The sequence below is a fragment of the Anabrus simplex genome, chromosome 7, assembly GCF_040414725.1.
Source record: "Anabrus simplex isolate iqAnaSimp1 chromosome 7, ASM4041472v1, whole genome shotgun sequence".
Taxonomy (NCBI): domain Eukaryota; kingdom Metazoa; phylum Arthropoda; class Insecta; order Orthoptera; family Tettigoniidae; genus Anabrus; species Anabrus simplex.
Window position 1 is genome coordinate 65,070,631 of NC_090271.1, and position 72,089 is coordinate 65,142,719.

A 72,089-nucleotide genomic window follows, 5' to 3' on the forward strand; every position below is an offset into this window, starting at 1 on the left:
ACGAGAAGATGCTGTTCTCGAGACTACCACCCAAATCAGTTCTATACCGTATGTTAGTATTGGAGAGATTTTTGCACGGAATGGCGTTAAGGCACTTTCTAAAGAAAATCTGGTTATGTTCTTTATAGTGTATAACCCTCTGATAGGAGCTGTGGAGCCGGAGTGAATTACTTGACGTCTGTAGGGTTATGCCAAGATATTTGAATTTACAGTCTCAGATCATGATGATGGCGTTGGTGCCAGTGATGATGATGGTGATCACTCTCTCTCTGCTTAATTAATAGACAAAATAATTTGCCATTTAGAGATATATTAAAAATTCACGATCATCTCTTGGAATAAGGTTGAGAAATTAATTCACATGCTTCAACTTCAGGATGGAATTCAAATTTATATTTTACTTAAGTGTTTAGATGCGCATAATTATCCTTCTTATTAATATTATTCTGGAACTGCGTTCTAGACGGCTGGTTCTTTATAGTACTTAAATCCTTCGACGCTATAAGAGGGTGATCAATTAATCTGCTTATTACAAGGCTCGAGACTGGGTACGGTAGTTACTTTAAATGCGCCAAACTTCCACTTTTCGACATTAATGCAAGCGCCTCCAGTTTAAAGCGATGTACAACGATACTTCTCTCGACGTTCAGGCCTTACAGGAACAACTAAGTTTACTCCCTTCATTATTATTAATACATGTTTGTATAAGCTATATTGAAAGTAACTGGCAGCCAGCTGCCTTTCTCATTTTCATTTAGGACAACTGTGGACCTCCCTTGACAGACTTAACTGAAGTTTCGCCGTATTTTTTAAAAATTCTTTCTCGTACACCTGTTCTTTACCGGCTCCTTCCCTATCTCCTGGAAATCTTTGAACTGGTCGAATCTCTCTCTGTCTGCTGTCTTCGTCTTTCACCCCAATCATGTCCAAGTCAGTTCTCATGCCGCAAAACCATTCTGACCTGGCATTGCGCCGTTGTCTGAAGATTCTACTACTACTGCTACTAAACGTTTTCATTCCTCCCCTGAAGGGGGAGGCGGGCCTCCTAGACGGTGACGCCGTCTCTCAGGCCGGGAGATTTGTTACGGTGAAGGAGATGTGCGGAGAAGGTGAGGGGGTGGGCGGCCGTGGCCTATACTACGAACTGTCCCGGCATTCGCCTTAGTGCAGGAGAATGGAAAACCACGGAAAACCATTCTCAGGACAGCCGACGGATGGGGCCAGGCGTGAAGTCCGGCGCTGTGCCCCAGGCCCGTCTCCCGAATGCAGAGGCGTAGAGCCACGGTAAAGCCGTGGCCAACTTTCCTCTGATTGGTTGCCCGGTCAGAGTACAGACCTGCTGGACCACGGGCAAGCCGTGGCCTCTTAAGGGACGAAACCTAAGGGCAGAAACCCACTCTGCATCCAAAGACCAAAGAATTCAACAGGTATGCTGCTTTTATTTTCTCCAGTGTATTAAATCAGTTAAATATAGTTTTTCCCAAATCAATTCTATACCGTATGTCCCTTCACTATTGTTATTTCGTCTCGGTGTTTTCCAAATTCGTACGTTCCACATCACCAGATGTTTCACTCCAGGCTTGTGTCAATGTCATATGTTTAGTACACATGTTGTGCGACCCTTTCAGACTGATTCTGATGGTTCGGTCAGCTTCCGCTACGAACGCTAGTGCTGTGCCACTTCCGGGGAGCCATCTGGTGACGAATGAACGTACCAGTTCCACTTCTATTATAACGTCTAAATTTCAAAGAGTCATTGTTTAAGAAGCCTTTCTCGTGGACAGTCGAGATTTTCTTCTGATGTCCAGAGCACAGTTCTCTGCGAAACGTAAAGAATTTCACCTTATTTTATTGACACAGCATAAGCCGAAAAGCATATACAGTATCCTTTCCATAAGTACGGGCCGTGAAGACATCAATGGCAACAGTTCAACAGTTCGTTTTGTCAACAGCCCATCCTCACGAAGTGTATATAGAACTGTTTTTCTTCAGCCATGATTTTAAGGCCTGACACCGTGGTTGGCCGGTTTGAGTCCCGTCGGTCGAAGACATTTCACTATCAGAACGTTTGCCGGCAGGGTAGGGGATATACAATTTCTAATCAGTAGATTGCGTATCAAAACCCCGGATTAAATATCTCCACAGTGCTCATATGAAGTGAGGGAATATGACGCTGTTGATGGTAATTCGTCCGTCGGATGGCGACGTAAAGCCTTGAGCAGATTCCTTGGTGCTGTTCGACAGGAGGAGGCTATGTGCCGCTACCGACTTTCACCTTCTCTCTTCCTACTATCATATATGTCACGTAATTAATGTCATGTCATTAACTGCTCTGATGAGGTGGACGTCAGGTAGGGCATTCAGTCATAAAAACTCGTTACGAAGATGCATCTCATTTTATTTCCGACCCCGCAGAGAGATTTAACAAGGGTTGGACATACATACGTTATTATTATTATTATTAGCTGGCCTAGCGGTGTAAAGGGAACATGCTTCTCTCTTATTCTAAGGCCCTGGCTCATATCTTGGCCGTTTTGAGATTTTAATTCTGGACTGAGGAGTAAAATAAGGTTCACTTGATACGAGATTTTTTCAAACTATTAGTTACAGGAAGGAAGCACACGGTGAGAAGATGACGCTGCTGACATAGTATACATAGACAAACACTGGTTGTCATGGTTCCAGTAGCGTTTGGGAATTTATGACGTTAATTCCAGACGGATCCTCCGGCGTAAAATCATAGCCATGTTAAAAGGGAAAAAAAAAATTGCAAATGAGGCTCCGTCGCACTTTGAACCCAAGGCACCCGCGTGGAAGTAAGAAACGCTGAGTACTACGATTAGTCACACCCAGATTCCGTACAGATAACCAGACTGTAAAATATGAATGGCCATTTCCGTGTTAAATGACGACCAATGGCGCAAGCTGTCAGAGTTATCTATATATTTTTGATGTAATTGAACTTTGCAGTTTGACCAGTTTGTGAACAACTTACAGGGCGAGCTGGCCGTGAGATTAGGGGCGCGCGGCTGTGAGCTTGCATGTGGGACGTAGTGGGTTCGAATTCAACTGTCGGCATCTAGCAAAAATGTAAACAACTTAACCCCGTGTAACCAGTAAAACAGTCCTTCAACGTTTACATCGATATTGTTGATTTACTTTTTTTGCAATAAAGTTCAAAATACTTCGCAGCAGTGAGATACAAGTGTCTTGGGGCCGGAGTGTGTGGCTCGGTCTATATAGTTCTCTCTGCTTCCTCGTAATCGACCGCTGACTCAAACGTTAAGCAATACCTCAGCAACCAGATTTATGTCTGGAGTTATGTCTGTATACAATCGCCTCTGTTGTGACAAATAGAAGATGGATCTTGACCAATAGCATGCTTGCTTTGTCAGTGACAGTCAACGTGGAATACTCCCAAAGCGTGCCGGTCCTGAAGCCGGCTCGCTTGTCAGGTCTCCAGTGTTGCACAGCTGCACACAGTTCGGTCCAGTCTCGCTGCTCGCTCTCAGAGGCTAAGTAGTTATAACGGAGAGTTGACAACGCTGTGTCCCGAGTTGGAGAAATCCCCGCGGAAATGGAATGTAAACACACAGCCGGCCAGCTAGGCTTAGAAAGCGTGCCGCTCGTTAACGAGGATATTGAAAGAACTATAACGGCGATCGTCGCCTGAGCCCAAGTTGGCTAGTTCAATATTGGCTTGGTCCAGTAGTTTTTGAAGGTGCTCAAATACGCCCATTACTTGTTGATACGTTTATCGAAACGTAAAGGACAGTATTCCGGCACCTCGCTGTCCACGAAAACTGCAGAAAATAGTGAGATTTAAAACCAGTAACATCATTATTATTTCTAGGTATTCGACCATTGTTTGTACATTCACTCAATAAAAGAAAGAGCACATAGTGTTATGCAAGTTCAACCGAATGAGTTGGCGTGCTGTTACGCTCGCGTAGATGTGAGGTTGCATTCCGGGGATGGTGGGTTCGAATCCCACTGTCGACAGCCCCGAAGATGGTTTTCTGTGATTTCCCATCTCCACACCAGGCCACGGCTACTTTATTCCTATCTTTGCGTCGTTGAACACCTCCAGTGTGTTTGTGCGACGTGAAACCACTAGTAAAACAAATATTTTCCTAACAGGTACACTTTTCTCACAAGCAATTCAAACTATAGATATAATACGTGTTGTAAGTATCCACAGAGAATGTATCTACAAGAGGGATGAATTATATTTTGATAATAATTAAATTTGATAAAAGCTTAAATACAGTCCGCCTCTATGGTGTAGTGGTTAGTGTGATCAGATGCCATCCCCGGAGGCCCGGGTTCCATTCGCGACTTTGTCATGACATTTGAAAAGTGGTGTGAGGACTGGAACGGGGTCCACTCAACCTCGGGTGGTCAACTGAGTAGAGGGGATTCGATTCCCACCTCAGGCATACTCAGAGTGGTTTTCCTGGTTTCCGACTTCTCCTCCAGGCAAATGCCAGAATGGTACTTAAGGTCATGGCTACTTCCTCCCCTCTTCTTTTCCTATCCCTTCCGATATTCCCATCCCCCACAAGGCCCCTGTTCAGTATAGACGGTAGGCCACCTGGGAGAGGAACTCGTCCTCCTGCCCAGTTGTACCCGCGACCCAAAATCTCACCCTCCAGGACACTGCCCTTGAAGCGGTAGAGTTGGGATCCCTGGCTGGGTCCAAGGGAAAACCATCCCTGGACGGTAAAGGAATTCAGAAATAAAATATTAAATTTGAGGAATTTTTTGAGTGACTGTACAGTTTCAGTCAAATGAATTTGGCATTTATTAGCCTGACTCCTTGACTGAATTGCCAGCGTTGAGGCCTCAGCTTCAGAGCACCTCGGGTTCGATTCCCGGGCGTTTCGGCAATTTTTGTCACGGCTGGTGAATTCTTCTGACTCGGGGACTGGGTGCTCGTAATTGTCCCAACATGCTGCACTTCATACTTACAAAACACGCCACTGCACCAACCACCACAGGAACAAAAATAGTGAATACATACCTCGCATCAGGAAGAACATCCGGCCGTGAAACATGGTCAAGTTCACAGATCACACCCGGAACCCCACTTGGGTGTGAAAAAAGCAGCACTGTAATAATAATAATAATAATAATAATAATAATAATAATAATAATTTTTAATGGAACCAAAGTTACTTTCATTATTATAATTTATTTCTTAGTAAACTCAGTTTCAACGCGACTGTTACTGTTTTAATAAATAACTCAGAATTTCTTATTACAGTACATGGTTGTGTATACGGTTCAGAAGTCCACGTTGTCTTTTTTACATATAAGTCTTTTGTTTCCTTGACAGTGAATAATTAAGATGACAGGTAACAGTTTTATTCTAATACAGAATGACGAGGTCATCAAACTAATAATAGACAATGTAAAAAGTATAAAAAAACAAGAGGAATGTAGGATTGACGAGGCGGGACAGAGAAGTAATTACACGGAGTTAAGAATGGAGAGGGAACAATGTCAAACCACCCAACGAGTGCCAGTCCCATGATCTCGATCTGATCCAGCTTGAAAAACTACAAGTAATACAGATAGGTTGCTTTACAGATCTTCTGCCTTAAACAGTCTTATCTTGGTTGTTCTCTTAAGTCTCGAAGGGAACTCTTGTGCATGATATAACCCGGCTTTTGTTGTAATTACTGTATATCTCTACGATTTTTGCTTCTTTTGTCATGATTTCTTGATGTTTATTGTTTCAAACTGCCTAACATCTACGTCATCGGCCCCGTCATGAATTCATGAAAGAGTGTATTCTTTAAAGCCATCCACATGACATAGGCGTAGCGTGCCCACCTCTTGACCGATTTCTGGCTAGCCCAGAGATTTACGGCTAGATTACAATAGGGGTCACATAGCTTCATCAGACCTACTGAAGGCTAAGCGTTACGAGTGGAAACAGAGACGGCAACAAAGCCAAGCAATATGTTGAGAATATAGTTATGTTGACCATGTGCCACTCCAGTACATGCAGGACATTTGATTGGGCAGCAGCCGTCCTGGCAGGTCAAGTCTCTATGAGGCTGTTCTGGAGAGTAGCCCACTGGACATTGGTAGAACAGGGAAAACGGAGTGGGTTGACTACATGGCTTGGGTAACAAAGCAGTCAGCTTGCATTCGGGTTTGGACCCCATTACCTTGAAGATTGTTGCACGTTGCCGGGGCTTTATTTCAATGAAGTCCACGACCGTTTCCTCCCCAGTCCTAGTCCTTTCCTAAACAATCGCCGTTAAGTTACCTTACTGAGTCGATGCCACGGAGAAAAGCTTGCAAAGACAAACAAACAAAGAAACAAACAAAGAAACAAAGAAACAAACAAAGAAAGAAACAAAGAAACAAAGAAACAAACAAACAAAGAAACAAACAAATTGTGACGGTTCAAATCCCGTTACAAGATGATATCTGTATTTTTATTATTCTATGATTTTATCAGTATTTTATTATTATCATTATTATTATTATTATTATTATTATTATTATTATTATTATTATTATGTCAGTATTATTATTATTATGTTATCTGTGATACGGTTACTATTATTGTAATTATCAGTCTTATTTAATTCAATTTTGCAATGCTTGTTGCTTGCAAGATTGTACTTAGATGTATGCATATATACGTATGTGTAGAATAACACTCAATACCTGTACAGTGAGAATTGTTGTATATATCAGAGATTGGATGTGACGTTGGTACATTGTGCAATATTGTTGGCGATTCTGCCAAGTCATCGCCAAGCCATGGCTACGTCATCGTATTTTGTTAGGACTGAGCTCACTGTCTTTGAGAAAGCCAACGAGCCGGCGGCGGTTTCACAACTGTATGTAATATCTGTCGCGTAGGTGGGAGTATGTCATTGTTATTTCTGGAGATTACGTAGCTGTGTCAACCAACGTCTATAAAAGGTGGATGCATATTGTAGCGTCAGTCATTACTTAAACGGAAGCAGTACAGTGAAGAAGTCTACTAGATCAAGAGGCCTTAGTTGGTCAGCCAACGAGTGTGAACGAGAGATGGTGAAGACTCAGTGAGCCATTAATTATTGGTCATTGAGAGAGTGAGACCAAATGGTTGGTCCGTCACTTAGTGGAAGACACGGACGCAAGGGATTACCATGAAGTCAGAGAGGGCAACCCTGGACCTACCAAGAGGTAATACCATATTGATTTACAAAAAAGTCAGATGATATGGAGAAGAAGCAGTCACAAGGATGTATCACTAAGTTAGGCGTGACACATCTACAGTAAACACCAGATCAAAGGAATACGTCGTAATTACACTAAAAGTGTTGAAGGTACAGTCAAGTGAATCAGTGAGGGAAGTATTTCGTATAAATTGTTAAATGTCCGGTCAAGAAGAATTCAAATTCATGCCTAGTTTCTTTCAGTTGCAATGTCATAATTTCATATTCTCATCTGTTTTATCGCAACAAGACTCACTATTTTTTGATATATTATTTAAAGAATATATATTGTTCTACCAAACGAATTCATAGTTTTATTTCATTAACAGTAAAATATCTTAACCTCAAAATTAATGGGGAAACCGAACGCCGATCTCCCTTTCCCAGAACTTATATGGTATGTTGTCAAAAGTAAGCTTATTACCCCACACCTTAGAGAGTCTCATTCTATTATTGCTGCACTGAGTGGCAGCTGGCGCCCTTCAAATAACGTATGTGTAAGTAAGCAGGTAACAAGTGAGTGTGAGTACAAGGTCCGACGAGTGTGTATTTTATTTAATGAATGTTAATTTTCATAATTTCCATTTTAATTGCAGATATTAAGATTTTTAAGTTAAATGCAGATTAATATGCTTGTAAAATTAATAAGTCAGACAGTTAGGAAAGTAACAATGTGGCGCCCAACGTGGGGCACGAATAAATTTAGAATTTGTTCTGAATGACAGCATATCATAGGTTCATTTTGGGAAGAGTGTGCGCATTTAAGCCAACGGAAATTATTAGCGGTAAATGTCAGGAGTGTAACTTTGTGATATATATTTGTATTTTGGGGATATGTCAAGGAATTTGAAGAGGGAAATTAATTTGATATCGCGTACTATCACTAGTGAACCAAAGATGGACAAGGAAGACAATAACAAGTCATGTGACGACGAGATCATTGCTTCTGCGGACATCCAAGGTGAAATTCAGAGTAGGGAACAGGTGAATACGATGGAAGTTTCTGAGTTAATTCAGGAAAGTGCAGAAATTGAGAAGCACACTGAAACTCAAAAGGAAATCGCGGGGGGAATGAACCAAGATATTCTAAATTTGCTGATGGCCAGATTTACCGAGCTCAGTAATGAAAATAAGAAAGAGAAGAAAGAGATGAAAGAATTATTTTGTAATAGTAGTGAAAATAATAAGGAAGAGATGAAAGAGATGAAAGAATTAATTAGTAATAGTAATGAAAATAGTAATAAACGAATGGAAAAGATGAGTGAAAATAATAAGAAAGAGATGAAAGAATTAATTGATAGTAGTAATGAAAATTGTAATAAACAGATTAACTCTCTAAGTAGTAAAATGGAACAAGTAATTAGTAGTAACGAAAATAGTAAGGAAGAGATGAAAGAATTAATTTGTACTAATAATGAAAATTGTAATAAACAGATTGACTCCATAAGTAGTAAAATGGAGGAAATGATTGGTAGTTGTAACGAAAATCTTAATGTGATCAATGATAAAATAGATGGGTTGAGTGAATTACTAAATTGCAAAATAGATACTAAGATAGTAGAGGTAACTGGTCAAATATGCAAGTTAGAAAATAAGTTAAACAAAGAGTGTGTTGACCTTAGAGAAGAAATGGAGTCGAGTCGGAGTGATCTTCATACTCAAATTGAGCATGTCAAGGGAACATGTACAGAGAATATCAAAGAGTTAAGTAATAAGATTTCTAGTAATCGGGAAGAATTTCACGAGATTGTAGACAAAAGAATAGACAAGATCCATAATGCAGTGGGGCAAGATATGAGGGAATGTGTCAGTAAGGTAGAAAAGTTTGAAAAAGAGCTTGGGCAGGTCAGAGAACTAAAGAGCAAACAAGAAACTTTGTCGCAGAAGGTTATAGAGAAAGAGGAAAAATTACAGGAAGAATTGAGAATAATGAAAGAGAATGCGGAGAGAGTGGCGGAAGAAAAAGTTTTGAATTGCCAAAAGGTACTACGGCAAGAAATGAGAGAAGGTCAGATTACCAGAGAAATAATAGTAACGAGTGGTTTATACAATAGGGACCAAGATTTGCCTAAGTTTACTGGAAAACAATTTAATCCTATGGAATTTGTAACATTAGTTGAGAAAAGATTTGCAAATAAGTTGAGGGATAATATTATCGAATGGGAATACGTGTTAGAGATCTTGTCTAATTCCTTCATCGGTGAAAGTAAAACCTGGTTTCAAGTGTACCGTAATAATATGTCTAATTTGGAAGAATTTAAAGAGAAGTTCATTAATAAGTTTTGGGATGAGAATGTCCAGGGTCGTGAGAGAGAACGGATTATGTTTGGTAAATATAGACACCAGGAGGGAGTATCTATGACAGAATACTTTCTGGCACACGTACTCATCTGGAAAAATCTTAATAGTATTGGTTCAGAAGTTGATATCGTAAGGATTATGTTAAAACATTATTCTGATAGGATTATGGAAGCTGCGTGTATGCAGAAAGTCAGTACTATCAAAGAAATGGAGGTATTGCTAGATAGTTTTGAGGCTCTGAATAGTAGCATAGGTGGTAATCGACCACAAAGTAGAACTGTAGAGGGAGCGGGAAACAGGTCAGATAATTGTCAGAGGAGAGGTAACAATTATGATCAGACGAGGGCCAATAGGAATTTCAATAGTGATAGAGGTCAGCAGAGTTACCAGAGGCAATCCGACAATGGGAGGCGTGGGGATTTGAGTCATAGAGATGAAAATAGGCCTAACGCGAATGTTATTCAGGATCCATCATTGAGCCAGCGCACTTTAAACTCTCAGCGGACTGCATAAACAGGTCACGTGAACAGTCCGAAGGTAAAAGTTGTCAAAAACAGGTAGGTAGTGTAGATAATTGTGTAGTAAAAGTAGATTTAAGAGAACGTGATTGTGACCTAAGTAGTGATAAGTCAAATATTTTAAGTGATGACGTAGTCATAGGTAATAAAGTAAGAAATAGTAGTATTAATTTAGATATAAGGAGTGATTTGTTAAGTGATGTAAGTAGTTATAATACTGAGGATATAAGTAGTGAGTTAGTGACTCCGACGATAGAAATTATGATATGGAGAAGAAGAGTGAAGGTATTATTAGACTCTGGTAGTGAAAGGTCATGTATTAGCTCCAAGCTTTATGAGGAAATTCTGAAAGAAAGTCAGAATATAACAGAGATTCCTGTGAGGCAAACCTTCATTATAACAGCGGTGGGTAGCAAGTCACAGAGAGTAAATAAAATGATAGCGGTACCAATTACGATTGAAAATAAATGTAACTTTCAACCATGCCTTGTTGTGCCAAATCTGGTGTATTCAGTTATTTTAGGAGCTGACTGGCTTACAAATCATGGAGCTAGATTAGACTTTGATTCGGGTAGTGTGTGTTTGTCCTGGGGGAAAACTAGCAAACAAGTATGTGTGAATTATGAAGGGTCTGAGGTAAGTGTTGATAACGTGTGTTCTGGTAAAGGTATTAGGGAGGCGAGTGAAGGTGTTCCTAGTGAGAGGAGATGTTTTGACGTGTGTCACTTGTGCATAAGACAGGATCCAAGGGATAGTCTGTATGAGACAGTGGCGAGAAGTAATTTGAGTGAATTACAGGAGGAGCAGTTGTGTTCGATGTTAGGTGAGCATCGAGATGTATTTAGTGATAAGCCAGGAAGAACACATGTATATGAACACAAGTTTGTTGTACATGACCATTCATCATTTGTGGGACCTAAGTACCCCATTCCACTTAAATATGCTAGTGCTGTCGAAGAACAGATAAACGTTATGCTGGATTACGGAATAATTGAACCATCTTGTAGCCATAGTATTAATCCTTTAATTATCGTTGCCAAGAAGGATGGGTCAGTCAGGCTGTGTATTGACGCCAGGCTTATGAACCAGAGGATTGAGGCAGACCAACAGAGGCCTGAAACAGTGGAAGAACTCATTCAGCGTTTTGAAGGGAAAACATGGTTTTCCATCATGGATTTGTCTTCTTCATTTTGGCAAATTCCCCTCAGAAGAGAGGACAGACCTCTCACAGCTTTCGCATATAAGAATTGTTTGTATCAATTTGCTAGAGTCCCTTTTGGTACGAAAACCTCTTCCGCAGCGTTGATTCGTGCTATGTCTAGAGTTTTAGGTCGGGAGACGGGGGGTTTTGTTACAATGTACATTGATGACGTAGTTATAGCATCTCACACTTTTGAAGAACACATAGAACATTTGAACATAGTTTTACAGAAAGTTAGAGAGGGGGGCTTCACATTAACATTGGATAAGTCAACATTTTGCACACAACAGATCACATTCTTGGGGCACACTGTATCTGCACAGGGGGTAAAACCAGAACAAACGAGATTGGAAAAGATTAACAACACGAGCACTCCACGTAATAGTAAACAGTTAAAATCATTTTTAGGGGTTTGTAATTATTTTAGACGTTTTGTCATCCAATATGCAGCGTTGTTAGAGCCATTCAGAGACTTATTGAAAGGTAGAGCTAAATGGAAGTGGACGGCGGAACATGATGAGGCATTTCTTAGGCTGAAGGAAGGTTTTAATGATGCCGTTATGTTAAAATACCCTATGCCTGATCGCGAGTTCGTACTCATGACCGATGCGTCAGAAAAGGGCATTTCCGGATGTTTGTGTCAGAGGGATGACGATGGAAATTTGGGTATTGTTTCTTTGGCGAGTCGGGGACTCAGCTTGACTGAAAAAAGGTATACCATCACGGAAATTAAGTTATTGGCTATTATTTATTCATTAAGCAAATTTAGGATGTATGTATTAGGAAATAAGTTTGAGATATGGACAGACATCAGGCATTAGTATTTATTAAAACATGTAAGTTAACAAGTAATAGAATGACAAGGTGGATTTTAGCTATCAGTGAATATGACTTCACTATTCGACATATTAAAGGTAAAGATAATGTCTTAGCCGATTTCCTCAGTAGGAATTTATCAGGTAATACTGAGTCAAGGTATGTAAATATCAGAGAAGGAATACTGGTATGTGTGGGTAATGTGACGGACAACATGACAGAACGAGATCGGTTACGTCATCTCATGGTGGAACAGGAGAAGGAGGATGAGATGAATGCTATCCTGACCTGGCTAAGAGATAAGGAGGCAGATGTTCTTGTGAAGAAAGGTAAACATGAATACAAACTAAGTAGTGGTTTCCTGTCAAGGAAGTGTCATTCTGGGGAATTTAAAGTTTGTGTACCAAAGGCATTACAGGAAGACATGATTTGGTATTATCACAAAGAACTCGGTCATTTTGGGGCAAACAAGGTTCTTTATGCTATTCAAGGGAATTTTGTGTGGATGAATATGGGAAGGAGTATTAGGAAATTACTTGCGACCTGTGATCTATGTCAACGTAGTAAGCATCCTAACAGGACGTTAGAGGGTCCACGGCAAGCAGTCATTGTAGACAAGCCCGGCCAACTTATATGCGTAGATCTGTTCGGGCAACTAGTAAAATCTCGGTATGGATACCGGTATGTGTTCGTTTTGATTGATGCCTTCAGCAAATATGTCAAAATGTATCCCCTGAGAAAAGCTACGGGAAGGGGTTGCCTAAAGCAGGTTATTGACAGATATATTCCTGAGTTTGGATGTCCACTCAGAATATTATCAGATCACGGCAGTCAGTTCAGTTCAAAGATATGGACTACCAAGTTGAATGAACTGGGTGTTAAGGCCATATATTCGTCTATTCGATACCCACAAGGTAATATAGTCGAGCGGGTCATGAGAGAGATCGGGAGAATATTCAGAGCATACGTACATGATAAGCACAGTTCGTGGTTTTCACGACTGGGTGATGTAGAACTATGGTGTAACACTACGTTACACGACTCTACGGGATGTACGCCGTATGAAATTCATTTTGGTAAGAAACCAACCGATCATATTGCAAGTATGCTAGGCTTAGACTTGGGAGAGGGAAAATCTAAGGATTATTACATCCAGCTGGCCAGGGAAAATTTAATCAAAGCAGGCAATAAACGTATTCGCCAGCAGAAAAGGGCAAAATTGGACGAATTCAATTTGGGTGACAAGGTGCTACTCAGAGTTCCATTCCCATCATCTGCAGAGGCGGGAAATATGTCTAAATTCTTTCTTTTGTATCAGAGGTATTTCACTATTGTGAGACGTGTCGGGAAGTGTGCATATTCCTTAAAAGATCAGGAAGGGAAGATTGTCGGTACTTACAACATTAAGAACCTAAAGAAGTATTTCACGTGAGATTTGTTGAAATAAGAGTAAGATGATTAAATTTTGTGAGAAACTGGCAAAATAAAACTAACATCTGCGATTTGCTTGTGAACCAAGGGTCGTATTGGTATATTGGAAGAATAAGTGCTACATTGTCATGTTCTGTGTGACAAAAGGCGGAGAACAAGACATTGAACAGTTAGCTGCGATAACAATATGCGAGAAAAGTTCTCATATAAGTGAATTTTCACAAATATTTTGATATGTTAAAAAAAGAAGAAGAATGTTGTATATTGATTGAAAATTATTTGTGTGTGTTAAATTAAGGGCCATGCTCTTGTGTATTGTATGAGAATGGGACACTGGACAGTTATCTGCGATGACAATGTGCGAGAAAAATTCTCATACCTTTGATATTTTGATAAAATGTATGGATGTTGAAAAAGAAAATTATTGTTGTATACTCATTTAAAGTGTTTATATGTGTCAGTGTTATATATATATATATAATTTTGTTCATAAATCAATCGATTCTTTGTTCTTCGATTTATTTATGAGGGAGGCGAATTGTAACGGTTCAAATCCCGTTACAAGATGATATCTGTATTTTTATTATTGTATGATTTTCTCTGTATTATTATTATTATTATTATTATTATTATTATTATTATCATCATTATTATTATTATGTCAGTATTATTATTATGTTATCTGTGATATTGTTACTATTATTGTAATTATCAGTCTTATTTAATTCAATTTTGCAATGCTTGTTGCTTGCAAGATTGTACTTAGATGTATGCATATATACGTATGTGTAGAATAACACTCAATACCTGTACAGTGAGAACTGTTGTATATATCAGAGATTGGATGTGACGTTGGTACATTGTGCAATATAGTTGGCGATTCTGCCAAGTCATCGCCAAGCCATGGCTACGTCATCGTATTTTGTTAGGACTGAGCTCACTGTCTTTGAGAAAGCCAACGAGCCGGCGGCGGTTTCACAACTGTATGTAATATCTGTCGCGTAGGTGGGAGTATGTCATTGTTATTTCTGGAGATTACGTAGCTGTGTCAACCAACGTCTATAAAAGGTGGATGCATATTGTAGCGTCAGTCATTACTTAAACGGAAGCAGTACAGTGAAGAAGTCTACTAGATCAAGAGGCCTTAGTTGGTCAGCCAACGAGTGTGAACGAGAGATGGTGAAGACTCAGTGAGCCATTAATTATTGGTCATTGAGAGAGTGAGACCAAACGGTTGGTCCGTCACTTAGTGGAAGACACGGACGCAAGGGATTACCATGAAGTCAGATAGGGCAACCCTGGACCTACCAAGAGGTAATACCATATTGACTTACAAAGAAGTCAGATGATATGGAGAAGAAGCAGTCACAAGGATGTATCACCAAGTTAGGCGTGACACATCTACAGTAAACACCAGATCAAAGGAATACGTCCTAATTACACTAAAAGTGTTGAAGGTACAGTCAAGTGAATCAGTGAGGGAAGTATTTCGTATAAATTGTTAAATGTCCGGTCAAGAAGAATTCAAATTCATGCCCTAGTTTCTTTCAGTTGCAATGTCATAATTTCATATTCTCATCTGTTTTATCGCAACAAGACTCACTATTTTTTGATATATTATTTAAAGAATATATATTGTTCTACCAAACGAATTCATAGTTTTATTTAATTAATAGTAAAATATCTTAACCTCAAAATTAATGGGGAAACCGAACGCCGATCTCCTTTTCCCAGAACTTATATGGTATGTTGTCAAAAGTAAGCTTATTGCCCCACACCTTAGAGATAGTCAAGAGTCTCATTCTATTATTGCTGCGCTGAGTGGCAGCTGGTGCCCTTCAAATAACGTATGTGTAAGTAAGCAGGTAACAAGTAAGTGTGAGTACAAGGTCCGACGAGTGTGTATTTTATTTAATGAATGTTAATTTTCATAATTTCCATTTTAATTGCAGATATTAAGATTTTTAAGTTAAATGCAGATTAATATGCTTGTAAAATTAATAAGTCGGACAGTTAACAAACAAACAAACAAACAAACAAACCTCCTTAATTCTAACAGAAAAGTCCTATGAGTAACATTTTACCTCATGATTTATTATCAGACCTTCATTTAGTATTCACTTGAAAGCGCGAATCCATTAAAAAGGTTCTGTCGGCAATCGATAAAGAATGACGTCTCACGGTGTCGATAATTTCTTTATATACATAAGTTTTTGTCCAGTTTCGTATCAAAGCGGTAGTGTGGTGGTGGTCATAATCTGAGAGGGAAGGGGTCCAAGAACAATAATTTCTAAACGAATAAACGTCCGAAAAACCGCAGAGACAAAGAAAAATGTCCTATACCTTGTGTCCAAAAGATATTTTACAGTTTTAGGAGAGGACGGGGTGCCGGAATTTTGTCCCGCAAGAGTTCTTTTACGTGCCAGTAAATTTACCGACACGAGACTGATGTATACGACCACCTTCAAATACCATCGGACTGAGCCAGGATCGAGCCTGCAACATCGCGGTCAGAAGGCCAGTGCCTCATCGGTCTGAGCCACTCAGCCCTTTTTTGAAATAATGTATCACTCCAGAAGACGGCATGAAGGAAGGTGGATACAATCTGTCATAAGTTCAAGAACTTCAGATCGTGAGCAAATAAAATTATCAACAAATAAATGTGTACTGTTTACATTTTTAGTTTAGAATTATTGGATTATCTGCACCGGTCGTGTAGATTTTTAGACTATTTTACCCTTGAACGTTTTCGTTAATTCGTAACATTTCCTAGGATATTGTGACCTGCACAGGCTGTTTCCAGTAATTCGACCGGGTCAGGAATTGGATGAATGAAGCTCCATCTAGCGGCAAGGACAGGAATTGTGCCGGCTGCCGAAGCCTGTCGCACTCCTCTGGGGCAATGATTAATGAATGACAGGTGAAAGGAAATTAAATTATATTGAGCAGTGTTGCTGGAATGAATTATGCCAGGAAAAACCGGAGTTCTCGGAGAAAAACCTGTTCCACCTCCGCTTTGTTCAGCACAAATCTCACATGGAGTGACCGGGATTTGAACCACGGTATCCAGCGGTGAGAGGCTGGCGCTCTGCCGCCTGAGGTACGGAGGCTCCACGCCTTATGTTAATTTTTTATGATTATTATTATTATTATTATTATTATTAGATATCTTTAATAATCTGGCGAATTTAGGGCTCCTGGCTTTCTCTTATATTTAATACAGTCAAAATAGGTTAACACCTTCTTAATCAGATGTAACAATCAAAAGAAATTAATTAAATATGTGTACTCATCAAATGAACAACATTAAGCACGAGTACTCTCTTGCGCTGCAAGTGGGGCTAAAGATTCCACTAGGGTGTGACAAGTGAGTAATATTTAACTGCTCATTATTGATCAAATTAGTTCACTATATTTTGGTCTTAAAAATAAAAAAATAACAAAATTACTATAAATGACATAATAATGTTATGTGCTTTACGTCCCGCTAGCTACATTTTTAAGGCTTTCGGAGACGCCGAGGTGCCAGAATTTAGTCCCGCAGGAGTTCTCTTACGTGCCAGTATATCTAAGGACACGAGGCTGACGTATTTGAGCACCTTCAAATACCACCGGACTGAGCTAATATCGAACGTGCCTAGTTGGGGGTCAGAAGGCCAACGCCTCAACCGTCTGAGCCATTCGGCCCGGCACATAAATTCAGGGTGTAATTAAAATGTTCCTCGAGGCAATTGTTCTATAGAGTCGAAGGGTTGTACTTGTGGTCTCTTGTCAGAAGTACTCTAGGCGTTAACAACAGTCGCACATACATTCATTACTCCCAGGTTCAATGTAGGTGCATTCCTCGTGCATCCATTGCTTGGACTTAATACACTGGATTCCCTCCTCCATGTCTGCATAGCGTTTGTGGAAATAAAGATCTTTGCCTTCTAGCTAAATAGCTAAGTTAATTGAAAAATCCTATGCGTATGCGATCAAAATGAAATCTTTACAGAAGCGCCTCAAACCTGTCTTTGCCCTCCATACTACTGTATTGAATATTCCTTTCAGTGATTGCGTATGCCAACGTCGTCTACAGGAAGAATGGTGGATACAGGAATATTTAGACTAGTTTTCACGGCAAGGGAGGAGTAGGAGATAAGAAATATTCTGACTTCTTCAGAAAAATCTGTTCTATGGGTTGTCACCTTCTTACATGAGGAGGCTTCAATAACTCCAGATCGAGCGAGTTGGCCTTGCGGCTGTGAGCTTGTATTCGGGAGAAGGTGAATTTAAACCCCACTTTCGGAAGACATGAACATGGTTTCCCGTGGTTTCCAATTATCACACCAGGCAAACGCTGGGGCTGTACCTTAATTAAGGCCACGGCCGCTTCCTTCTCACGCCTAGCCTTTCACTATGCCATCGTCACGATAATATCTGTGTTGGGGCGACTTAAAAGCAAATAGTAAAAAAATAAAAAAAATAAAAAGTCAGATACTTCCTACATTAATTCCGGAAAGTAATGCTGTGTTTAATACGAGCTTTTCTCATGGACAGACTGCCCGCATTTTTATCCTTCATTGCCTTTTGCAGGTTAAGCTATCTCCCCACCATGCCACTCCCCTATCTGTCTTTACTTTTAACGTAATTTCTGAGCATTATTTCACGGAAGATATAGGAAAAGGAGTGATTAACATTGTCCAAGAGTTATATACACTCATGTTCATAAAAAGCAGAACACCTTGAAAGACTAGAGATAGGAACTTCATATTCACAGGACATGTTCTTTAGTATGTTCTACAGAAACGATTAGCATTTCAGTCACCTAGGTTCAGCATGTGTCTTGTTGCCTAATAGAAAGTGGATCCTTCACGGCCACTGATAATTTGTTCCATGCGTGATAGCATCGATGCGTATAAGGCGTGAATGGCGTCATGGGGTATAGCCATCCATGCTGCATTCATCTGGTTTCAAAGTTCATCTTTTGTGGTTGGCATTGGGACACAGCGCCGCACCCTTCGTTTCACCATATTCCACACATTTTCGATTGGCAACAAGTCCGGTGATCGGGCGGGCCAGGACAACGGTCTGACATGCTGTGGCGACAAGAAGGCAGCAACATGTGGTCGCGCATTGTCCTCCTGAAAATGGCGTCTGGGGAGTCGTGCAGAAAGGGTATGGCTACGGGTCGCAGGATGTCATTCACGTAGGTCAAACTGGTCAGAGTGCCCTGGACACGTACCAACTGTGATGTGTGATTGTACCCAATAGCAGTCCACACAATAAGGCCTTGAGTTGGCGCTGTATGCCTTGTGCGAATGCAGTCAGTGTGATGCACCTCCCACTGTCTGCGGCGAACCAAACTTCGGCCATCATTTTCAAACAAACAGAACATGGATTCGTCCGAAAACACTATCTGCTGCCATTACTGTCCCCATTGACGTCGTTCCATGCACCATGGCAGTCTAGCATGTTACCGAGCTCGATAGCTGCAGTCGCTTAAGTGCGGCCAGTATCCAGTATTCGGGATATAGTGGGTTCGAACCCCACTGTCGCCAGCCCTGAAGATGGTTTTCCGTGGTTTCCCATTTTCACACCAGGCAAATGCTGCGGCTGTACATTACTTAAGGCCATGGCCGCTTCCTTCCCACTCCTAGGCCTTTCCTATCCCATCGTCGCCATAAGACCTATCTGTGTTGGTGCGATGTAAAACAAATAGCAAAAAAAAAAAAGTCTAGCATGTTTATGCACATTAGCCAAAGGAAGACGGAGAAGTGGACGACGCGCCGGTTACTCAGACCGTAATAACCGGCGACGGACTGTCACTCTTGATAGTGTATTATGTGTTACACTGTTCCACTGTTGAGCCAGAGCCGAGGAGGACGCAGATCTGTCCTGCAATGCCATTTGGATGAGGTGTCAATCTTCTCGTCGGGTGGTCTGAGTGGTGCGACCAGACCCATCTCGTCGTGTTATACGGCCTTCTGTGAACCATTCTGCACTGCCGACACACTTCGTCCCACACGAGCAACAATTTTCCGGATGGATGCATCTCGTTCTCTCATGACAATAATGCGCCCTCTTTCAAATTCACTAATTTGACGGTACGGTTCTCGCATACGTCTGCTAGGCATCCTCCACGTCTGATCAAGTCACACTGATCCATTACCTTCTGTTTATAGCGACAACGAGAGCCGCAGGAACATTTTACCAGAAGGTGGTGGTGCGCTGAGATCTTGATGTGGACCTTGAACCTGAGGGCCGACATGGTTCAAATGCTAATCATTTCTTCAGAACATACTAGTGCTCATGTCCTGTGAATATGAACCTCCTATCTCTAGTCTTTCAAGGTGGTCTGGTTTTGATGAACATCAGTGTAGTTTTTCACAATTTGCTTCATGTCGCATCAACACAGATGGGCTTTATGGCGACGATGGGGTAGCAAAGGGATAGGGATGGGAGGAAAGTGGCCGTGGCCTTAATTAAGTTACAGCCCCTAGCATTTGCCGAGTGTGAAAATGGGAAACCACGGAACACCATCTTCAGGGCTACCGACAGTGGGGTTCGAGCCCAGTATCTCACGAATGCAAGCTCACAACTACGCGCCCTTAACCGGACGACCAACTCACTCGTTGAGTTATAATTCATGCATGAGTGTATCGTTATTCAAAGTTTTTGTTAGTTTAGATGGCAGTGGAGAAAGTGTGTGCACTTCAAAATTCCTCTCGATTCCCTTGCTCTGCACTAGACTCCTAACGTATAGTCAGTGCACGCTGCTTCCAAGCAACCCTAAGAGACCTGATGTAACATGTTTACAAACTGCCACCTTCAAATTAGCTCAGCATTTGTTTGCCTGCCTGGTAATAAACAAATTGCATTTCTTAGAGAAGAAACGACGGATATAAAGAAACACTGGTAACTTCCAGTTTTTGCAGGCAGAGCATTTCATAACACAACCTGCACATCTCACAGGCCAAGTTCACAACATGTAGCCTACGCAGGGTTCAAATTCCTACAGTTTTGAAATTTAGATGGGGGTGGACTCACATGCTTCTCGCTCCCCTGATCACTAGTAGGGGAGCGGTGTTCTACAGGCTGCGGAAGGCACTTAAAATGTAGTTGTCGGATAGTCGTAAGTGATACACGGGCATTATTGGGCTGTGAAAAATATAATCATCTTGCTGAATCGTCGTTTAAATTTGCCCGTATTACCTTTTACAGGTAAGGGATGAAACCAGTTCATGATGAGGAACATATCAAAACATTAATGATAGGCTGACGGGACCGTATCACACGCCCATTCTCCACTCCACGTCACTGATACTCTGAATGGCAGCTAATCCGTAGCCTATGCTTTCGTGTACAAACTCCTAAACCTGGTCATAACAGTAGAATCTGGCGACCATTCCCTGAGAAGCAGACGTTAACTATCTCAACTGCAGCTTACTGACGATAAAGAACTCGTCACTCGTCAGCAGAAGTGATATTTGGCACGTATACTTTTCTTTTTACAATTGGCATTACGTCCGATACAGACGATCTTAGGGCGACGATGTAAAAGGAAAGGGATAGGAGTGGGAAGGAAGCGGCTGTGGCCGTAATTAAGGAACATTTGCCTGAATGAAAATGGGAAATCTTCACGGCTGTCGACAGTGGGGTTTGAACCCACTTTCTCCCGAAAACAAGCTCGCAGTTACGCGCCTCTAACCGTTCGGCCAACTCTCTCGGTGCGCAAACATTAAACATGACATCGTTTATCTCTTATTCCACCATGACGTCGAGGTAATCGTAATTTAGAAAATTGTACGTCGCTGCTGTGATGACATTCGTTTGATTTTCCCGTCAGGAAATTCAGACATTTGGAAACGAAATTTCATGTTCCACTCAGTCTACATCAGAAGGAGGTTACGATCTCTAGGAAAAGCGGCCTCTCTACAGCCATTAGCTTATTGTTATTCTTGTAGCGTTTTCTAAGTGTTTTTGTTTTGTAAAAAGAAATAACTCTTAAGTGATTCTAGTGGTACTTTCTTTGAATGATGTTAATACACTGTTTTGCCATCCGTGTTTTAAGGAATTTAACTACAGGATTCTAACATTATAGACGAATTTAGATGGACTTAACAAAATTATATATTTTATTATAGTATTTAAAAAGAAACTTGATGCTCCACAAATTTCAGTTAGACGTATATATATGTGACTCTAATAGACAGTCTCTTTTTACGAAAAAGATAATGAATTTGGAGTGAAAACGTAAATTGACATGCCTTTATTTTTAACTTGCACTTTGAGTTTAATAATTTACGAACGTCTGTACAAATAAAGTATTTTATTATTCTGTATAGATTGGATGGATCTTAACTTTCTTTCTGCTCTGTGTTTCAGGACTTGATCGGACCTGAGTCTTCGTGGCATGCTGCTCCGTGACAGATTCTCAGGTAAGTACTTCAAAGCCACGGATATTGAGGTTTAAACAATGCGTCCTGCCACAAAGAAGATGGAAAGTTATAATTAAACTAGACTAGAGTCTATGAATGCCTTTGAAACTGTAATTTCCGTTAAGGCATACTTTGGTGATATAAATCGCTATTTTGAGCTTCATTGAGATACAGCAACGTGTAAACTAAATGAGTGTAAATATAGGATGCTTAGTAAAGAGTGTCTCCCTTTGATTACAGTTCTAACGATAAAAATCCTACAAAATGGAGTGCTATTCTTAACACTTAAAGGCATTCGCAGGAGAACAGTAAAATTAACATTTTGTATGCTCACATATTTGAATAGAGAAGCTTTCCAGAATACAAAAATATATCGATGGCTTTCTTTTAAAACCTCGTATCTCCCAATGCTCTTCAAACCCATTACATTCCTTAAGACTGGTCATGCTTCCTAGTCCAACAGAATAACTTTAGTAGTGTTCATTTTTCTGTGCTCATGTGTGAAGGAAAATGGACCTTACTATACCATATTGTAGGGATGTTATTTGCATGGTGCATTCACGCACTACTACAGTATAATGTATTCAAGTTTCATTTTCCTTTACACGCTAGCAGAGGAAATTTAACACAACGAACGTTGTTCTCATGGACTGAATTTAAATTTGTGGCTGGGAGGCGTGACCAGCTTTAAGGAATATAATGTGTAAGAAGAGTATTGGGACATACGAGTTTTGGAAAGATAACCAACAATATATTACATGTATGTTCTTTCAACAACATACAAACATACATACATACATTATCATTATAGACTGTTATGCCTTTCAGCGTTCAGTCTGCAAGCCTCTGTGAATTTACTAAACGTCGCCACAGTCCTCGATTTGCAACTAGTGTTGTGGCTTCATTTAGTTCTATACCTCTTATCTTTAAATCGTTAGAAACTGAGTCTAACCATCGTCGTCTTGGTCTACCTCTACTTCTCTTATCCTCCATAACAGAGTCCATTACTCTCCTATGTAACCTATTCTCCTCCATTCGCCTCACATGACCCCACTACCGAAGCCGGTTTATGCGTACAGATTCGTCCATAGATTAGCCTATATCTCCTCATTCCGAGTACCCTCCTGCCACTGTTCCCACCTGTTTGTACCAGCAATCATTCTTGCTACTTTGCTACCTTCATGTCTGTCAACTTATGAATAAGGTATCCTGAGTCCACCCAGCTTTCGCTCCAGTAAAGCAAAGTTGATCTGTAAACAGACCGATGTAAAGATAGTTTCGTCTGGTAGATGCCTTCCTTCTTACAGAATACTGATGATTGCAACTGCGAGCTCACTGCATTAGCTTTACGACACCTTGATTCAATCTCACTTACTATATTACCATCCTGGGAGAACACAAATGTAAAATATTACTGATACACACTTCACTGTTGGACGTCAGTTGCAGTTTTACTGATGCTACTTTGCCTCGAATTTGAAGTGAATCAGATTTTCATTTATCTATTTAATGTCGATAATTTCAGCTCCTGAGTTCACCAAAAGGATTTCTCGAATTTAATTAATAATAGTGGCAGAGCAAATGATATACTCCTCCCAGGTCACCTTCATGAACTGAAAAATCTGGTATTTTGTTGGGCCTTACCTAATACCCTCTGGAAAAGAGAGAATTGAGGAATAACTTTCCACGAGGTTTTCCCCACGAAGAATAAACAAAGAAACTTGGAAAAATAAATATATGCAAATACAAATTTCACAACAATACACTACAAAGTACAACCAAGAGAATCCGATCAGAATGGAAACTTCTCCTTTATACTTATTTTTTACTTCTCGTTTCTTCCCACACCCGTGAGGTCACGGGTGCGATCTGCGTAGCATATGTGGATTTGGCCCTGTTTTACGGCCGTATGTACTTCCTGACACCAACCATATATGGAGGGATGTAATCACGATAGCGTGTTTCTGTGGTTGATAGTGTGGTATATTGTCTGATTATGAAGAGGAGAGTGTTGGGACGCACAAAAATACGCAGTACCCGCGCCAGAAGAATGAATCACAATCGATTAAAATCTCCGACCCGGCCGGGAATCGAAACCGGGACCCTCTGAACTGAAAGCCTCAACGCTGACCATTCAGCCAAAGAGTCGACCAACATCGCTCATTCCGGCTGCAATATATAACTTTCTGATTCATCTTTCACCGGGTGAGTTAGCCGCGCGGTTAGGGTCGTGCAGCTGTGAGCTTGCCTCTCGGAGATAGTGGGTTCGAACCCCACTGTCGGCAACCCTGAAGAAGATTTTCCGTGGTTTCTCATTTTCACACTGGCCAAATGATGGGGCTGTACCTTAAATAAGACGACGGCCACTTCCTTCCACTCCTAGGACCTTCCTATCCCTCGCCATAAGACCTATCTGTGTCGGTGCGACGTAAGGCAAATACTAGTAGATTCATCTTTCTTATTTTATAACTGCAGGTTCGGCTACACCTTAGGTTTCCAGAACTAGTTAGTGCAACCCAGGCGTTCAATGAAACTCTCCTTGCAGAAATCAAACTTGCTATCTGAGTCACAGAATAATCCAAGTGCTCATTACTCTCACGTCTAAATGTACAACAACTTGTTCAATTCCTAGCCCCTTACATAGATAAAGCAGATATAATATGGCACCTAACCTCAGTCAACTACATTATTTAAACCTTTCTAACACGTACAATATTTGATCCAAAAATTGTTGCCACTTTATAAAATATACATACGGGAGGCCTCCGTGGCTCAGGCGGTAGCGCGACGGCCTCTCACCGCTGGGTTCCGTGGTTCGAATCCCGGTCACTCCATGTGATATTTGTGCTGGACCAAGCAGAAGCGGGAGAAGATTTTCTCCGGGTAATCCGCTTTTCCCTATCACCTTTCATTCCAGCAACACTCTCCAATATCATTTCATTTCATCTGTCAGTTATTAATCATTTCCCCAGAGGATTCGAAAGGCTTCAGCAGCCGGCAAAATTCCTCTCCTCGTTGCTAGATTGGGTTTCATTCATTCGATTCCTGACCCGGTCATATGACTGGAAACAGGCTGTGGATTCTTCATAAAATATACATAAGCCATTCGTAATTGATAACGGCTAAATTTAATAAATTTAGGGGTTGTAATTTGAACATGTTACATAAAAGTGTACTTTTGTTGGTATTTATGTATGATGGCCCCACGACCACTACCCCACAGCTGTAGGCTCACATTTACATTTCCGAAAGAGACGTTTTAAATCTTGGCTACACTTCACTCAAGAATCTTAACAACTAGAGCAATCTCAGTAAACTACTTTAATTATAAAATGTTACAAGGACAAATTATCGAGGAATATTTTCCATTAAAATTGGGTTAGATACTTTCTGAAAATCCAACCAGATTGAGATACAATGCACAGTATACATAATAAGAATACATACAAATTATTTACAACTAATGAGGCTGGGTTGAGTGGTTCAGACAGTTCAGGCGCTGGTCTTCTGACCCCAACGTGGCAGGTTAGTTCCTGGCTCAGTCTGGTGGTATTTGAAGGTGCTCAAATAGGTCAGCCAAGTGTCGGTAGATTTACTGGCACGTTAAATAATCCCTCCGGGACTGAATTACGTCACCTCGGCATCTCTGAAAACCGTAAAGGTAGTTAGTGGGACGTAAAGCAAATACCATTATTATTAAAACTACTGATGAAATACCAATAAAGATAACAATTATAGTAATGAAGTGATGGACGATAATGCAAGAAAAAGTATAATCATGAAACAGAAAAAAAAAGTAAGAAAATACAAAATTATTAATTATAAAACTGAACCCGTACTACATAGTACCTACAAATAATCAGGTGACTGGTTACAACCACTACTGCCAACAATTTGCTGTTTAAGTAATTCAGTTGTTGTTGCGATATTGCTGGCACTGTTCCCTGAAACTAGCAAGGGTGGCTTCCCTGACAGAGCTGGGTCGCTCATTCCACAGTCGTGCTGTAGAGACGACAAAAGAGTGTGTATGTTGTGTTGTACGGCGGGCTGGTATAGACACGAGCGAGTCTGTTTTTTGAGCACGTTCCAAAATTCTGGTTGGATGACAACCAGTTAAACTGAGAATGAATGTCAGTTGGAGAGGGTGTACAGACAATTCAGTGGTGAAGGCACAGAGCATGAAAGTTACGGCGTACCTTTAGTCTTTTTTACAAGTTGCTTTACGTCGCACCAACACAGATATATCTTATGGTGATGGTGGGATTATTGGACTGGTCATTTAGTAATTAGTGATTAGATTTTAGGATTACTAGAAGCTGACTGAACAAAGCGGTTTTAGTAAACATTTTTAATATATAGAGGCTGCCTGGCCTAGGCGGTAAAGGCGTGCTCGGCTCGCCTGGAAGGACGTGGGTTCGAATCCCCGTCAGGAAGTCATAAAATTTAAGAAATAAGATTTCCACTTACGGAGGTGCGTATGGCCCTGAGGTTCACTCAGCCTACACCAAAAATGAGTACCAAGTTAATTCCTGGGGGCAAAGGCGGCAGGGCGTAGAGCTAACCACTCTACCCCATCACGTGCCGAGGTTAACAATGGTGGAAGCCTTTACCTTCCACTCCTCCAAGGGCCTTCATAGCCTGTACGGAGGTGACTTTGCTTTGCTTTGCTTTTTTAATCTTCATCTACAGGTTGAACTTAAACCATATGGACAAGAGGTGATTCCTGATAGGCAAAGGATCAAGAAAGCTCATATGACCATATGTCCGGAAATGGAGGTGAGTCTGCAAGAGAGCAATTAGTACACACAATTCTTACGGATGGGGGTCATCCGAAAATTTGTGAAACGTAACGCGACAAAATATGTGACGGAAGTGTAACCATAGCAACCGTGCAGGCAGTGATTTACGGTATGGATGGATGGCCAGGCAATGTTACCTAGTAACCGTTCAGTCTATGTCTTATGGCTGGTTGCTATCTGACTTTTTTTTTTTTTTGCTATTTGCTTTACGTCGCACCGACACATTAGGTCTTACGGCGACGATGGGATACGAAGGGCTTAAGAATGGGAAGGAAGCTGTCGAGGCCTTACTTAAGGTACAGCCCCAGCATTTTCATTGTGTGAAATTGGGAAACCACGGAAAACTATTTTCAGGACTGCCAACAGTGGGGTTCGAACCCACTATCTCCCGGATGCGAATATGAAATTAGCAGCCGTTGATGGATGGTTATAATCGGGGTACATATTTTATGATCATTTGATTTTCGCAAAGGGAAAATTGGACAAATATTCATTATCACAAATGGCTGCAAAAAATCTGTGATTCGAGTAGTGCTGTCCATGGGGTACTTTTCTCAGTAAATCTGTGTGGCCTCTTGATCATTCTCATGTGCTTATCTGTACAATGCCGAGCCATTGTACGTCAACTGCAGTACAGCCACTCAAGAAATCAAATTTATTTATTCGTATCAGAAGCATATATTTTACATAGCATAATGGTACTTAATGACATACATATCAAATAGTGTCTGCCCAGAATTTTTCCAAATCACGGGCATTAGGTGTCGCAGCCATCAAGTCCTCTATTGTGCAACTTAAAGGACATTTACTACAGTTCATGAAATGGGCTGTGGTTTGGTCTTCACCACATTCACATTGTCTGGATGTGCCAGGAAAGCCCCACTTTACCATATTGATTAATGATCTACCAACCCCAGTGCGAAGCCTGTTCAACGATTTCCATGTAGACCAATGTTCCTCATGTCCTGGAGGGAGATGTTCAATTGGTAGCATCCAACCAGCAAGTTGAGGATTTCTAGTTCTCCATAATCTCAAACTTGTGGATTGAGCAGATCCGTTTAAATCTTCGGTTGTATTCAGGAAACTCCTCCTAGACCTCAATCTTCGGTGGGCAGGTTCATATCCATTCAATGGGTGTAACATCAACTACTATAAAAATTCAAATTGCAACATGAAAGAACACACTGTCAGTATTGTCACACTGTCAGTTTTGTATTGGAATGATATCGTGCATAGCAGATATGGCAAATATGCATTTCCGGGCATATGAGCTTACTTATTCCTTCTTCTGCCACCGTCGCTCGGTGGATGCAGAGTGGGTTTCGGCCCTCAAGTCGCCACGGCTGGTCCGTGCTCCGACAGCTCTACACTCCGACCCGCCAACCGAGCAGAGGAGAGGTGGCCACGGCTCTGTACCGTGGATCTGTCTCTACATTTGGGAGACTGAGAGGTACTGGTCCCCACCGTTGGCTGTCCTGAGAATCGTTGTCCGTGGTTTTCCATCCTCCTGCACTAAGGCGAATTCCGGGACAGTTCAACCCTTTCACTTTCCTCGCACATCTCCTTCAATGTAGCCTAATAAATCTCCCGGCCTGAGGGACGGCGTTATCGTCTAAGAGGCCCTTCTTCCCCTTCAGGGGAGGAATGAAAACATTTAGTAGTAGTTCTCCTGTCACTAATTACCTCCTGAAATGTTTTCCCTCTACGTAAGTTATAATTTTGTCTGTACGCTTTGAATGTTCTGATACTTTGTATTTTATCTCGGATTAGTTTTGCATAAGTAGAAAGCAGATCCATTTTAGGTTTTGTCTGTCTGGCTGTTTCGTCATCATGGGAAAGAAGCTCAGCAGAATTTTTCTAAGCTCGGTATTTAAGGTTAGATTCAGTCGTTTTGCGCAGTATGCTATTCATTGCAGTATTATATTAGTATAGAGTGAAGGAGCAAATTAAGGTACCTAAACAAAACAATATCTCCGTTAATATTAGCAGTTTCCAAAATATATACTTAAGAAAAGTTGTGTGTCCGCCTCTGTGGTGTAGTGGTTAGCGTGATTAGCTGCCAACTCCGGAGGTCCGGGTTCGATTCCCGGCTCTGCCACAAAATTTGAAAAGTGGTACGAGGGCTGGAACGGGGTCCACTCAGCCTCGGGAGGTCAACTGAGTAGAGATGGGTTCGATTCCCACCTCAGCCATCCTGGAAGTGGTTTTCCGTGGTTTCCCACTAACTTAAGGCCACGGCCGCTTCCTTCCCTCTTCCTTGCCTGTCCCATCCAATCTTCCCACCCCCGCAAGGCCCCTGTTCAGCATAGCAGATGAGGCCGTCTGGGCGAGGTACTGGTCATCCTCCCCTGTTGTATCCCCCGATCCAGAGTCTGAAGCTCCAGGACACTGCCCTTGCGGCGGTAGAGGTGGGATCCCTCGCTGAGTCCGAGGGAAAAGCCGAACCTGGAAGGTTAACAGAAGAAGAAGAAGAAGAAGAAGAATAAAAGTTGTGTAAAATATAATGTTCAACATTTCGTGTTTCATAAATGTTTTCTTATCGTTCGAGGAATAAGAAACGAAATTTTATTTCGAGTTATCGAAATTTCGAGATATAGATAATACCGTTTTTGAACATGTATAGCACATAATCGAATCATATGTGTCTACTGAGTTATACTGAATACATTATTTTTAAAAATATAAAAAAAACTCTCTATTTTATGGCATCACTTTATTTATTACCCTTGTTATAGTAACTTTTTTTAAAGACAGCCAACGGCCGTGTTAAAACACCGGATCCCGTGAGATCTCCGAAGTTAAGCAACATTGGGCGTGGTCAGGAGTTGGATGGGTTGCCACGCGCTGTTGGGGGGGGGGGTAAGGGAATGGAGGAGCGGAAAGGAACTGGCCACCCTACCGCACGTAAACTCCGGCTCAGGAACACCTCTGCGGAGGTTCGGACCTGCCTTCGGGCAGAATAACCCTTACCTCTTTAAAAGACAGGGTACAGCACATACAATAGTGAAACGAGAAACATGCATCGGGTAACACCTTTGGAAAATGATCCGTTAGCCTCTTCTGTTTTTTTTTTTTTTTTTTTGCTAGGGGCTTTACGTCGCACCGACACAGATAGGTCTTATGGTGACGATGGGATAGGAAAGACCTAGGAGTTGGAAGGAAGCGGCCGTGGCCTTAAATAAGGTACAGCCCCAGCATTTGCCTGGTGTGAAAATGGGAAACCACGGAAAACCATCTTCAGGGCTGCCGATAGTGGGATTCGAACCTACTATCTCCCGGATGCAAGCTCACAGCCGCGCGCCTCTACGCGCACGGCCAACTCGCCCGGTCTTCTGTTTGTTATTGTTAACCTTTCCTTCCTTCATGTTGATACTTCTCGCCAATACCACGCAGCCGAGATTCATAAATGGAGCTTGTCATCCGCGATTTCTGGGGTTGCTTTCGTACCTGACCGGTAATGAATTCACACACAAGAAACAGTGAGGCTTGACCGATTTTCCGATTACTAGAAGTTTTAGTTTTCCGGTACACGAAACATTAGCTCCCAGCATCACTGTAACCCTTTCTTTACTTGTTCCTCACAAACCACAAATGCCGTATTGCACAGTTAATGTTGCACAAAATTCGAGTTACAGAGTATTTTCTCGCTTCAAGGGAGGAAATTGTTGCTTCAATAAATCGAGAAATTCCTGAAACCGAATTTCGAGTAATCTATATATATAAAATAAAAGTTTTGTCTGTACATTGTCCGGCTCCATGGCTAAATGGTTAGCGTGCTGGTCTTTGGTCACAGGGGTCCAGGGTTCGATTCCCGGCATGGTCTGGAATTTTAACCATCATTGGTTAATTTCGCTGGCACAGGGGCTGGGTGTGTGTATGTTGTCTTCATCATCATTTTAACTTCATTATGACGCGCTGGTCGCCTAAGGGCGTCAAATCAAAAGACCTGCACCTGGCGAGCCGGACATGTCCTCGGACACTCCCGGCACTAAAAGCCATACGCCATTTCATTTCATTTCATTTCATTTCATTTCATTTCATTTGTCTGTACATTGCCCCGATTTAGAAAACAATGGTATTTCTGTATCGGTCATGTCCACAGTAACAAGGAAATGCAATTTTTACTTTTCCGTAATTTCTGTCTGTCTGTCTGTCTGTCTGTCTGTCTGTCTGTCTGTCTGTCTGCCTGTCTGTCTGTCTGTCTGTCTGTCTGTACACGCATCATGAGAAAACGGCTGAAGAGAATTTAATGAAAATCGGTACGTAAAGTCGGGGGATGAGCCACTACAATCTAGACTATAAATAATTTTATTCGCGCTGAGTGAAATGGTAGTTTAGGGGAAGGCCTAAGATTTAATTCTCAAATATTTAAATTATTAGTGGTCGTATCGATAAATACTAAGCAACTAAAGTTGTATATAATTTCCGATCATTTATGTCATAGATTTTTACCGTACCGGCTATGATAACAGAGATATTCATGAATTTGTATTTTTATTGCTAAGTCCATATCGATGCCGAGCCGCTAGAAAATGGGTTGAATTTAATGAAAATCGGCGTATAGAGTCGGGGAATAAGGAACTACAGTTTAAGCTGTAAAAAGTTTTATTCACCTTGGATGAAATGCTAGCTTAGGGCAAGCCGCCTACAATATTTAATTTTTAAACGCCTATGTTATTTGTCCTATCGAAAAGTACTACATAACAAAACTTATAGAGGATACAGTTTCCGATCATTTATGTTTTATTCAGTTTTAACGTGCCGACTATGATATGAGTGGTATTTTTGAGTCGGAAGAAAATTAAAAATGAAGGCCTACAATATCCAAAGTGCATAAAATTGATCAACAATGACATTACATTGACCATTGTTTGTTGTGATGCTCTTTGTCTCTTATGCTGACACTCAACTCCGATAGATGGCATTACTGCTGCCTACCGAGTATAACAGCCTAACTGAATATTGGCGGGAAATAGCTGATGAGTAAGATAACTTTCTTCTTTAACATGTCATTCCTCAGGTTCATACATTTTCTGATACTGTTGGTACGTAACACACTGGTTCATCATAGTATTCCAGCTATTCGATCCCTATTCTGACGCGCTGTTTTGAGTGAGCAGTGTGCACACTTCAGGCAGAGACTCTCTTAGTAATAGTATGAACTGGTCTAGAATTACAATTTCGACCTATTCCAAATTATAGCACCACAATTCACTAATTAACTTAAAATTCAACCCTGAAAAGAGCCGTTTCTTAAGAAAACCTTCCTCTTCACTTTTATTAAATCTGCATTCAATTTATTCCAAATTAACAGCGAAGTTGGGGTTTTTCCTTTGGCTTGGAGGAAGAATTTGCCTCCAAGTCAGATAGTTTTTCCCCCGCCAGTGTAGTGAATTGAGATTTTCCTACTCATCGGATACTCCTAAGAAACAGATAAATAAACGGACATAGTTTCTTCCCTGGAACTCTCCACTATGCAAACTAAGAGTGTTCTCGGATCACGGCTGTCTGCAGCCTGGTCATTTCAGCTTTGGAACTTTGGACTGTTAGATCGGCAGCGGAGTACTGTTCGTTAAAAGTGAGATAATGTGTGGTTTTTTATTGATCGAGTATTTCATATGAAAGCATTGCTTTTAATCGGGCCATTCCTACTGACGTCATTGAAATGACCCATGTTATTTTCATTTGAGAAAACCATTAAGAGAGTCTTTCTGAGGATCTAAAAAGGCAGGTGGAGGGTGAGTGTCTGCAGTTATAATGAAAACTCCCCAACCTGATTGTGACTGATGGTAGGCAAGTGGACCTACCATTACAATGACAATTCCCTAATCCAGTCTTCATATGAGAAAAGACGTTAGGTGACTTCACATTCGCGTTTCTAGGGTAACGTTAAGAGTCATGCAATTTAATACAATGTTGTTCACAACGTGTACACTACCTAACCTAGAATGCTGTATGCAATGTAGAATTCAGTAGCGAAACACGGGTACATCAGCTAGTAGAGAAATAAATACACGTGAAGAATGGGATAAACGTCTGGGAAATTTAACTTACACAAGAACTTCGTTTATCCGGATTAAGTGGGACCGGAACTGATCCGGATTATAGAAAATCCGGATAATCCGGAAAACTAAAAAGCAAATACAGTACATGTTATATAATCTATTAACATAAGTTGTACAGTAATTCCTTTTGTCAGTTGTACAAAAATATATAAGAACTCTTTTCGAACATTTACGAATCTTTTTATGCACTAAAATAATGTGTGAGTTTTTTTTCTGTTTTACATTTGTATCCCGTTTGCGCGCAGCACGATCACGAAGACGTTTTACTAACAACAGTTACGACGGTGTAGTTTCAGTCAAGGATTCTAAATTGGCCATTAGTTTGTCCAGTTGCATTGTTGCCTCTCCATGAGTCATTGTTTCTCTTGATGGAACACCGGTTTCATTTTCGAATTTACCAACAGTGAATTAATAGTGCATTGCATTCAGAAGAGCGTGGTTTCGAATCCCACCTCGGCCGTTCTGGGGATGGTTTTCCACGGTTTCCCATTCTCAATTCCAGGCGAAAGCTGAACGGTACCTTTGATAGACCGTGTACGAATTACTTCCAATTCCTGTCCGTAAGTATGCTTGGCGGAGAGACATTCAAGAAGAGTCGGCGCCGTAAAGGAAATACTGTACGTAAAATATATTTTATTATTATTTTCGATTCGGATAAACTGGAGATCCGGATTAATGAGGGCCGGATAAATGATGTTCTTGCATTATAATATTTTAAAGCATGAGGTATAATAATGGGGAATAAGCCCACCTGGTGGCCATGACGGTTGAAGCGTCTGATGGTTTGATACCGTGGTTAGCTACTTCAACTCCCGGTGGTGGAAAAATGTTTCATCATCAGGATGTTGGCCGGCAGGGTACGAGAGGTGGTGGTATACAATGTATAATCATTAGATTACTTGACAAAATCGTGTATTCAATTCTAGACAGCGTTCATATGAAGTGAAGACAGAGGGAACGTTACGCCATGAGTAGATCCCTTGGTGTCATTCGACAGGAGAAGTCTATATTGCGATATCGGATTTCGCCCTCTCTCTACCTTATTATCGCCGGCGCTACAGGCCATAGAGTAAGACCGAGAGAGAAGACGCATAGGGAGAGATGCCGCAGAGTAAGCTAGCGCGCCATTCGCCCGCTAGATCGCACAGGCACTGCTTCCCATGTGAGAACTAAAGCCATTTGTTGGACGTGGCAAGGTGCAAGTGATTTTGGTTGAAAACGTGGTTATTCTGGTAAGTACGTCTTCCCTACCTTCAATGTTCTGCTAATACATGATGTAAAAGCCCAGTGATTGGGTTGTGCAAAGTAAATTAACTTTTTACTGCCACGGACGGGTGACTAGTTTGTTAATAAAATATATATATATATCCTATATGTAGTTTGTTTAATTCTGTGTCAAATGATACTAATTATGGAGAAGAGAAAGCAGCTATAGTCGAACCAAAATTTGAGGTATATGCCTTCAATGCAACATAACTAAACTTAAGAATATTTACAACAAAAGAGAAATCTCAATGAACGAAAAGAAAAAAGTGCAAAGAAAAGCTGCAACCACTCCCACAACGGGAAGGAGTAGGAAGGCAGAAAAAAACTCGTTCCAAAAAAGAAGCTAAAATGATTCAAGATGGGGAAAAATAATGAAATATATGATTACAATAAGTGTTTGGAGTGTTGGGAGAACTATTATATGACAAAAAAGAAGAATGAATGGATTAAGTGCATCTACTGCAACAAGTGGCTGCATGAATGGTGTTCAGAGTATAAGAATGTGTGTAATGGTTGTGGACGAGAGAGAGAGAGAGAGAGAGAGAGTAAGGCAGGACATATTCAGAAAGGACTGAGGGCTAAATCTTCTAGGTTAAATAATTAATTCATTGCTGACCAATGAATAATAAACAAGTGAATGTTAATAACGTAAATAAATGAATTAAAGTTGTTATCATTATTTACTTCAAAATTACTTCCCTCCTTAGCATATCAAGTACATAACACCATCTCACCCGGACACTAGGGGATATATGGCGCAAGTGACACACTTCAAACAAAGGAGCTTTTTTCAGTAAGCTACATATATTATGATCATTTCCTTCACAAGGCAGTGAGGAAAGATATAAACAATGACTTCTAACATAAAAATAACTTAATCAAAATAATGGCGTAGACTTGCTGCACGACCGTTACAAAATCCGCACCATCTCGCCCCGACTTACTCAACGCTAAAAGAAAATCTATAGTTATACACCTTCAGCAATCAACTCACTGTTGAGAACATCTGAGGGATATGAGCTACGAATTTTAGGTATATAAAATATAATAAACTATGATTCCTAAAAATTACATTCCTTTTCTTAATCATCGTTATCCGGTCGGTTAGATTAGCAGTTTGCCATTTTATACTGTGAAACAATGCAGAGTTTCACTTAAGCTCTTATAACTACATTCGGTGTGGACATTGAACCAAGGGTATTGAACAAGGGAACACATTACAGAATGAATTGTGAAAATAGGTTAATTTGGCCAGGATGTTGAGAAACAGGAAAACGAATATAGAAACAAGCGATTTTAGATGTTTTTCAGGAACTGCATTTAAGCCGGAAATTATATTTGAATTTTTTTCTTTTAGTTTGAACGAGCTATCAAAGACTCTTCAGCCCTTTAAATTTCGACACAATTGAGGAAATTACATAATTTTTCTTTTTCTTAGTCTGTGGACCCCTAATTTGTCCGCTAAGAAATGTTTTTAACATTAAAATAAAATTTGAAATATAAGTGTTTTGTGTGAAGTCCATGAGCGACAAGAGTCGTCAGGGTAATATCATTGCGTCAGGGTAACTAAATAACTAGTAGTGGTGTGACAATTGTGATTGTTTCTATAAGGTGAAACATCTCATTGTCATTAAATCCCCTGGTGCTACCGGTCCCCAAGGGCCTTGGGCCTACCAAGCGGGCCGCTCTCACCCCAAAGGTCGGAAGATGATGAGGTGACATGTGGTCAGCGCGAAGAATCATCGTTGGCCTTATTCTTGGCTTTCTAGACCAGCGCCACCATCCTTACGGTCAGGCAATTTCTCAGTTGTAATAATGTTGGCTGAGTGGTCACGGAACCAGCCCTGAACTGCAGGAAAAATTCCTGAGCCGGCGGGGAATCGAACCCAGCTCCGGGTAAGAGAGAGGCATATAAAGGTACCTGGCATAACACACATATTGTATGTACTTTTTTCATGTTTATTCAATAATTATGGACACATAGCATGTATTATTTCGGAACTATCTGAGAGAGAGGTAGCGATCCTGGCCTAGAAAACCAAGACTAACAGCTAAGGGAATTCGTCACTCTGACGACGCATCGTAATCTGCAGGCATTCGGGCTGAGCAGCGGTCGCTTGGTAGGCCAACGCTTATCAGGGCTCTAGTGACATGGTGTGTTTATTTTTGTTTTGTAATTCATTTTCGCCACCTATGGACCACGTCATTTCAACTGTTTCCTTCCTAGAGCTTTAAATTTTGCGCAGTAATCCCTCACGTTCCTTCTTAAGCCCATATCTGCCTGTTTTCAGCTTAGGCGTTTGCTGGAATAGTTAGTACATTATTTATTCAGACGTTAATCTGTTCTGATAACAGTGCACCATTTACAAGTTACGTATCGTTCTAAGTAGGTTACACCTTGTTCTAGCACAGTCATTTTTCTCTTGCTTCAATAATATTTTATTTATTCTGAACATCGCTGTTACATAACTTGTCATGTTTTCTTTGATTTGTTAGCCGTGTTACTTCTTGTTCCGCTTTCCTAGTCCCCTTTAATCTTTTCCTGCAGATTCATTCGTGAAAATACCTTCCATAATGTAGCTCGATATGTCAGCACACTTCTAAAGTACAGGCTGACCCAAAAGTTCAATAACATTTGACCTGGCAATACTTCAGGGATTATTGGAGGTAGAGAGTAGTGGCGTGCATTCTTCGAACTTGGGACGGGCAACCAATATGAAGGAACATGTGCCTTGCAGCGTATGCAACCACCATCACGCATGAGGGGAGCGTGTAAGCTAAAATGCACGAGTTTGCTCCAATTCGTTCGACAGGGCATGTTCGAGGGGACGTTCGCTGAGTAGGGTGGATGACCTTGCAATCAATATGGTTCATCCAGATATGAGTAATCCCTAGTTTACAAATAGGAAAGTCCGGGAATTCGGAGGTAATAAAATGGTGTTGGAATAGTTGAGTTAAGGGTCGTCGGATGCAGAGTGCGTCTCGGCCCACACATGGCCTTGGCTGGTCTGTGGTCCGACAGCTCTGCACTGCGACCGACCAACCGAGCAGAGGAGGGGTGGCCATGGCTCTACCGTGGCTCCACGCCTCTGTAGCCTACTCGGGAGACGGATAGGGGCCGGTCCACACCGTCGGCTGTCCTGAGAACGGTTTTCCGTGGTTTCCCATTCTCCTGGTGGAAGGAGCATGAAATCAGTCCATCTACTCTGTCAGTGTTTGCCAGACGTATTTTGTGCATTTCAATAACCAGTACAAGCAGCGAGAGAAACTTTAGTAAAGGATTTGTAGGAGTCAGCTAGACCCAGACCAAGTCAATGGCTTGTTATGAATCCATAACAATCATAACAATAAATAATTAGTTCGCATCCATGGTTAAATAGTTAGCGTGTTGGCCTTTGGCCACGGCGATTCCGGGTTTGATTCTTGGCAGGGTCGGGAATTTTAACCATCATTAGTTAAATTCGCTAGCACGGGGGCTGGGTGTAGGCGTCATCTTCATCATCATTTCATACTCATCATGACGAGCAGGTCGCCTACGGGAGTAAATACAAACGACCTGCACCTCGCGAGCCGAACTTGTTCTCCGACACTCCCGGCACTAAAAGCTATACGCCATTTCATGTCATTAGTTCGCAATTCGTTCCCAATTTGGATCTAGAGGTCTTGTACTAGCCACATCTCCTTGGATAGAAAACCTTGAGCAAAGAAGACTATTAAAATTAATTTTGAGGTTTATATTTGACTTTATGTGATATAATGACTTGTTAATTTGCATGGTTTGTATAAAATGTCTTTGGTATGTTTAGTAGTGAAATATGTGGCTTGTGCAGTAATAACGTGTATTTTGGTGTCGTATTTAGAGCAGTGAAGTACGCTAGCCCGGAGGAATATACGGTGCAGCTCGTGAACTATATCGACCATTTCTCCGGGAGGAGTGATATTTACTACATTATTTCCAGTTTTGCCTACATACGAGGCAGCGCCGGACCAGCATAATGTAGAAACACAGTATAAAAATATGAGTTTAAATAAATATTGATATTTTCATGTCCAGTCATGAGACCACCAAAGCGAAAAACTAAACCCCATGGCTCAACAGCCCCCAAGGCTTACAGATTAGGAGGTGTCGTGTGGTCTGCACGACGGGTCCTATTTTATTTACAATTTGCTTTATGTCGCACCGACACAGATAGGTCTTATGGCCACGATGGGAGACGAAAGACCTAAGAATGGGAAGGAAGCGGCCATGGCATTAACCCATTAATGCCCAGAAAATATTTGTTTCAAGTTTCCTTGTACTTTTTTCAACATTACATCTATAACCGATCATTGAAGCAAGGATACTTAAAAATCTGAATATTTCAATTTTAAGGACCATTTTTCTGGCGCATGATGTATCATACGCTGGGCAGTAGCGGGTAACATATTACACCAAACATAGTCATGATTTACTAAGAACAAAAATAATTTACTGCAACATAAATTAAAACTAAAAACAGAATATTGATCTTATAGATGGAATTTAAATAATTCAGAACCCTCTGGGGCAAGGAATACTCGTGGGGAAAGTCCCTACTTCCCACTTATCATATGATGTGTTAGCATGATCTGAAACCAATTTTGAAGCCTACTGTTGTTTTTGTAATACACCAGAAACTTATTAGTAACAGTAACCATAGAAAACATTGTATTGTTTGTTTTCAGGATTCTCTCCATCACCATTTAGTAATCACTTCATCATATGGAAGTGAACAAAGTACTGGAGTGAACTTACTGACATTCCACTCCTGAACGCATTATAGTTCTGGCACATCTCTCTTTGTAAACTTGACTGACTTCCTAAGTTCCTTATTTACATAATTTCTTACTTTCTTTTGTGGATTCATGGATTTATTCCAGTCGGAAGACACATCAATGGATTCTGTAGTTGTAAGAGCCTTCCTTAATGGTATTTGATTTTCATCAGCTGCAGAAAATACTCTCTTTGAATTTTCAGAAATGCATATATCGAGTCACTCTTCTAAGCTACACGGATTTTTCTTTACACCTCTGACCTCGATTCCCACGGATTTTTTTTTACACCTCTGACCTCGATTTCCTGTCTAAGTACACCCTTCCCTACGTCCCAAGCTGTAGCACAATCATCATCATCATCATCACTAGGCTCATCGTCTTGATCACTGCCATTGCCATCAACAGCTCCCGTAAGCACTAATCCTATTTCATCTGCTTCAGAAAAAGGGGTCATCATCACAATAATCATTTTATAAGCTGTCTAGAATGTTCAGATTGCCCTCCCCATCTACTATTGTATTTTACCTGAAATTGAAAATTTTCATCTTGCGAATGCCCAGCGTATGATATTTCATACGTTAAAATATATTTGCGTTTGAATGCCATCTCGATCAGTGAAGATGGTAACTATCATACGAGGTCAAATCCTCATACTATTCTCGTAACAAATATACCGAAATATGATTAATTTTCCATAGCTCTATTCCACAATAATTATAAATACTCACCGGCGCGTCATTTTTGTCAGCCTGCTGCACTACCCGCTCTTACTTGCCAACTATCGTCGTAACAGGAGGAAAACAACAATGCCATTAGCTAGGAAACATTATTTGCGTCCCTGATGCGCCAAATGATGCCTTTAAAAATTTCAAAAGAGTTGCGGTGACGGAGATATAACGCAATTTGGAAAGCACATTTTGTGTATGATATATCATATGGTAGGCATTAGTGGATTAATTAAGCTAATAAAGTTTTGAAAATGGAAAACGACGGAAAACCATTTTCAGGGATGCCGACAGTGCGGATCGAACCCACTATCTCCCGGATGCAATCTCACAGCTTCGCGGCCCTAACGGAACCGACAACTCGTCCGGTAAGATCGTTTGAATATGTCAAGATCCAGATACGCCCGAATGGTCGAAGCACAGTGAATATTGTACAGTATCAAAAGAAGTGTTATATATAATGCATTACGAATGAATCAGTTATTATGTATCTGTATCAAATGTTCATAAAACCATTGAAAAGGATAGGAAAAACAATTTAGCTACGACAGGCATATCAAGATGTGACCCACTTATGACAAATGCTGCGGAACAGCAAGGGTCCACTCATCTGTTTTAAAATTAATTCCCTCTGGAAGTAAACCTCTCTCATTCTTACTGATATTTTAATATTTGCAGTTATGTACGATATAAATATAACAAAGTAACATTACAATACGACATACAAAAGTGATGAAATGTCGTAGTCCGAGTTTCATAGCCCATCAGGTATTGTAAAATGATATTACTCTAAATATATCGTACATTTTTCATTTTTTTTCTACAATTTGTTTTACGTCGCACTGACAAAGATAAGTCTTATGGCGACGATGGGCTGGTAAGGCCTAGGAATGAGAAGAAAGCGACCGTGGCCTTAATTAAGGCACAGATCCAGCATTTGCCTGGTGTGAAAATGGGGAAACCACGGAAAACCATCTTCATGGCTGCCGATAATGGGGTTCAAACCCACTATCTCCCGGTTACAAGGTCACAGCTGCGCGCCCCTAACCATACGGCTAACTCGCCCGGTAGTACAATGTTTTGTCTTCTTTGGAGGGAAATGGATTTTAACTAAACTCTCTGAAGTTTAATTAGATTTGAGAATCTTAATTTAGTGTTGCTTTTAGGGCCTGTTTTGATGGACATGATAGTTTTTTGGGGGTATTTTTCGTGTCAAAGAGAACAAAGAGATATTTTCACGTTCGCGGAGACTTTGCTCCCAGTCTTCAGAAGAGAAAACGCATCTGTTTACGAGAAAGACTTACTCAACAATTCTCTAGCAATTCAAGTCTTCTCTAAGTATTTCCCTCTTGTGGGTAGAGGGGAAGAATAACATCCTTGGAAACAACTGCCACAGTGGCTCTTAACTTGGGAGCGTGGGTTATCGACCACGGGGACCTTAGCTGTGTCCTGCTGTTGCTTCCAATTCGGTGTGCCAGGCTCCTCACTTTCATCTATCCTACCCGAGCTTTCTTGGTCAACTCTTGGTCTTTTCCGACCCCGACGGTATTACGTATGGAGGCCTAGGGAATCTTTCATTTTCACGCCCTTTGTGGTTCTTGTCTTTCTTTGGCAGATGCCTTATTTTTCCCTCTGATTACTGTTAATACAGGTTGGTTGCCCTATCGTATTTCCTCTTAAAACAATAATCACCAACACTACACTATCTAATAATTGAATTAAAATGTTTTGTGTGAGATGATGCGGTTTTGTTTTTAACTTAATATGGTTCCGGTATCTACATCACTTTAAGCATTGTCTAAGAATGAGTGACATATATGATACTGAAGTAAGGTAAGTGTGTGTTCTGCCCGAAAGCAGGTCCAAACCTTCGCAGAGGTGTGCCTGAGCCTGAGTTTACGTACGGTAGGGTGGCCAGTTCCTTTCTGCTCCTCCACTCTCTTAACCTCCACCGACAGCGCGTGGCAACCCATCCAAATCTTCAGCACGCCCAATGTTGCTTAACTTCGGAGATCTCACGGGATCCGGTGTTTCAGATTGCAGCGAACTGATTACGTAAATTGACAGTGCTCTATAGTAAGCCATCACAACTTTGTAATGTAGACATAGGTACTTTCCATCACACCTCTGTCAGTAGTAAAGACTCTTGGACATTTGCCTTTCTTCAGAACTACTGATGAGCATTGCTGCTTTTTGCTGTGAATGTTCACGAGGACAGCAGCTTATAAGATTTCAAGCCGATTTTCTGATATTGAAAGATATAACATTCCTAGCAGGGCTCTTGCGGTTGCTCATACACCATGAAGTAATGTAGAAATATTTATATTTGAGGACAGGCATCTACACAATCCGTTCAAGAAATGGTATGCGAGAGGCTGAAGGGATTTCACTCAACACGCGCCTAGACCGCATGGTCGGGCGTCTGAAAAGTTTCTCGTTGTAAAGAATATATTCGATAGCGTCACAAATCTTGGGATATATTTTAACCGGCGATGAAAGGAACGTGGGGAATATTTCAGATCAATAGCTAGATTCACGACTGGCTTATCCCTACCAGGCCAAGCTCTTTACTGATACTGGCTCCGAAAATCAAGACATCATGGCACCGGGAAGTTTGGTTCTCAGACAAGAAGGAAAGGGCACTGCTACCAGTAAGAAGGAAGAATATGACGAGCAAAATGACATGTCTCTCTTTATCTGGGCGTCTAAGGAATTGAACACTAATGTACTTCAATGTTTGAGTATCTGACCAGTACTCAGGACAAGTACCTCAATATCTGATGATATGATGAGCACCGGGCGAGTTGGCCGTGCGCGTAGAGGCGCGCGGCTGTGAGCTTGCATCCGGAAGATAGTAGGTTCGAATCCCACTATCGGCAGCCCTGAAAATGGTTTTCCGTGGTTTCCCATTTTCACACCAGGCAAATGCTGGGGCTGTACCTTAATTAAGGCCACGGCCGCTTCCTTCCAACTCCTAGGCCTTTCCTATCCCATCGTCGCCATAAGACCTATCTGTGTCGGCGCGACGTAAAACCCCTAGCAAAAAAAAAAAAGATATGATGAGCTAGGCAGTAATGTAATTAAATAGCAGAGTGTCCATTATCGCCAAGGAAAATAGTTGTCTAAAATATTGTTGTTATTCCTTCTTCGGTTCTTATTCATACATACCGTACTTCGTTTTGCAATTTATCCAGCATATGCCGGATATGCCCTGCATTTCATCATTCATCCGTGAGTGTGATATGAATTTAAATGAGTTTTTAACTGTGTGTTTTGAAGATAAATATTGATAATATAAATTATGCAGCAGCCACTGAAACAATGCACAGTGAAGAAAAGAAATGCAACACTTATGACTCAATCCTTTAAAGGGATCATTGTGTGAAAATGCAAATTCACAACATATGATTTGTGGCAAAGAATTCTACGAGTTCCTGAATCTTTTCTCTCATAGAAGTAAATGATTTGAACACGTATTAACATATAACCTGCACAATCTCAACATCGTCTTGACAATCCTAATGTAAACTGTTTGAAAGAAATATTACTCTAAATAAAGTATACTCGTGTCCTCATTTTGAGGTGGTGCATGCGGCTCCTTTCAGGCACACCCCTGAAAAAAATGAAAACCTACAACCTGTTTTCCAGTCAGTGACAGGGTCAGGGATGTAATGAATTAATCATATATAAGCTATTATTACGATGGGGTCGCCACTCCCAAAGTAATATATTAATGAATGATAGATGCTACGAAATGATACTGAAGAGTGTTTCTGGAATGAAAGATGACAGGGAAAACCGGAGTACCCGGAGAAAATCCGCTTTGTCTAGCACAAATCTCACATGGATTGACCGGGATTTGAACCACGGTACCCAGCGGTTAGGGGCCCACGCGCTGTCAGGCACACCTCTATGGAGGTGAAATACATGTACTATCTAAAATTCTAAAATAATGTATTTTTATAAGGTCCACCTGTTCAATACACCTTTTCCATTTAATAAAGGGGGTTATGTAGCGCATACCTATCTAAGAAATGTCACTGTAATATTTGTCCCAAATGGATGATAATAATTCCTTTTACACAAATGAAGTGAAAAATTTGCGGTAAATTAAGAAATACTGTGCTTACCAAAGAAACATCTAGAGAAATATGTATACGTACTTACGCGCTGTTGACAGGACTCCGCTTCTCGTGCCGTCTTTTGTTTCTTTCTTGAGGTGCAGGGCTAGCACTAACGGATGGGAGTGCTATGTCTGTGAATTCTCGTTATCTTAGACCATATGACTAGCGCGGGCAGTTCAAACAGCAAAACAGCATAATCCCTGGACCAATAAATATATTACATATTTGTTGAAAGGAAAATGGCATGATCCCTGGACCAATAAGTATATAATTTAATTAATGAGTTAGGGCACAAAACGAAAAGGCAGCACGAAGAAAACGACACCTATATAATGCAAACAACTTCATTGGCAAAGACATCACACACGAAAGTGTTAAACAAACAAAACACACACGGAAGCGCTGCGACGTTGCAAAAAAAAAAAAAAAATAGTTGTAAGGTAGGAAAGTATGTATCCATATCATTCTCTGCAAGTAAAATATTTAGTACTACTTCTTAATCTACCGCAGATTTTCGACTTTATTTGTGTAAAAGCAATTACTATGTTCCATTTGGGACAAATAATACGGTGACATGTCGTAGATAGGTATGCGCTACGTAACCGATAAATGATCTGTCTAAAAAGCTACACAGGACATGTTTCGACCTAACCTGGAGGTCATCATCAGCTAAAATAACATATACATATACATATACACTGTCAGTGTGGAGGTCAACCACAACCTGATCTATACAAGTGCAGGGCTGGAGGAAAGAGGAAATCCTGGCTATACTTGTATTCTCCATGAAGAACTGCAACGGATTTTTCAGAACTTCGCTCCGTTTCCAGAAGAATGACAAATAGAACAACAATTAACGTGTTCACGATTTTTTAGTATTTCCTCCAGCCAACCAGTAGTTGTATAAAATAAGGTTGGACCCACACTTACAATTAAATTCGTTCATGTTTGAAGCCATGTAGATTTTTTAAACACAGATTTCCATTGCACTTGTTGATTCCAATTCAAGATTGAAGCGATGTACATTTTAAACACAGATTTCCATTGCACTTGTTGATTGTAATTTTTAAGATTGAAGCGATGTACATTTTAAACATAGATTTCTATCGCATTTGTTGATTATATTTTATCTCAGTCTTTTACGTATTACTGTTGTTTGTATATGTTTTCTTTCTTTGTTGTCGGGCTGAGTGGCTCAGACGGTTAAGGCGCTGGCCTTCTAACCCCAACTTGGCAGGTTCGATCCTGGCTCAGTCCGGTGGTATTTGAAGGTTCTCAAATACGACAGACCCGTGTTGGTAGATTTACTGGCACGTAAAAGAACTCCTGCGGGACTAAATTCCGGCACCTCGGCGTCTCCGAAGACCTCAAAAAAGTAGTTAGTGGGACGTAAAACAAATAGCATTATTATTATTACCTTCTTTGTTATTTTAGCTGATGATTACCTCTAGACTAGGTCGAAACATGTCCTATGTAGCTTTTTAGGCAGACCATTTATCAAATGGCAAACATGAACAGGTGGACATTATACAATTAAATTCTTCTAGAATTTTATCATAGATATTTAAAGTCAATACGGAAGCGGAATGAAGTTAATTACTTGTAACTACATGCACTACATTTAACCACATACCAGTCCTCCCGCCAATCTGAAATATCTGTCAGTATTGGGAATCGAGCCCAGGCTTTTGAGGACGGCAACTAATTGTGCTAACCGTTACGCCTTGGAAGCAGACATTACCCTAAATAATCTTTCATCCTCCATTCTCTTAATAGTCTTCCATTTTCTGAAAGAATATCCTGCATTTGACATGGAAGCTCCGTATGGTGCCTGAAGTTTCTGAGATTCTTTATTTATCCAGCTTTTATGACCCTGTCGAGTGTTTTGGTGTTCTTTTAGTGTTGGGAGGTTTTAGAGTATAGTTTGTATGTTCGTTGGTTTAATTTTTCTTTCCATTTTTCCGCTTTTCCTACACACGTGCAATTGCGGGTGCGGACTGTATGGCACATGCTGATTTGGCTCTGTTTCACAGCCGGATGCCCTTCCTGACGGCAACCCTGTGTGGAGGGATGCAATCACTGTGGCGTGTTTCTATAGTAGTTGGTACTTTGGTGTGTTGTCTGAATATAAACAGGAGAGTGATGGGACTAACACAAACACACAGTCCCCGAGCCCTCGTCCTTGCCTGTCTCTTCCAATATCCCCCACTTCCCACCCACGAGACCCCAGTTCAGCATAGCAGTTGAGGCCACCAGGGCGAGGTACTGGTACTTCTCTGAAGTTGTATCCCTGACCTAATTGTTCACGTTCCACGACACTGTCCTTGAGGCGATAGAGATGGGGTCCCTCGGTGAGTCCAGGGACTCACCAACCCTTGTGAGTAAACGGATTAAATACATAACAATAATAGTAAGGATAGTAATAATAATAATAATAATAATAATAATAATAATAATAATAATAATAATAATAATAATAGCCATCATCATCTGCAAAACAGGAAAATAACAAATAAATAGAAGTCACCAATATGTCAGTCGTCAGAAGTAAAGCAACAGTTTCGTCCTCCAAAGGCATTCTGCTTTTGTGATTTTGTCCTCGAACTGTAGAGAAAAGTTTGTCATGGATTTAGCTGGTTCGAAACTCTCGGGTGTGGCTCCATCAATTTGTACACTCTTATTGGCCAGATCAACTGTCCACTTTAATTAGATTGATTTTACTGAACACGCCCTCACAATCGGCACTTGAGTGTGGTAAAGATAAGGCAGAGAGCAAGCAAGCTGGGAGAGATCTTTAAAGGGAATCCGTCAGAACTGTCTTTTGAACTTCAGCAAGTGGCCCACAAACTCGTCTGGTTTGATGCAATGCTAATTCAGAGGTGTAGGCTAATATCACAAAACGTAATGACGTGAGGAGTGAGGACATAGAAAACATTTATTAATGTTTTAGCTAAAAACACAGTTAGACACTAACTTCAAAGAGATAGCAATTCGAAATGTAAAATTTACAGGAGTGAGGGAAAACGTTCTAGGTGAAAAAATTCAACTGAAATTTCATATTGGCGCTTTATTATAAACAGATAGAATAAATGCACTACTATACAAAGTATTTCTGTTAAACTTATGCAGTTTAAGAAAAATGCAAGGAAAAAGAATGGATTTGGTACTTTTTGGTATCGAAACACTAAATAGTTCTATCTAAAAGTCATAAATTTCACTGCATCATCAGAAAACTGACTGTATTTTACCCTGGAGATATATCGTCACTGTTTGGGAAAAAAGATTATATCTCGGAATGCTCGTCCTGTCCATTATATTCCTTAAAACTTTTTACGCCTCCCAGCCACATATTGATATGCAGTCCATCAGAGAAGATGAGGGTGTGAGGAATGATTAATGATTACCAGTAACTATGAGTCATGTCCGGGTCAGTGGCTAAATGGCTAGCGTGCTGGCGTTAGGTCACAGGGGTCCTGGGTTAGACTCCTGGCAGGGTCGGAAATTTTAACCATAATTAGTTAATTTCGCTGGCACGGGGGTTGAGTGTATGTGTCGTCTTCATCATCATTTCAACCTCATCACGACGCGGTGTCGCCTACGGGTGTCAAATCAAAAGACCTGCATCTGACGAGCCGAACTTGTCCTCGGACACTCCCGGCACTAAAAGCCATACGTCATTTCATTTTTTTCATTGTGAGTGATTCCTTGAGAGACGAGTTTCTTTCGTGAACTAGTTCTACTTCTTAGTAGCTCATCGACTACAGTAATACTGATCGATTGGCCGTCAGCATAGGTCACGAGCCATGGATATTACAATGGCTAAACGTGTGAGTACCAAGCAATCTGTTACGGAGATTATGGGATTAGCGAACGTTATCTATTTACAGAGCTGTTCGTTGATCATGTCTGCACTTACACATATCTATTAGTAATTACTGGCCTGCGGAGCGGAGCACATTAACGCATCTCCGCGATGGGTATTGAAAGCTGCTTTCAAGGTTCCATTACTGGTGATCACACCTGCTATATGCGGTATGCTTTGTCCTTCTTCCCTGTTACGTCACTACTGGAAATTTGTCATTTAGTGTCTTACAAGGCAGGTTTGCCATATTTGAAAATGAAAAACCACGGATTAGCCTACTGTAAAGTTAAAAACTGGGGAATTGCACATATTTTTCATGGAATATTTTAGAAAATTTATTTTAGCTACAACGTTGTCATAGTATTGTACATATGTTACATTTTTCATTTTATATTTTCAACTGTGATCTTTTTAAAAAAAATGCTATTTGTCTGGGGCGTCGACCCATGTGGATCTTTTGCCCCTACTGGCACTATATTGTATGAAACTGCGTGTAATTGGAATGGCGGTAGTGTGAAATGTTCTGTGTGAGTAAGGGCAGATTAAGGACGTCACAAACACCCAGTCCCTCGGCCAGGGATATTAATCATTACAATTAAAAACCCTGACCCGGCTGGGAATCGAACCCGGGGTCACCGGGTGACAGTCGGACGCGTTGCCCCCTACACCGCGGGGCCGGTGTAACTGTAAGCTTATTTCGCTCGTCTATCCATTGAAAAAATAGTGGAGAAAATATCCTCTGCGTTATGTGCAGGCACGGCAAAGTAGTACTTTACCACTCTTAACAATTCAACACAATAAATAAATACTTCACATCACAGCATGTAGGATCATATAGCACATCACCTTTAACCCCCCGCAACTCTCTTTGGCCAGAGAGTAGGTGTTTCCTATTAGGTGGCCCGCCTCCACCCTCACGGGAGGAATTAAAGCTTAGTTAGTTAGGATCATACCGACCATCTGTAAGTTTCCTTCTCATTGATAATACATCTCTCAGTCGTGGCCATCCATCAATACTTCACATCACAGCAAACCGGGTTGCTAGGAAACATCGCGTCCCACATCCTTTTTACAATTTATTTTACAATCTGTTTTACGTCGCAACGAATTAAACAAGTCTTATGGCGACGAAGGGATAGGAAATGGTTAGAATTGCGAAGGCAGCGGCCGTAGTCTTAATCAAGGTACAGCTCCAGCATTTGCCTGGTGTAAAATGGGAAACAACGGTATACCATCTTCAGGCTTGCCGACAGTGGGGTTCGAACCACTATCTCCGGAATGCAAGCTGATAGCACAGCCACTTGCTTAGTCGTCACACATTGTGTATCACTAATTTCAGATGATCCTTAGTCACATACTTATTTCAAATTCAATTCAAACAAAAACTGACAAAGTGACGTCTTTAGATTTGTCAACTTTAAACTTAGAAGGGGGCATTCCCTACTCGTCACCACCGATTTCGCTCAAATTTATAGAACATGCAGGGCTCGGCTAGAAATGAAAGTACCCAAAGTGGGAACTCCAGATGGCCAAGCGTATAGAAAATAAAAATAAAAATGTTGACGCGGCTCTCGCACCGTATAGGCCACTTACGTTGGTGCGCATGTCGAGCAGTAGTTGGCGAAGCGGTAAGAGCTCGGACTGGTAATTCGATGGTCGTTAGTTCGACTCTCCGTGTGGAGAACGTTTTTTCTGTCAAATTTTATATTATTCATTTTTCAATTAAGCAAAAAGGCGAAGAATTCATTTTATTTATTTATTTATTTATTTATTTATTTATTTATTTATTTATTTATTTATTTATTTATTTATTTATTTATTTATTTATACCCTAAGGGCATTGAAAAGGAAAAAAAATGGGATTTCATTATCAGACTTTTCTACCTCCGCCAAGAATCTATTGTTTGCGTAGAGCCGCCAGGAGCAACCTTCATATGTCAGGTGGAAACGAATCCTACAGCGAAACGACTATTCACGTTTATGGCACATTCCCCAAGGAGGGGGGATAGCCAATAATGGAGAAAGAAAGAAGGATTTCTGTTTGAACACATGGGAAAAGTTCGCAACTCCAAATTTTCTTTTGCGCGCTCATTTAAAAAAAATTGACGTCCGATATGCCTTTTGCATATAAATAAATAAATAAATAAATAAATAAATAAATAAATAAATAAATAAATAAATAAATAAATAAATAAATAAATAAATAAATAAATAAATAAATAAATAAATAAATAAATAAGTACATAAATAAATAAATAAATAAATAAATAAATAAATAAAATTAAAGTAAATGAATAATATACAAATTTAGAAAAATATTCTCCTTACGGGGAGTCGAACTCACGACCATCGAATTACTAGTCCAAGTTCTTACCGCTTCGTCAACAACTGGTCGGCGTGCGCACTAACGTAAGTGGCTTATACGGTGCGAGAGCCGCGTCAACATTTTTATTTTTATTTTCTATACGCTCGGCCATCTGGAGTTCCCACTTTGGGTACTTCCATTTCTAGCCAAGCCCTGCATGTTCTATAAATTTGAGCGAAATCGGTGGTGACGAGTAGGGAATGCCCCCTTGTGAGTTCAGCCAAGACTCGCTAGAGGGCAGACATGTAGCAAGTACAATTAATTCTAAAAAAAAAAAAAAAATGAAATGCAAGTTGTGATGTATTAGCTACAAGGCTAGAAGGTGTAGTTGTATTTCCATGTATTGACAGCCAATGTTTAAAATTAATTAAAATGATAAATGTATTACATTTTTTGACGGTAGATGACAAACGGGCATCTTTCAAAACTGAACAGGGGTTGCGGGGTAAGGGTTTCGAATACTGGTAGTCCCCGGTAAAAACGGCTAATATGGTGACCCTTTACAAGGGCAGTCTATAGTGCAGCGAACTTTCACTGAGTAGCCGAGGGAGTAAAGGAATGCTCGGTTCACCTGGAAGAACGTTCGTTCGAATCCCCGTCAGGAAGTTGAAAAATTTAATAACAGAGATTTCCACTTCTGGAGTGGGACATGGCCTGAGATTCACTCAACCTGCACGAGAAATGAGTACCAGTTTAATTCCTAGGAGCAAAGGAGGCCCGGGCAAAGAGCTAACCACTCCACCCCACTTTGTTAGTACTGAGGTTACCAGAGCCCCCATGACCTCTACGGAGACGACTTTGCTTTCATACAAAATTAATGTTCATTTGGAAATTCTTTGGAATGGGATTTAGTTTTCGAAATTTTGTGGTTTCAGATTTCGAATGCCAGTTCCTAGCTGTCATAATTATATAAGCCAGCATTTAGAGATTCGTTCTCGAAGCTTAGCGGTCAAGGCGCTACCTGCCAGAAAGTCGTAGAAGTTACGATAGGGATTTTCGCTGCTGGAGAGAGAGACAGAGCTTCTCAAACTATACAAAAAATGATAACTTTATAAATTTGTCAAATATCGCCAAGTGTTCTTTACAATTCCTTAGTATTCAACTAAATGCCTGGTTTTCTATTTTACTGGCAACGTACAGGCTATATCTCAGGAATGACAATCACAAATAATTTAAGAAGTCATCACGAATGTTTATTTGTACGTAGTTAGGAAGAGCTCAGAAATCAGTATTATAAGTCCATCTACGTCCTATCACCGATGTGTGAAGCTTTGAAGTTTTGGAATACTTGAAATATTGAATGGCTATGATTAAATTTTCCAGTCTAAGGAAAAATGGAGGTGAATTATTACTATTATAGCTACAATAAATGGTAAGACAATCTGAAAAGTAAAGAAAAAAGAGTCGCGTGAGAGTGGCCTTGTCAAGAGCGAATCATCTATGTCCCTGTCAGAAATACAACTGCAGCATTTAATATCTCAGTCCACTGAAAGACATTGTTCCATATCGGTATAAATTTGCGTAATACGGCACTGGTGAGCTTAGCTCTTCAATCACCTACAGTATGAAACGTGCACAGTATGTTTTCATCATATTTCTAAACCTGCTCTCACAAGGGAACATCGGCAAAGGGTAAGTCGCCGATCGCGATGAAACTTGGAAAACACATTGAGGTACACATAAAAACGATGTCGGCATCAATTTTGGGTGCCAACATTCATTAGAGCGTTAACTACGGGGCCTAAAAGTTGCGACATTTCAAATTCCGCGCGATCAGCGATGAATACCTGCTGGCCAATGCTAAGCAGGCACACTGCGTACCTGTAGACACGCCTCTGTACCTCTTCCCCTCCACGCTCCAATTGGTTACCAACCGCACGTTTCCCTTCTCCCCGCGCTTGCCGGCTGCGGTGGCGAACCAATTGGAGTGGGGAGGGGAGGAGGTACAGAGGCGTGTCTCCAGGTACGCAGTGTGCCAGCTTAGCATTGGCCAGCAGGTATTCACCGCTGATCGCGCGGAATTTGAAATGTCGCAACTTTTAGGCCCCGTAGTTAACGCTCTAATGAATGTTGGCACCCAAAATTGACGCCGAGATCATTTTTACGTGTACCTCAATGTGTTTTCCAAGTTTCATCGCGATCGGCGACTAACCCATCGCCGATGTTCCCTCGTCAGTACACCAAGTAAAGAAATGGTCATTATAAAACCTGTTATGTATTCCATAAGAAGATAAATTTCCGGGCATATAATCGGGAATACGAGTGTATTTCTGTCTCTTCTTCTTCTTCTTCCTCCGCTTTTACCACATGTGTGGAGCTGCGGGTGAGATCTGAGCTTTTCTTACGGCGAGATGTCCTACCTGACACCAACCGTATGTGGAGCGATGTAATCAGTACTGCGTATTTCTGTGGTAATTGGTAGTGTGGTGTATTGTCTGAATACAAAGAGGAGAGTGTTCGGACAAACACAATCACCCAGTTCCCTAGGCAGAAGAATTAATCACATGTGATTAAAAACCCCGACCCGACTGGGAATCAAACCTTCTTAACCGAAGACAGACCTCAACGCTGACCATTCAGCCAAGAAGTCGGACAAGCGGCTTCAGTCTCATAAGTGCAAAACAATGTGTGTTCATATTTTGGTGGAATACAACGAAACACAATGTTTTGTAAAACAAGTCGGATACCACGACACATCACTTCAGTGTTCGTATTCGTTTATAGTTATAGAAAAAGGTAATACGTTGACGCACGAGACATAATTTGTCAAATTAATCAAAACGTGTAGGGGTAGCGTGCCTGCCTCTTACCCGAAAGCCCCGGGTTCGATTCCCGGCCAGGTCAGGGATTTTTACGTGGATCTGAGGGCTGGTTCGAGATCCACTCAGTCTGCGCGATTACAATTGAGAATCCATATGACGGTGAGATAGCGGCTCCGGTCTAGAAAGCCAAGAATAACGGCCGACAATTGCGGCGTGCAGACCACATGACACCTTTTAATCTGCAGGCCTTCGGTATGAGCAGCGGTCGCTTGGTAGGCCAAGGCCCTTCATGGCTGTAGTGCCATGGGGTCAGGTTAGTTAGTGGGATAACATGAACATGTCGTCATAATAAAAGGAATTCAGTCTACGTACGAATTCACACCCTGGATTTTTTCTGTCCAAATAAGGAAAATATCAGATAATTGTTACCTAATAATTATGTTAATATTTTAAAATCAGCTCAGGATTACTCTAAAATTTAGAGAATATTAACACGTAACAATCTACAACATGGAGTTTGTTTAGAAGAGTTATAGGAAGGCGTATTCAGGGAAACGCGACGGGCTTGTGAGCGCTGATGAGAATACAGGGAGCTGAAAGTCAAGTGTGGACGGCATAAAGTTGTCAGTGGTAAACCGTAAAAGTTTTATAAGGTAAGGAATAGAATTAACTTACTATACAGGGCTGTCGGAAACAACGTGAACAGGGCATATGAGCGTTAGAGGGTTGGTCATACTGGTAAATAATTTGGAAAAAATAGTTCGATATCTAGCCTCCGTGGCTCACGTGGCAGCGCGGCCTCTCACCGCTGGGTACCATGGTTCGAATCCCGGTCACTTCATGTGAGATTTGTGCTGGACAAAGTAGAGATGGACAGGTTTTTCTCCGAGTACTCAGGTTTTCTCTTTCATCTTTCATTCCAGCAACACTTTCCATTAACATTTCATTTCATCTGTCAGTCATTTATCTTTGCCCCAGAGGAGCGCGACAGGCTTCGGCAGCCGGCACAATTCCTATCCTCGCCGCTAGATGAGGGCTTCATTGATTCCTGACCCGGTCGAATGACTGGAAACAGGCTGTGGATTTTCATTATCAATTGGATATCTCGCGCCGTTGGCGTTTTGTCAGCTACTGAAGTTAGTCAATCAGATCTAAATACACCTGCCTTCTGTAAATTGTTACGTAGAATGTCTTTCCATGAGCACGTTTCTGCCTGTACGTACCCTTCTAGTTTTTATTGTAACTCATATGACTGCCAATTGTGCTTTCCATCATATTGTTACCTTCAACTGACTTCTTCAGTAAATTCATTTTTTGATCTGTTCCTTCAAATTATCCTAACTTCCACAACCTTTCGTAACTCTTTTTCCTTTCGACTTGCACTTCCTCCACAATCCCTTTATGCCTATTATGATACGGTGGATCTTTATCATTCCTAACCACCTATAAAGATACGTACCTGTTGTCGCACTTCTCAAAAATTGCTTTAAACCCATCCCATAGGCCTTCAATTTTTTTTATCATTTCCACCGAGCATACATTTCAAAACATGGTAGTGCCTAATGTTGCTACTTTACAATCTCATATTCTAGTATATGTATTCTTAATTACGACAAAAAGATTTTATCAGCACCACTTCAAGAATATTTTTCTCTGTCAGCTTGACATATAACGCCTGAGAAATATATTTTTAACCTTATATTAGAGAGGATGTTTGCGTAATTGTACTTCCTCTTAAAACAATAATCACCACCACCACCACCTTATATTAGAGTGATATTGGTAACTGGTTTGATAGAACTCAGTTCGGGTCTAAGAATGGTTATTCCTTTGAGGCTGAACTTGTAGGATTCCAGCAAGATATACCCGATATTTTAGATTCAGGAGGTCAAATGGACTGTTTCGCTATTGACCTATCCGGGGCTACCTCATTGCATTCAACCACTTCGCTCGGGATGTCTTTCTGCCATTAAACTAGCCCGTTGAACGTGCAGTTGTCGATGGTGTGTTGTGAGTGAAGTAGTGCAAGAGACTGAGAGTATATCAGAGAGAAGCATCGGTTAGCTGTGTTTGTACACGCGCTGGCTAAAATGGCACCCATTTACACTAAGAAGAATATGCTACTGTCGAGGAATACTGTCGGCACTTTCCTACACGTCGAATTCCTGATCGTAGACTGTTTACCAGACTTTTCAACATATTGCGTTTAACGGGTTTTCTTAAAGGTTCCCATTTTTTCTTCTGAACGTGAAGTTCAACAATCTGTTCAGGAATAGCAACGCTTTGTTCAAATGAAGCAGCGTAGTCCTACTACCAGCTCACGGATAATTTTTGCACGTATCAATGTTCCACGAACACGTGTAAGCGGAAAACTTGTACCTAATTTAAAACGCCAAAGAGGTTGGGTGGATAAGACATATACGGGCGCACCACTAGCCCAGGAACAAATGTACATTATATGTAAAGCCCGGATTTTTATGCAGTAACAGGTTAGACTGCGAACTAATTTGGTTAGCAGGAAGTGTCGGCCACCCGCTTTACCATAATATAGCAAGAGTAACACAAATTATAGGGGTTCTGATGGGCCGTACTCCAAATATTAATGCAAACACCATAGCATAGTCGTTGAGAAGGTAGACTACACTTGCTTCTCGCTTCAGTAAGTTTGCATTCTAACCTATTAAATGCATAAAAATCCGGGCTTTAATTATGTGTCCTATCTCCGAAACCATTCAGTATAGGGCATACGTCCATTTGAAGTCTTTGTTTCAAATGATCGTTCCTGTCAGATCCCTGTATATTGAGCATTCCTTCTGGGACACCCTGTGTAAATGACAGAGTAAAGAAAGAGAATCATAGTTAAGGCTTTTTGCGGATGATGTTATGCTGTACGGAGTAATAAATAAGTTAGACTTGTGAGGGACTGCAAAAGGACTTCGACAAACTTGTGAGGCGGACAGCAGAAAATGGTGTGATGGTAAATGGGGTAAAAATGTCAGGTTTGAACATAAAGAGAAGCTCTCCAGGTTTTAATTACTGTATTGATGGAGTGAAAGTGCCTCATGGGGGTCACTGTAAGTACCTAGGTGTTAATATGTGCAAAGATCTTCAGCGGGGTAATCACGTTAACAGGATTGTAAGTAATGATTACATATCTCTTCACACGGTTGTGGGAGTATTCAGAGATTTTTGTAAGGGTGTAAAGAAGAGGGCGTATAAGTCTCTGGTAAGACGCCAATGAGAGTATACTTCCAGCGTATGCAACCCACACCAGAATTACTTGATACGAGAACTGGAAAAGATCGGAAGGAACGTATCACTTTTGTTCTGGGTGATTTCCGATAAAATAATATTGTTACGAAAATACTGGCAAATTTCGGGCTGGGAAGACTTGAGAGTAAGGAGATGAGCTGCCCGATTAGGTGGACCATTCCGAGCTGTCAGTGAAGGGATGGCTTGGAATGGCATTAGTAGACGAAAAAGCTTGAGTGGAATTAATAAAAGTAGGAATGATCATAATCTGTATATATAAAAGACCAGCCTGCGTATGTTTGTGATCGCAAAACTCTAAACGTAGTCGGTCGATTGACTTGAAATTTGACACAACGCTGCATTCGAATACGAGCGTGTTTAGGATGTTGTTTGAACGAAATCGCATGGGTAGTTTTTTATAATGAGTAATTTTAGGGAATTAACTAGCAAATGTACTCCGTATTCTACATTGTATACGGATATCGAAGTAAATTACTGTTCATGAAGTGAATAAGATTTTTAAAATTGCATGTCTCTTGGCGTTATCCGAGAAACAGCATAAAGAGGTCCGGAGACGTTGTTTCCAATGTAAAGTGCGAGTTGCGGAGTTGTGATGATAACGACTGGTCCACTTGTCTACTGCAATTCACTATGCGTAACGTCAGTCAAATTTTGATGGGTGAATTTGTTTATAATCGGGGGCACCCTTGCAAGGTGGCACTTTTGCCTAATGGCAAAAGAATCAAGTAAAGGAGTTCTAAAAAAATTCACGCTTCTTTGCCTTCTGCTATTCAAATCGAGAAGGGAATTATTAATGACAATGGTACACAGGAGTTGGAGCAGAACCCCATTCCTACTGCCAGTTGAGTTCAATGTGGGAAGTACTGATTACTATAGCGGACGACCTCCTGCTGACAGTCACTATTGATTTGTAAAGTATTAATTACAATGGCAGACACAACCCTTCTAGATCGCTACAAATCGACTTCAGTGAATAAATATAGATCGACATACGGAAGTATATGTATGTTCACCTTCATTTACAGAATAACTGCTGCTAAACGGTGCATCATATCGAAAAAACGGATTTTACGATAAGACGCCTCGTCTCATTTAGCGATCTAAATGCCTGGTTCTATGATATTTACTTGTATTTCATCTATTTAATGGTAAGATTGTTTTAGAAACGTTAAAGAGGGTGAAATTTGTGTAAGTTTTGCACACATTGAATTACTTTTCAGATACTTATGCGACAGCTTGAAACATAGAATTTGGCTGGCATATGGCTACTGGGTGGGCAATATTCGTGTAGAATTTGATGATCCTATCATTCTTATACGTGATTCAAACTATCAATTATACGTGTACAAAGTGCAAAATTGAGGTAAATCCAGAAATATAGCCAACGTTTACGTAAGGGATAGAGATACGACAAAAGTCATAGGTCCAAATTGAACGGAGATTGTGCCATCCGTTTTGTGATGCGACTTACCGTTTAGCCACCAAATACCTCGAAAGGAAGGTCTGCACCGTCATAAAATTGTCTCCATATTTCGATATTTTTCGGGGGGTAAAAATTAAACATTTTAAACATCTCGTAAATTTTCTGTCGGTTACAGGCTAAAAGCCATTATTTTGCCAAATTTCAGTTTTCGATCTCGTCTGGCAGATTGTGCCGCCATCTTGATATGGAGGAGGGGGTTAAAAATTAGGACTTTCAGGAAACTTTTAATCCCATGAAACCTATAGGTTATCGTTCTGGATAAATATAACAGACTGCGTTCTTATGCAAATTTGAAACTCCCAGCGTGTACCCCTCAGAAAAGTTTGAGAATTTTCGATTTTTCTAGGGATCCTGAAGTCATCAGCTTTTCTGGTACCAAGTATTAAGTTTCTAAGATGCTGGGAATTGTCTAATTAATTCACGTCTGTTTTAATTTTTAAGCCTTAATGTATATATATATACTGTATAAGGGGGCTAGAGTTTGAGTTTTAAAAAGTCGGCAATGTTACTATTCATCTCGGAGACCCTTAAAACTATGGATTCGACACTATTTTCGATTATTTTTTTTATCACTCTCCCATCGCCCCACACCACGAAGGGGGATAAACTAGGACTTTAAAAATTCCGGAGTGTCACTATTCATCTCAGCGACCCCGAAAAGTATGGAATCGACACTATTTTCGTTAATTTTCATATGTGAACCCCCTCACCCCCTATACGTGTTCGGGGTGTCTTACGCTCACGCGGTTTGTCTACGAATACTAAGTCATAAGTATACTAAGTTTGGTTGAAGTTGCTCCAGTGGTTTAGCAGGAGATGTGTCATTTACACACACACACACACACACACACACACACCCATACACATACATCCATTTTGATGTATAATAAGACAAGATTTAATTACAAAGCCACACCAAGATTGGATTGACTTGATGGACAGATTGTCGCTAGGTGACAAAACGTACGCTATATCATTATAGTCTGATGAGAATTGCTGTATACAGGAAGATGGGAACACGCCTCCATGTTTTATGAGGTAACTTTCTTGCGAGGAGGTTTATATAATTAGGCAACTCATTGCCTGTTATTGTAAATGTGAATAAATGTGTCCTGTGCTCGCAGAACTCTAAAAGTAGTCGAACGTCGTCTGTGTTTTAGCCAGCCATAATATGAATTTTATGAGCTGAATCGAGAAGAAGAAGAAGAGCAGCACAATAGTCTCAACAACGCCAAGAACAATTAGATCCACAGCGAAGACGTATGCAGATACAGTATCTGAATGATCGAGCTTCAAATACTCCGAATTGCTTTTTCATACGAACCGGATATTGAGTTAATTACCTTATGTAAATTCGTTCAAATCGGAAAAATGGACAAAGTTTGTCCACACTGCATGGCAATGAATTTTTTTTTGCTATTGGCTTTCCATCGCACCGACACATATGTCTTATGGCGACGATGGGACAGGAAAGGGCTAGGAGTGGGGAGAAAGTGGCCGTGGCCTTAATTAAGGTACATCCCCAGCATTTGCCTGGTGTGAAAATGGGAAACCACGGAAAACCATCTTCAGAGCTGCCGACAGTGGGATTCGAACCTACTATCTCCCGAATACTGGATACTGGCCGCACTTAAGCGACTGCAGCTGTCGAGCTCGGTGCAATGAAATTTAAAGGAGAAACACCCAGAATGTGCTGCGCGAGCGGAAAAGTGAATCTACCTGAACTTGAGGAGAAAAAAAAAGAACCACTGATTAGTTTGTTAAAAGGAATTACTGATGATTCGAAACAATTCCTCAAGAATAAAACATAAGAAATTACAATTCCTGTTTTCAGATGACTTCATTTTTCGCTAACGTTGTAGTAGAGCATTTTATGCGGACATTTAAAATTCAGGGAGAAATTTACCACAGATCATTAGTCTTTGCTTTATTTTCCCAGCAATAATCATAACATTCTCCAAATCTATTTAATCAGAAAGTGACCAAATGGATGCACGCTGCCAAATCTGTACTGGAATCAGGAGGAATATTGTTGTTGATTCGTTGCAAAAGATGTTACATGACAACAATAATTTAATTCGGATGTTCAAAATTACGAATGATCTCATGTTCGGTAGAATAAATTTATCTATTCCCCATTCATTTCTTATCAGACAGGCACAGCGAAGCGTAAAGTGTAAAGATAAAAGTGGAATTTAAGAGGGAAAATTTAGAGTACTCGTTTATAAGAAAAGGAATTTAGGATTGGAATAATTTACCAAGGGTAATATTTGAAAAATTTCCAACATTTTAAAATAATTTTAGACTAGATAGATCACCAGATAGAGAATCTGATAGGACTGAAAACATATGCAGGTTAATAAGACAAACAACTAACCATTCCGTCCAAATATGCATGAAAATCACTGAAGATAGAAATAATTGTCCCAAAATTATGGCTTTTATTACGAACTTGTCCATATTTTCACGATACCCCAATCACACCATTGAAAAGGAGAAGATCGTCGTCAAAGTTAGCTCCCTCGGTGGATCCCCGCTACAGTATCGGCGTCCACATACCAGGATCGTGGGTTCAAACCCGGTAAAGGTAATACATTTTTGAATGGCAGAAACAAATCTATCTGACTCTCCCATGTTGTACGATGTGGGCATGTAAAACATCAGTGATGACACCCGAAGAATATCCAAATTCAGCCATAGTTCACCCGGCAGAGTTCCGAAGTCTCTCGTTGAGTAAATAGAAAGTCGAAACTGACACGCAGGCAGACATGTCGGCGTCAATTAAAAGTATCGGCTGGTCCTGCGAGTGACACCTTGTTGACAACGCTTACATTACTGTGAATGAATTCTTTCTCTTTTCAAGGGAGGTTGGCAGAGGTGGGACTAGCTCGGAGTACAATAAACAGTAGGTCGACACGTGCGCCTACAGAGGTCATTGCAGGTCGAGGATTTTAGTTTTATTTTCCCTTAAAACTATACTTACCATACTTTGCTTTTCTCGAGAATTTAAAGAGGCGTTCTTTACTTTCACTCTGTAAAGTTTGTGAATTTAAATCAGGTGAGACTAATGAAGGTGTATTTAAGAAGTTTATAGGAAGGAAGTTTTCCCTTCTGCGTGTCCGGCATAAGAGGCGATTAAACTGTAGATGAATCTTCATATCGAGAACTTGGAAAAGCGACCACGGTCCCCTTAACTGTCTCCAACTCTTGTTCTTTTCTAACACAATCGTATTAACTTTGTGTATCTGGAGTGTCTTCCATTTTCACCCCTTGAGTGACAGTTTCAGTCCGCCTCTGTGGTGTAGTGGTTAGCGTGATTAGCTGCCACCCCCGGAGGCCAGGGTTCGATTCCTAGCTCTGCTACGAAATTTGAAAAGTTGCACGAGGGCTGGAACGGAGTCCACTCAGCCTCGGGAGGTCAACTGAGTAAAGCTGGGTTTAATTCCCCCCTCAGCCATCTTCGAAGTGGATTTGCATGGATTTCCACACCTACTCCAGGAAGATACCGGGATGGTATCGAACTTTAGGCCATGGCCGCTTCCTTCCTTCTTCCTTGTCTATCTCTTCCGATCTTCCTATCTCCCCTCTAGGCCCCTGTTCAGCATAGCAGGTGAGGCAGCCCAGACAAGGTACTGGTCCTCATCCCCAGTTGTATCCCAGACAAATGCGTTTCGCGCTCCAGGAAACTGCCTTTCAGGCGGTAGAAGTCGAATCCCTCGCACAGTGCTAGGAACCTGGAGGGTAAGCAGATTAAGAAAGAAGAAAGAGAGTGGCCTTTTCATCTTTATTTTTGCCAACATTATACGAAGAATCAGCCTTTATTCCCTTCTGATCTGAATTTGGGAGTTATATTTATTTCGTTGTATGTTTCCTTATGATGATGACAGTAATAATAATAATAATAATAATAATAATAATAATAATAATAATAATAATAATAATAATAATAATAATAATAATAGATTACAATCAATCAAACTTCTCAAACAACGACAATGACATTAGGAAAAGACGAATGAAATTCTTCGGTCATCTCACTAGATTACCAGAAAATCGATTGACAAAAAGGATAATAGGTTATGTAACCTCACTAAAGAACTCAACATTCTGGCTTAACGAACTTCGAAACGACCTCAAAAACACAAACATAATTTCAACAGATGTTCTAGAAAGAGGCATCTTTAGACGCAAAGTAAACAATTGGGGAGCTACATCAGAGCAACTACAACAAATACAGTACAGACAAGAGTGGTCGGCAGAATGTAAACAAGCCTTCTCGGAAAGAATGTAAGCATATTGGAACAAGAAGAGAATCTAACAAAGAACTGATTGAGTTATTTGCTTAAAGTCTTCCAATATTGGGAGAATTCGCTACTACTACTACTACTACTACTACTACTACTAAGTTTACTACTGCTAACAAAGTAAATCCAATATATTGCATAGAAAATCTTTATTAAATAACGGCTGAAACCGGACTCCATATTTCATTTGAATGACACAGTATATGGATGAAACTAAATAACATTTCGACAGTCAACCATTAATAATCAAATCTGTAAAAAATCTTCCAAGAATCTTGGCAAAATTTTTCAACCAGCAATGAGAAGATGGGTACACTGGCCATTCAACCAAGAAGCCGGACTCCATATAAGTTATATCCTAAGCGAATAACAATACTAATATTAATAGCAATATTAATAAAGTAAATCCAATCCAGTGCATTCAAAGTCTTCATTAAATAACAGCTAAAATGGGACTGACCGGGCGAGTTGGCCGTGCGCGTAGAGGCGCGCGGCTGTTAGCTTGCATCCGGGAGATAGTAGGTTCGAATCCCACTATCGGCAGCCCTGAAAATGGTTTTCCGTGGTTTCCCATTTTCACACCAGGCAAATGCTGGGGCTGTACCTTAATTAAGGCTACGGCCGCTTCCTTCCAACCCCTAGGCCTTTCCTATCCCATCGTCGCCATAAGACCTATCTGTGTCGGTGCGACGTAAAGCCCATAGCAAAAAATAAAAAAATAAAAATGGGATTGCTTACTTCATTTGAAAAGACTCAGTATATCGTCGCTGCCGGGAAGAAACCTCCTATGTGAAATATTTTAGCTTAGAGCTTTGGCCGATAAGGTTCTGTCATCTAAGGTGCAATATTGTGTGAATATTGTCAAGGCATTCCCGCTCTTCATAATGGTTGTGCTGCGGGTCAGTATATCTCCAAGAATATTATCATATAGGAGGTTTTGTCCCGGCAACGACGAAATGGTAGAATCTAAATCAGCATTCGACAACGAACCATTAATAATCAAATTCGTAAAAATCGTCTAGGAATCTTAGAAAAGTATTCAACCAGCTGGGATAAATCAGGAAGCAAACTGTGAAGACCTTTCAAAATCAGCTGGAACAAATACAACAGCAAATCTATAGCAAAATTGCGACACTAGAACGCAGTCACCAAGCAGGAAGAACTTTATGCATCCGAAAAACTAAGAAAAGGCGGCAGGTCAAAAATGAAAACCATCGAGAAACAAGAGGGGAAACTCCTCAGAAAATTCCTAGGACAAAACGAAATTTGAATAAAAAAGAAACCAGAGGAAATTTATCGAATTACATAAAAATATTACGGATGCAATTAGAAAAGATGATTAAAATGCTACGGACACCTACAAAGAATAGATAATAACAGGCTGACAAAGAAACTTCTAATCTGAACAACCATAACAATTGGTTGGCAGAAACAAAAGAAGATCTAGCAGAAATTGGTAGTACTGAGTAAACCGTTCAAGATAGTTCAACATTTAGAAGCTTAGTAAGCAAACAATTCGCCTCTGTGCTGTAGTGGTTAGTGTGATTACCTACCACCCCCCGGAGGTCCTGGTTCGATTCCCGGCTCTCCCACGAAATTTGAAAATTTGTACGATGGCTGGAACGGCGTCTACTCAGCTTCGGGATATCAACTGAGTAGACGGGGTTCGATTCCCTCCTCATCCATCCTCGAGGTGGTTTTCCGTAGTTTTCCATTTCTCCTCCAGGCAAATACCGGATGGAACCTAACTTAAGGTCACGCTCGCTTCCTTCCCTCTTCCTCGTCTATCCCTTCCAAACTTACCAACCCCCCTCACGGCCCCTATTCAGCTTAGCAGGTGAGGCCGCCTGGGCGCGGTATTGGTTCTCCTCTCCAGTTGTATACACCCACCCAAAGTCTAATGCTCCGGTACACTGCCCTTGAGGCGGTAGATGTGCGATCCCTCGCTGAGTGTGAGGAATAAATCAACCCTGGAGGTTAAACAATTAAGAGAGAAGAAAGTAACCTAACACAAATTTGCACATAAACCTATAAGAAAATATAAGGGATGGATAGAGGAAAGCAGAAAGGCTTTCAGAGAACGAATTAAGAGATATTGTCAAGAAAAGAAGAAAACTTTCTTCAGCTTATACCATTTATTTCTGGGGTCACTGGAGCCACCCATGTTCATTTTAGTTTTCGGCGAGGCTTTAAGATCGAATGTCCTTACTGACCCCATGTAATTTATGAGATGAACACCTCAACCTAGCATTGACGTGGATTCGAACCTCATACTTCCGGGTGGGAAGCCTGCAGCTAAGCCACTGAGCTAATCAGGAAGAAAAGAAAAAACTGTACTCCGCGATTTGGCCGTGCGGTTAGGGGCGCGCAGCTGTGAGCTTGCATCCGAGAGGTAGTGAGTTCGAACCCCAATGTCGGCAACCCTGAAGATGGTTTTCCGTAGTTTTCCATTTTCACACCAGGCAGGTGCTGTGGCTGTATCTTAATTAAGGCTACGGCTGCTTCCTTCACACTCCTAGGCCTTTCCTATCCCATCGTCGCCATAAGAGTTATCTGTGTTAGTGCGACGTAAATCAAATTGTAAAAAAGAAGAAGAAACTCTATATTTAAGAAGTTCAACCGCGCTTCTTAGTTTTGGGCATAAGGAATCAAGAAAGAAAGGTATTTATTTAATTTGAGTACAACTGCTGTGAATTTAAGGAAACTGTAGGCTTTCGGAATTTTTTCTCACAGTGGTTCTTAAAAGTGTCGGAAGCCAACGAGGTAGAATGAAACGCTACCTGCCTAAGCAGACTTCGAACCCGTTTATTACAAATAGGACAATAACTAATCGACTACGCCAGTGAGATCATATCGTAAAAGAATAATTGCCACTACTCAAATATAATTTGATGGTCGGAAGCCGGTTACGAGAAAGAGGAAGGAAAGGCGACATATCTCGTATTTCTCATCCCTTTAAAGTCTGTAGGAGATTTCTTTAGCTCCTGCTCTCTGGAATCGTGATCTGCTTTGGCGGTAAGTAAATCTGTGGCCGAGCAGTGTATGAATGGGGAGTGTTGTGCCCCGTGCCAACACTGTTCTATTAATAGTACCACTTTGCATGTTGTGTCAAACGTGCAGTCGTGGTTACATTTGTAGCCTATGACTTGCCGGCAATCCTGTTCTCTTTCTCTCTCTCTCTCTCTCTCTCTCTTGATACAATTCAATCTTGATGCCCTGCGAGCTGCAGGCGTTAGGAAATTGAACGGTGTTGAAGGAGTTGTCCTTTCACCTCACGGTAATCTTTATCCCCTGGAGGAGAGACTCGTGCACGCGTCGCCGAGATAAGACGCTCAACACCGTCGTGTCGCACAGCGCGCTCATTATATCATATCTGTACGCCTCCAATAACGTTATAGGATACCCCAGATCGTAGATAACAAGGTAAGTCTGCATCGAGAGACTTGCGGTTAGGATTACATTAGCATATTATGTTCGAAATAAATAAGAGTAAATATTGTCTTCGAAGACGATAATAATAATAAAAAGAAGACGAAGAAGAAGGAGAAGAGGAGAAGGAGGAGGAGGAAGAAGACGAAGGAGACCAGTTTGTGAAAACAGTTCATAACGAACATAGTCAGCACCGAGAGAACTTAAAGTGAACGAAGGGAAAATAAAGAAGGCAGAGAAATTCAAATACCTGGGTGAGTGGATAGAGCCCAACATTCGTGAAAACGAAGCCTTCCTGTCAAGGATCAACAACATGGAAAAGGCTTACCATCTAACCCAAGACATCTACAATAAACGATTGGTGTCCTTGAAGCCCAAACTCAGGCACTACTGTACTGTTATTCTACCGGAGCGCTATATGTATCAGAATGCCTTGCGACGAATAAGAAAGGCCTGGAAGAACAACTGGAAGCCAAAGAGAGGAAGATTTTAAGAAAGATCTTGGGCCCGGTCAAAGAACAAGGAGAGTACAGAAGATGACACAACGATGAGCTGTATATACACGTGGAAAAAAATGATATGGCGTATGGCTTTTAGTGCCGGGATTGTCCGAGGACAAGGTCGGCTCGCCAGATGCAGGTCTTTCGATTTGACTCCCGTAGGCGACCTGCGTGTCGTGATGAGGATGAAATTATGATGAAAACCGAACATACACCCAGTTTTGGTGAGTTCCCTGCCGGAAATCGATCACAAGACCCCTGTGACGAAAGGCCAGCACGCTAACCATTTAGCCATGGAGCCGGACTATACACGTGGAGAAGATAACGGTCACCATACCCGAAAGCAGAATCTCTTTCTATGGCCGCTTGATACGAATGAGATCGGAAAGGTCGTCCAATCGAATCTGTGCTTACTTTGGGGGAAGGGAAAACCAAAGGGATCTGGTTTATAAAGGTGGAAAAAGACCTACAAGAACTGGGGATCTCACATGAGGACATCCTGGAACGTAACACTTTGAAGAAGAAACTTGGGAAAGTACAGAGTTTTCAACCAAAACCCAAAAGGATAACCGGTAAGAAGTGGACCGAATAACGGAGGGATACTTACCGAAGAAGAATGTGGGAACACTGGGCAAACGTGAAAGATAGTAGGAGAAAGCAGCTGAAATAGCGTGGTCAATAATAATAATAATAATAATAATAATAATAATAATAATAATAATAATAATAATAATAATAATAATAGTAATAATAATAATAATCGTATGGCCTCAGCTACCGTGTGCAGACATTTCAATTTGACGCCATCTGGCTGTCTGCTCGTCAATTTCGACGTTCCGTTTTACTCTTGGCTCAGTAGATGGCAGACCGAGTAAACCGAAACTCTCTAGGGCGTCTATGGCTGAGATTTAATGAATTTTGTCGGGTAAACGCCAAATGTGTCACCAGAGATCTTTTACATGCCGACATCGTACGACATGGAGTGTCGAATGGACTTTTTTCCGCCCTTCAAAAATCCGACTACCTCTGCCGGGTTTGAACCCGCTATCTTGGGATCCGGAGGCCGACACTCTACCACTGATCCACAGAGGCAGCTAGCGTGGTCCATAGAAGACCAAACGAGAAGAAGGAGAACAACATATAGTCAGTAGGCCTATGCTCGAAAGTTTGAACGAACAAGTTTCAAACGATTTATAGGCAATTTCATATTTATTCACTCGAGATTCTTAAAATTTCGGGAGACACATGAGTGTTTAGCAAATGTGACAGCACCGGAGGAAGGTTTGATATGAGTAAAATTTTCCTTAGCTGTTATATTCCGAGAAGATCTAGATGACGCCATATTTGTTTGATATGTTATCCTCTCCGTCCGTACATTGAGTAACGGACAATGACAGGGTAATCAGATTAATCAAAAGTACATAATATCGTTGCTGCGCCTGTTAAAGCCGCTGTGTGATAACGATGTCGGGGAAATACTGACCCGCAGAACGAGAATTATTTTATACACGTCGCACAATATTGGGCTTCAGATGACAAAACCTTATTGGCCAAACTTCTAAACTGAAATAATGAAATATTTCTCGTTGCCGTTTTCGCAGTCGCAACGATAATATAATATAATATAATATAATATAATATAATATAATATAATATAATATAATATAATATAATATAATATAATATAATATAATATAATATAATATAATAGGGAGCCGTAATCTGCAGAGTGACTTAGTTGCTGGCTTCACACTCGGGAGGCTAAGGTTCGATTCTCAGTCGATTCTGGGTTGAGATTTAAATCACCAGTCATCAGAAAGGGTATCCATCCTTAAACGCTGGGTTAAAATCGAAAATCCTCGGTGGCTCAAGCAACCCCAAAAATAAATGGAATAAGCTGAAATATATCCCTCCACGGAGGGTTAGAGTCAAGAAGGGCATTCAGCGGTATTACTTGGCTTAATCCACGCAAGGTGAATAATAATAATAATAATAATAATAATAATAATAATAATAATAATAATAATAATGCTTGGTGTGCATTTCTTATGCCTTTTAACAATAGTAGAATGCGTGGATTATATTCGGAAGTTCATTCCAGGTACAATAATAGCGTGTGGCCTCTGAAGAAGCCTAGTAGGCGACCTGCGCGTTTGTAAGGATGGGGTCCTATGAAGAGTTGTAATGCTGAAAGCGGTGCAGACACCCAGCCCCCTAGACATCGCAATTAACCAATGAAGGTTAAAATCCCCAACCCGAACCTGCCGGGAATCTAAACCGTGGCCCCTTGAACAGATGACCAGCACGCTAACCGTTCAGCTATGGAGCCGGAAAATGTAAATTCGTGCCCCTGTCCCGAGGTGGTGCAGCTCTTTTCAGGTGTTCCACAGTGGAAGTGAGCTGCATGTACCACTTGAACCATATACGAGCCCTGTTGCCATTCTGAAATATCTGTGAGTACCAGAAGTCGAACCTGGGCTTCCGGGGATGGAAGCTAATGGTACAAACTGTTACACTACGGAGGCGGACTGCGTATCAGTTAATTACATACAAAATGTTTTAATATTCTTCTTTGGAGATCATTTGTATAATAACACCGATACAGGAAATACATAACTGCAAAATAATTCCATGACCATAGCACTGAAGTACACAAGAACCTCGCTTATCCGGCCCTCATTAATCCGAATCTCCGGTTTATCCGGATCGAAAATGATAAAAATCTGTTTCTACTTGTACGGCGTCGAGTCTTCTTGGATGTCTTTTCCGCAGTGAATAGTTAAGGACATTAATTGGAAGCAAGTCGGCCGCGGTCTATCAAAGGTACCGTCCCGACATTTTCCTGGAATTGAGAATGGGAAACCTTGGACTCTTCAGAGTTCCTTGACACATTTGCACGCATTCCAGGATGCTCGGACGTAGATGTGAACGGCGTAAATGACTGGTTAAAACTGACTAATTCATACTACGGCATAATGACAGATTAATAAATTATTGCCTCTTAGTCAGCGGCAGGTAATGACGAGGGAGATGGTGAATTCGAAAATGAAACTGGCCCTCCATCAGAAAAAAACAATGACTCATGGAGATGTAACAATGCAGTTGGACAAACTGATGGCCTATTTAGAATTCCAGACTGAAACCACATCGACAGTTAGTTCTGTTACTAAAACGTCTTTGTGATCGTGCTGCGCGGAAACGCTATAGAAATGTAAAACAGAAAAAGCTCTCGCATTATTTTAGTGCATAAAAGAGTTGTAAATGTAAGAAAAGTGTTCTTATATATTCTTTTGTACAATTGAAAAAAAGGTATCACTGTAAAAGTTATATTAGTATATTATATAACATGTACTGTATTTGTTTTTTAGTTTTTGTGGATTATCCGGATTTTCAATCATCCGGATCAGTTCCGATTCCACTTAATTCCGATAAACGAGGTTCTTATATATATATATATTTATTTATTTATTTATTTATTTATTTATTTATTTATTTATTTATGCCTTTTTTTCAGTGGCGAAGTTAGGGCTCGAGGCCCTCTCTTCCAATGCAGTGGTTGTGCAGTGCATTATTGTGTATACAGTAAAAACTGACAAAGTAGCCTACTTACGCGAAAAGGAAGTAACGTGGGCGAACAACGTGAAACTATACGCTACATATGAATATTACTATGAAAATTACAGAACATACATTGAAGGAAGTAATGCATAGAGCAGAGCGACTAATGGTTTTAGTTTATAACAATATATTACCCTCGGCAATCGATACTCCGTTACCAGTGTTAGTAAGGTCTTAGAAGCATTTGAGAAATCTCCTTCTGGTGTGCTTATCATTTGATCCAACATGGCTTTCTAGATAACTACAGTGTCTGTACGCCGCCTTGTTTCGTACTTTTGAACTGGGGAAAAAATAGCTCGTTAATGTACTGTGGAGGTATGGATTATGTGGAAAATAGCCCTTACTTTCTTGTTTAGTAGGAAATTTCTCAACCTATTGAGTATTTTGTGGTTGTACAGTGCATTGTCAAAACGCTCGCAAGTCATATACGACAGTAATGACTGAATGCACTCTACAGGAACAACTCCGTCATTACTCTTCCTAAAATATCGAACCAGTCGTGGAATTATGATGACACATATTTTACATGGGGCATGGTTATGTATTACTGGAATTTTCTAAACGTTTACAAGCATTACACAGGCCCAATGATAATAATAATAATAATAATAATAATAATAATAATAATAATAATAATAATAATAATAGTAATAAATCATGTTCCTTGCCTAGTGCCACGCTAATTTTTCTATTTTTAAGGGATTGAATTGATTATCGCCCCAGAACGAAGATGGTTTGCCCTTTTACTCACCGGTTACCGAGCCTTACCTGATGAGCCGGAAAACAATCGCTTGGTGTCTGCACTGGTGGGGAAACAATCACTCTGTCCTGCCAATTCTTCCAGAACAGAAACCCCTCATCGTTACATTATTCGGTAACATGGGAGAAAGGGACTTGTCAAGAAAAGGAACTTGGAATCAAGTTAAGAAAAAGATTGAGAATTTAGAAAATGTCGAAGTTTATAAATTCTTATACGGAGGTGCCCCAGTACTTGGTATTGGGCTTCCTGGTCCTGATTACCCTTTCTAGCAGGGAAATGACCTCGTCGGCTGACTGGGAAAGTAGAATCCGGGATTTCGTCATCCTAACTAATTTTGAAATTTGTTGGTAAAGGGTTGGAACATTCAAGTCCCGCTGAGATTTGATGTTTGACTTACACCATGGTGAGTGAGTCATGTGGCGAAGCTACTTTTTCTTTGTGCCACGACCCTGGAAGCTTCAGTAGTCTAGGGAGAAATATTTTTAACTTAAACCGAACCAGGGAGAGTCCTGGTGTATCTAATGAAAACGTGAGAATGCCGACAGTTTCTTGTCAACTCCACACGGAGTGACGCGGGATGTGATATACTTTCTCGTCTTGTTTCATAAGTTACTGTCCTAAATTGCTTGAACAGCAAACTTGAAAAAAATAACCACTGCCAGGATGAGTGGCTCAGACGGTTTGTGGCCCTAGCCCTCTGACCCCAACTGGCTCAGTGGTATTTGAAGGTGCTCAAATACGTCAGCCTCGTGTCGGTAGATTTACTGGCACATAAAAGAACTCCTGCGGGACTAAATTCCGGCAACTCGGCGTCTCTGTAAACCGTAAAAGTAGTTAGTGGGACGTAATAATAATAATTTTCCAGGTGATAATTTAAAGTGTGTTCTGGTTTTATTTATTCGAAGTAGGTACAAACAGTGAGGCAACGTAAAGGTGGATTTTACTGTCAATCAATCAATCAATCAATCAATCAATCAATCAATCAATCAATCAATCAATCAATCAATCAATCAATCAATCAATCAATCAATCAATCAATCAATCAATCGTCCTGATGGCTACGTGTGTGTTTGCGGATCCTCACAAACAGTGGACCACCTACTATTTGAATGTGCTGCATTTGAAAGAAGGCGGCAACACTTGAACTCTCATTTGAATTATTGCAACATTGCATTATCAAAATCCCTGTATCATTTGTTTAAGAAGCCGTGCTGTTACAAATATTTTATTAACTTCATCCACTTCATTTTCCGTCGATTAGATACATGAATTCATTTTCATTGTAAAAGTGAATATGTATTTTAACTACAACCCTAGTATACTGTGTAAAATAGGGTTCCAAACTGCTTTGGATATTCAATAATAATAATAATAATAATAATAATAATAATAATAATAATAATAATAATAATAATAATAATAATAATAATAATAATAATAATAATAATAATAATAATAATAATATTGACAACCAATGGAGTACCAAATAAGAAAGCGATCCTAAATCCGAGGGCACCGGGCTCGATAGCTGCAGTCGCTTAAATGCGGCCAGTATCCAGTATTCGAGAGATAGTAGGTTCGACTGTCGGCAGCCCTGAATATGATTTTCCGTGGTTTCCCATTTTCACACCAGGCAAATGCTGAGGCTGTACCTTAATTAAGGCCGCGGCCGATTCCTTCCCACTCCTAGCCCTTTCCTCTCCCATCGTCGCTATAAGACATATCTATGTCGGTGCGACGTAAAGCAACTAGCAAATATATATATATATCTGAAGGCAGATGGATAATTTATTAATGGCAACAAATGAACATTTATACAGAAGAACTCAAATAACTATCTATAAAGGATGTTTCATTTGAATTGGCGAATTCTATTCTACTTTAACATCAGAATCACGAGTAATTAAAACTCTTCAGCGGGGATGAAAAGGTGCCCCATTTATCGAAGCGCTAATCCCATTGGCTACGTCAACGAGAAACGGGCAGTCTAGCTGAATCGGGAAGAACTATCAGAGTGAAAGGTAATTTGATAGGAAAGATGTAACAA